This window comes from Phoenix dactylifera, chromosome 5, assembly GCF_051530095.1.
Source record: "Phoenix dactylifera cultivar Ajwa chromosome 5, Ajwa_hap1_PhDact_Kaust_v1.1, whole genome shotgun sequence".
NCBI classification, from domain to species: Eukaryota; Viridiplantae; Streptophyta; class Magnoliopsida; order Arecales; family Arecaceae; genus Phoenix; species Phoenix dactylifera.
Genome location: NC_143194.1, coordinates 8,408,618 through 8,480,706, shown reverse-complemented (window position 1 = coordinate 8,480,706; position 72,089 = coordinate 8,408,618). Strand labels below are relative to the sequence as shown.

The 72,089-nt window shown below is 41.3% G+C and overlaps 3 protein-coding genes across 9 annotated transcripts; 1 reads left to right on the top strand and 2 right to left on the bottom strand.

The window, feature by feature from the left end:
- Positions 1 to 30,211: 30,211 nt before the first annotated feature.
- On the bottom strand, positions 30,212 to 44,732 carry LOC103716965 (CDPK adapter, putative (DUF1423)). Of its 4 annotated transcripts, none has more exons than XM_017845162.4 (5): positions 44,478 to 44,732; positions 36,792 to 37,206; positions 34,367 to 34,935; positions 34,178 to 34,244; positions 30,212 to 30,826 (listed from the first exon to the last, which is right to left on the bottom strand). In XM_017845162.4, the coding sequence occupies exons 2-5, from the start codon at positions 37,174 to 37,176 to the stop codon at positions 30,330 to 30,332; spliced, it is 1,518 nt and encodes a 505-aa protein (XP_017700651.1). In that variant the 5' UTR covers positions 37,177 to 37,206; positions 44,478 to 44,732; the 3' UTR covers positions 30,212 to 30,329. The 4 variants fall into 4 exon arrangements, with proteins under 4 accessions (XP_017700651.1, XP_008803408.1, XP_026664208.1 ...); XM_008805186.5 differs by having other exon boundaries at positions 44,483 to 44,703; XM_026808407.4 differs by having other exon boundaries at positions 36,792 to 37,200; positions 44,478 to 44,698.
- A 6,154-nt stretch (positions 44,733 to 50,886) lies between these two features.
- LOC103716948 (pre-rRNA-processing protein TSR2) lies at positions 50,887 to 57,929 on the bottom strand. Of its 4 annotated transcripts, none has more exons than XR_003387514.4 (5): positions 57,644 to 57,929; positions 56,979 to 57,070; positions 53,142 to 53,255; positions 52,641 to 52,725; positions 50,887 to 51,190 (listed from the first exon to the last, which is right to left on the bottom strand). XR_003387514.4 is itself a non-coding variant. In XM_008805164.6 (4 exons), exons 1-4 carry the CDS (start codon positions 57,855 to 57,857, stop codon positions 51,158 to 51,160), a joined length of 453 nt encoding a protein of 150 aa, XP_008803386.1. In that variant the 5' UTR covers positions 57,858 to 57,928; the 3' UTR covers positions 50,887 to 51,157. The 4 variants fall into 4 exon arrangements, 2 of the variants coding, with proteins under 2 accessions (XP_008803386.1, XP_008803387.1); XR_003387515.4 differs by having other exon boundaries at positions 50,887 to 51,174; XM_008805164.6 differs by lacking the exon at positions 52,641 to 52,725 and having other exon boundaries at positions 57,644 to 57,928.
- Positions 57,930 to 58,010: 81 nt separating this feature from the next.
- Positions 58,011 to 62,725, top strand: LOC103716947 (uncharacterized). Its single transcript, XM_008805163.4, has 6 exons — positions 58,011 to 58,163; positions 58,273 to 58,327; positions 58,466 to 58,516; positions 60,960 to 61,051; positions 61,147 to 61,224; positions 62,337 to 62,725. The coding sequence occupies exons 1-6, from the start codon at positions 58,108 to 58,110 to the stop codon at positions 62,488 to 62,490; spliced, it is 486 nt and encodes a 161-aa protein (XP_008803385.1). The 5' UTR covers positions 58,011 to 58,107; the 3' UTR covers positions 62,491 to 62,725.
- The last annotated feature ends 9,364 nt before the right edge of the window (positions 62,726 to 72,089 follow it).

The following is a 72,089-nucleotide window of genomic DNA, read 5'->3' as shown; positions in this document are numbered from 1 at the left end:
GATTTTTTTCCATCAACAAACTTCTAAATAGCATTCTTTTTCGTTATTAACTATTATTTTCAATTCTGTTTGGCTAAACTATAAAAATAGTATTGAAGACTTGCTTTCCACTCTATTCCACAGCCTCAGGTAGTTGCAGTTAAACTTATTCAATTCTGCTAATTTGAATAAGTCCATATCAGCTTAATGATATCTTTTTTATTTGATCAACATTTAAAACTTTTCTTACCTAGTCAAGAGTGATTTCTTCAGGTAGGATATCAGCATTGAAACCCTGTAGTATTCACTTAAGTGTGGACCTAGTATGTAGAAATAAATTTGAAAACTACTTTTTAATTTGGTAGAGATAAAAATTTTACATAGTGATTGTTTTAACAGATATAACCATTGACATTATAGGCAAGTAATAACCATTAAGTTAATCTCCTATATGTTCATGGTGATATATAATGTCATTGGAGAAGCTCAAAAGAAAATTAACGAATAATATAATCCTTAGTGTTATTTTAAATGTTGTTTTGGGGGATGGAAAAATAGATTTTGAAGGGAGGAATATGGATTATGGAGTGAAAAACTACAATTAGGGTGTTTTTAGTAGATTTTTATTGGTTTTGTAAATTTAGGCCTCACCTAAATTGCTAGATGTTGTTGTTTTCTAAATGAATCTATTTCTTTCTATCAAACACAAAAAAAGAAAAAAATTCTTTATGCCTAAATTTGCTAAGACTTGTATATACCAATTACAAAGAGAAACCTTATCCAACTATTAATAAAAAAATTCCAACTCATTCGTGTTATTTATGTAAGTGACTATCACAAAATGGAAAGCCTTTCCATCATTAAAGCCATAGTTTTGTAGCATCTTATAGTGTACAGGGAACTAGGATTCATCTTAGACCTTGTCCACCATATGCCTAAATGATAGATGTATAGTAGATGTATTCTAGGCCCTTCCACCAAAGAAAGTATGGGCCTAGTTATACTTGGGATGGAGAAAGTGCTTCACTCTTTAAGCCTTTCCTAATAAATCCTCAAAACTAATCCATATTAGGGTTTTGTAGATCCATTTTATCGACTTTCTCTTCTTCAGGTTTTTCGATTTTGAAGACAAAAAATTGGTGGTGACTATAAACCTGCCCGAAGTCATGATAAAGGCCTTGCTGTCTATAGGTGATCATAAGTAAATATGCAAGAAACCATATATTTACAAGGATAATATGCAAAAATCCTTTTCATTATATCTCAATATTTTATTTTTGTTTCTTTTTTTGAATCAAGAGAGACCCACTATGACTGTTCCGGTTAGTCATTGTCATGAACCAAACATTTTTAACTAGGTTTGCGGAGGAAATCCTTGTAATTAGTCAAGGATTGAAATAGTTGAGAGATATATAACACCATTCAGAGTTCGAACCTTTTTATTTGAAGCAAGGGAATGTGACCATTGAACTACCACTAGTGCCTTTCCACTGCCCTCATGGCCAAGTAGAAACCCAATATTATAATTTAGAATAACTCAACATTTATATTAAATGGTTTTATCTGCAGCAAGGGATATAATTTAGCATATATTTAGGGCAACCAAATACTACCATGGCACCACAAGAGAGGTAGAAAAGGTTGTTTTCCAAACCAATTGGCAACACATAACCAATCCATATCATATTGTCATAGAAAAAAGTTGGTATCTGTGTCATATATTTTTTCATTATTGTTCTGTATTTTTTTGTATCTGGTTCAGTTGGGCAATGCATGGACAGCTATGATTGCAAACTGGATGGTCAAGTTTGATCCTCGAACTCACAAAAATCTTGATTTTGAAATATATTTATCATGTTTCTTCTACTTATATATCCTATCAGCTTTTTCCTCCCAATTTGTGTATATCTGCATGTGTGTGCTGTGCTTATTTTAAGAGTCATGAAGGTTTTCTTCATTTCTGAGCTGGATGATACGCATAAGATACCTCTTGAGTGAGAAGGTGAAGTTTAATTGCTGATTTAAATAGGTGAGACCATTTTTAAACTAAACAGCAACATTAAATTATGTCTTTAGAAAGGAAAATTATGTATTGTTGGAGCTTTGATCATCTTCTGCTTTTGTTTATATCCTTGGATTATGCGGTGGTATGTATTCTTACCCCAAATATTTTGTAACACATTGCTTTCCATTGTTCGATTGTCTAATTAAAAATATGGCTTCTGCTAAAATATTAACTAGAATATTATTTCTCAAGAAAATATTAGCTCGAATATTCTGGTAGCAATTCTTGTTACAGTCAATCTACTTAGAGGTGATCATCTCAGTTGTTGGCATTACTTCCTTGGGGCTCAAAACTTATGGCTCACAAAAAGGAACTTCTCTAGTATGATGTTGTTACTTATTTACATAACCTTCCTGGCTTTTTTTTTCTGTCTTTGAAAATTTAGGACCACTAATATTATTTGAGATAATTTGCTAAAGGTTTTTTGAGGCACTCTTAGCCAAGAAATCCCAAAGCTTGAATGCAGCATGCCTGAGCAAATATCCAAAAAGACAAAAAAAAAAAAAATTATGCTGTAAATGAACATTGTCAAAAAACCATTCTGTTACATTGTAAATGAACATTACCTAATGATATAAAAAGTTTACTCTAATAAGGATGATGGTCCGTTGAAGAATGAAGGTCAATTATGAAAAGGGGACCTAATGGATTGGAATGTCCATTAGCTATAATCTTTGGATGTTAGAGCCAAAGTACTAACGTTGCCATGCACATTGCCTCCAACAACATTCCATGTACAAATAATTATTCTAAATTTTGCTGCCTCGGTACCGGACCCTATACGGGTACCATTCTGATACAATGTCATACAAAGTCAATTCAGCATACCAACGCTCGGTATGCATTCTATACTATATACCAGTTCGACACCGATATGGTACGATATGCACGATATGGTACCTATTAGTATGACATACCATGGTTCTAAACTTGGTGGTGAAAGACGGTCAGTAAGAAAATAATTAAAAGGGTGCAATTTATGATAATTAAGGCCTCTATTATTAGCAATGGGGCAATGAATCATAAGATGGGGCCTTGTAGGGTATGCTTCAGTTCACCTACATCGGTTACCAGGCCTCTCTATGGTGATCTCCTCAACCTGAAGCAAAGCCAACGTTAGTCTGGTACAACTGCCCTTGTCACAGGTCAGGACGGCTTGGACATAAAACTGACCACAAATTCTTGAGTCATTCACAAGGAATGGATTCATATTGACTCTTTATAGAACTGATGGGGTTGTTTAGATCTGTTCGTGGGGCTGGGTTAATCCTAGCCCTTCGTTGTAGTGCAAAGATTGGAGAAAGGATCATAATTAATCTAGATGAGATCAGGATTGCATGAAGTCATGCCTTCAACAGCACTTGATGCAGCTTAGCAGAGTTTGAACCCATGACCTCTTCTTAATTGAGGAGAATTTCAACAATATGGGTTGTGGTGGGTTTTAACCACAATTTACATACTATGGACATGCCCTAGTTGCATTCCAGTATGATCTTTTTGGCATGCTTAACCACCACATCAGCTACCAAACCTAACTTCATTACGAACTTTTTGCCATGTCGTTTATTTCAAACTAATTGGACACTTCTTTCTTAATCCAAAAAATATATCTTTTCTAGAATTCTACCGGAATAAAAGTTTTTCAATTTATCTTTCTAATTATAACTTATCTAAAACTTTTTACTAGAATTATGCATATTGGTGCGGACACCAGTGCCAGGTCAGCCGGTCGCTAAGGATCCAGCCAGCTCAGCGGGTCCCAGCCGATTCAGCCAGCCTGATTTTATTTTAGATTGATTTATTTTAGTTAGATTTATTTTATGTTGATTGGATTTATTTGCATATTGTCATTTTAGGGCCTTTTCGGAATTGTTTTATTTGTAGGGATCTATTTGTTATTTTGTGACCCCATTTATATGGGTTCACCCTCATGTTTAGGTTTTTGATTAATGATGAAAGAAAATTAGCCTTCCTATCTTCTTCTTCCTCTTTCTTTCCCCTCCTCCTCTTCTCCCCCCCCTCCTCTTCTTTTCCCTTCCCTCTTCTTCCTGCAGTTGTCCTGCATCAGCTTTGGTATCAGAGCACCCGGTTTTGCCTCTGTTGCCAAAACCCTTTTCTTTTCTGGGCTGCCGTGGGTCAGGCTACGAACGAGAGGAAAAAAAAAAAAAAAGAAAGAAAAAAGAATCCATGTTCCCGTGGCCATCATCCTCCCAAGGGAAAAGCCCCTAAGACGATTCCCCCACCCCACCGCACGTCCGACACCTCCAACGCCGTCGCAACCGCTACCGAGAGCACCAACCGCGCGCCCTGCGACCCGACGAAGAGGATCTCCCTGAGCCACCGGCCAACCGTGGCCGTACCTAAGCACGGAAGAGAGGAGGACGCGCTCAGCTCCGCCCGCGTCCCCGTCGCCAGCTGCCACGCTCCATTGCATCTCGGCGTCGCCGTCCGTGGCCAGTTCACTCATCGACGCTCCATCGTATCCCGCTTCCACATGCTCCCGTGCGTCCCCGGTCGCCGATCTCATCCGGATCCGAGGAAAGGGGCACTGCCACTCCCGAGCGCCCATCGTCCCGATCGTCGTCGCTGCCTTCCCCTCTTTGCGATTCTCGACTCCTCGCAGCGATCGCCCGCCTGTGCCCCCCATCTCCTTCAACCGCCACCGCACCCCATGCACCGGTTGCTGCGGAAGCAGGTAACCACCTGCTACCTCCTCCCCTCAAAGCCCCACGATGGAGCCGAACCCGTAGTGGGTTCCCGGAGCGGGTGCGCCCGCTAACCCGAACCCAATCGGGTTAAAAAAAAAAAAGAAAAAAAGAAAGAAAAAAAAAGAAAAGAAAGAAAGAAAAAAAAAGAAAGAAAAAAAAAGAAGAAAAAAGAAAAAGAAGAAGAAAAAAAAAAAAAGAAAAAAAGAAGAGTACCTTTCATCTTCCTCCTCTGATCGTCCGCAACTCCACCGCCGCCTCCGCCTCTCCTCCCCCGTTCATACGCCGCTTCCGCCTCCACCGCAGCGCTGCCTCCGACGTCGCCGCTTCCCCTCCGCCCGCATGCAGCGCCGCCCTCTTCCTCTGCCGCCCGCCCGCAGCGCCGCCCCCATGCTGCGACCGCCTCCGCCTCCACCGCAGTGCCGCCCCTGTGCTGCAACCGCCTCCGCCTCCACCGCAGCGCCGCCCCCTTCCTACGCCACCCACACGCAGCGCCTCCCCCGTGCCACGATTCCCTTAACCCTTCCCTCCTCTTTCTTCCACTGATCGCACCCCCCCTTCCCCTCTGTGGGATCAAGGGTAACCCCATCTCTCCTCCCCTTTCTTCTTCCTTCACGGCCGAACCCACCTCACCTCCCACCCCACCTTCATTTTCTCTCTCGAGCCGATTCTCTCATCGGGCCCGCGCCCACACCCCCAAAGAGTCCACCGGGCCCGACTCTCAGGCCCTAAACACCGGGCCCAATCCGATTTCCTCCTCACAGGCCCAAGCCCGTCGGCCTGCAACGCCACTGCAGAGCCCATTTCGACCTGCCGTGTTGCTGAGATCAACCCCAACTGGAGCCGTTTGACAAGCCTACTTACTGTGCAGCGTTTCTGGTCGTCACCCCAACCTAGGTCAGGTTTCTTCCCTTACTACAAATTTTATTTGTTTGTCTAAATTTAGAATTAATTAACTCTTATGTGCTCTATTGATATTGCTTTCTAAAAATTCAACACATTCACTCCAAACAACACCAAAATCCTAGTAGTGGCCTATCTTTGTTATTAATTGTAGGGTTATCTAATCTTTGGAAGTTCTTTGAGGCTCTGTGCAACCCTGCAACACACTGAAAACTAGTACTATTTGACTGCAACTACTTATCTGAATTTGTTACGTAATTCAAAGCCAATTTCAATTGCTTGAGTTAGCTTCCGATTATATTAAGTATCTACTTTGCAATTTTGAATTCATTTCATGCATTAGGTCTACTTAGGAACATTTATAGTTGGTCGGATCATACATTTTGTCGTTCATTTTATGCATCTACGTAGTGGTCGTGACGCATCTCATCCTGAGTCCCAATTAAGCATGGATTCCAAAATCGAAGCCTTATTAAAAGCTATCCAAGACACTAATGCTCAAGTCCAAAACACTAATGCCCAAGTCCAAAAAACTAATGCTCAAGTCCAAAATACCAATGCCCAAGTCCAAGCAAACAATGCCCAAATTCATGACTTAACCACAATGTCCACCCAGGTTAATGCCCGACTCGATTCAATTGAGGCTTCACTTCAGAGGGTTATTGGTTCCCAAAGAGCTAGTACTCCCCATTTACCGAGACTTGAAGAGGACGACACCCTAGAACAAATCCTAGAACAACAAGGCTCGGTTCGGCAGGACAACTTTGATAATAGGTCTGTTCCAGGTCACCATTATGCCTATCCTCGCCCTAAAGGACCTGGTCCCATTCCTCATATTGATAGAGGTCACCGACATACCGTAGAACCCAGAGAACCTCGTGACCCTGATGAAGATGTAATGCGAGGCATTAGGGTTGAAGCCCCCACTTTTGACGGTCGTCTTGACCCGAAAGCCTTCTCCGATTGGTTACATAAAATGGACCACTTCTTTGAGTGGTACAATCTGTCCGAGGATAAAAAAGTTCGATTCGCTAGAATGAAACTCCTTGGTCGAGCTAAGCTGTTTTGGCAAAACACTGAACAACTGTTAGCTAGGAGACAACAACATGAAATAACTGATTGGGTAGAGATGAAAGAGAGACTTAAAGAAAAATACCTGCCTCTTAACTACCAAGACGATCTCCGTAACCGATGGAACACTAAGTCCACATTTGTAAGGCGCCCTGACACATAGAGCACTCCTACGGGCCTTAATTCCTTAAGGTCCAAACCTCCTGTAGGGTCCACTACTCATAAGCCCCCTCCTCCTGCCCATGTCCCAGGCCGAGACACTAATAGCACGGGAATCCTTGGTGAGCCTCCCAAAACACATTCCAAAATTCGGTGTCACAAATGCCAAGGTTTTGGACACGTTATCTCCCAATGTGCTAACAAAATTTTCGTTATTGCTCAGCAAGATCAGGGAGGTGACATAGATGACTTAGAGGAGCAAATCTATGAACCAAATCTCGATGACATTCAGGACATTGAGGAAGAGAGTGATGACGAACCTGAAACCCTAGGATGCACCCACACTACACCTAGCTCGCTTGCACAGTCAGGTAGCGAGTCTGACCAATCTACCATGAGTATAGTTGGATATGCCCTCGCACAACCCATCGAAACTGATGTTAGGATTTCTGAGCTTGCATATGCATTTACACAACACATTCATAAGTTGTATCAGGAAATCTATAAGGGCATTCATGCATGTCCTGCTCAATATAAGATGCAAGCTGATTTCCATGCTAAAGAATTTCAAACTTGGGGTTACGTAATGATTTGTCTTAAGGAATTGCAGTCTCTTAGTATTGGACCATTCAGGGTGTTGCACAAGGATGGCACTGACGCCTATGCCATTGACTTTCCATTTGATTTTGGTCATAGCCTTACTCTTAATATTAACTGTTACGGGGGAACTAAGCCGCCATGCTCCACGTGACCGACACGCGCGCCCATGAAGACTACGGCTGTCCTTTGATCCAGCAATCCGACCCCGAGTCGGACATCTTCGGCTCCACAGCCCGACCTCGAGTCGGCTGCCCTTCGATCCAGCAGTCCGGCCCCGAGTCGGACATCTTCGGCTTCACGGCCCGACCCCGAGTCGGCTGCCCCTTAATCTAGCAATCCGACCCCAAGTCGGATATCCTCAGCACCGCAGCCCGACCCCGGGTCGGCTGCCCCCTGATCCAGCACTCCGACCCCGAGTCGGAGATCTCTTGATAACGACAGGCTGCTTCCCAGAGGCACGCCGAGGCCTCCTGCTCCACTACTCCCTGCAACGGCTGTATCCGATGCTGTTCCACGATCTCCTGTATCAGCCGTACAAAGCGGAACTCCACTACGCCCTGTCATGGCCGTACCCAGCGCTGCTCCACGACGCCCTGTAACGGCCATGTCAGTGGCCACTCCGCCGCGCCCACGATGACAAACCCCCCTCAGAGACCCCCCAGCCAGGTATATATGCGGCTGGGGGGAGAAGGGGGGGTAAGCAATATCTTCCAGAGCACTCTCTTGCTTGCGATTATCATTTCTCCTCCTCCTCCAATCTCCTCTGACTTGATCGTCGGAGGGCCCCCACTACCCCAGTGGTGGTGCGAGGCTTGCTTGCAGGTTTCCCGGTGGAAGGTGGAGCGTAACCAACACCAACCAAGACAACTCAGACGGAACCCCGTTCACACCGCTGTGTCAATCGTTCTCGGTTTGGACCACCAGCAACAGTTGGCGCTAGAAGGAGGGCCTGATCTCAGAGCGATCGTAATGGCACGGCGAGGTGGTCGTGGAGCTTCCAATGCCTCCGGTCGCGGGGCCTCTCGCGCCTCCGGCCGGGAGGCCGCTGCGTCTCCAACACATTCTCAGCAACACTCCACCATTCCACCCCCCATTCAGATGGTCGAAGCCGCTCAGTTCGACCAGTTAGCCCAGCAGGTTCGCACCCTCGCGGAGGTAGTGCAGAACCTGCAGGGTGTGATGTCTCGAGCGCCACAGCGGGCCCAGGAGCCGCTGCCCCCCGAGCGCTCACCTGTCTTCCTCAACCCGCGCTCCTTCCTCTCCCATGAGGAGGAGCGCCGGCGCGAGGAAGGTTCTCGAGCACGGTCCATTCTGCCAGGACCTTCTCATCGAAGCTGCGCGGGGTACGAGAGGCGGACCCGGGCGCGTTCTCCGACCCCCCAGTCCTCGAGGGGCCCGCACTCCAGTCGGTCCCCCTCGCGCCGCTCCTTGTCTCCCACCCACCGGTCGCGCTCCCTGGACCGGCGGGTGGACGATCTCCACAGACAACTCCAGGTCCTGAAGGGCCACTCCAAAGATCTCTTCGCCGACTTGGAGATCTCCTCCCAACCGGCGCTTGCCTCGAGGATCCTGCGGACCCCAAATCCGCCGGGATTCAAAATGCCGGCGATCGAGCCCTATGACGGGGCGGCGGACCCGCGGGACCACGTGGAGAGTTTCAGGACTCTTATGCTCCTCCATGGAGCATCAGATCCCCTCCTCTGCAAGGCCTTCCCGGCGACCCTCCGTGGCCCAGCCAGGGCGTGGTTCGCCGGCCTGGAGGCTGACTCTATCCAGTCCTTTGACCAGTTCACTCACCTCTTCATCAGCCATTTCGCCGTCAGTAGCCGGCGGCGATTGGTTTCCGACTCCCTCTTTGATGTCCGGCAAAACGAGGGAGAAAGCCTGCGGGATTACCTTACCCGCTTCAACAAGGCTACATTGGAGGTCCGGAACCTGAGCCAGGAGGTGGCTCTCTCAGCCCTGAAGCGTGGCTTCCGGAAGGGCAGACTCACCTTCTCCCTAGACAAACGCCTGCCGCGGAGCTTCCCGGAGCTGTTGTCTCGGGCGAACCAGTATGCAGACGCCGAGGAGGCAGCCGCCCACCGGAACAAGGAGGCCGCCGAGGCTCCTCTAAAGCTCGGGAAGAAAAGGCGAAAAGAGGCACCCCAGAGGAGGAGCCCGACGCCTCAACATCGGCGCAGAAGCCCGTCACCGGCGAGGAACCACGGCGCCCCACGCCCTCGTTCTCCGCACCGACGCTTCAACCGGTACACCCCACTCCTGGCCCCCCGGGCCCAGATCCTTATGGAGGTCAAGGGGCGGGAGAACCTCCCGGTCCCGAGGCAGATGAAGAAAATCCCTGGGAGGAGGCCCTCTCGAGCGTACTGTGAGTACCACCGAGACCACGGCCACGACACCGAAGACTGCTTCCAGCTTCGGGACGAGATCGAGGCTCTCATCCGCCGAGGGCGTCTCGGTCGATATGTAAACGACCGACGTCCCCCCGCAGACCCGCGCCCGGCCGACCCGGCCCCTCAGGAGCCTCGGGAGCAGAATCGACCCGTCGCGGGCGTGATCCACACCATCACTGGGGGCTGCTCTCGGCCCATGAGGAACGCAGGGGGCTCGGTGGAAGCATCAGGGGTGGCCGACGCGAAGAGGCAGCGGGTCGGAAATGTAATCACTTTTTGTGATGAGGATGTAAAGGGGGTTCAGACCCCCCATGATGATGCCATGGTGATCTCCCTCACTATGGCGAACTATGATGTAAGGCGTGTTCTTGTGGATAGTGGAAGCTCAGCTGATATTTTGTTTTACGAGGCCTTCCAAAAGATGAGCTTGTCCCGACAAGTTTGCACAAAACATCCACCCCCCTCATAGGATTTACTGGAGACGCTATCTCGGCCGAAGGTGTTGTTGAGCTGCCTGTGACTGCGGGCGTTGCACCCGCAGAAGCCACGGTGCGGCTCGGGTTCTTGGTCGTCCGTGTTCCCTCGGCCTACAACGCTATCCTCGGACGACCCGGACTGAACGCCCTTCGCGCGGTAGTCTCTACATACCATTTGCTAATGCGGTTCCCCACGGCGGCCGGGATTGGAGAGGTCCGAGGTGACCAACCGACCGCACGGCAATGTTTCCTAGCAACTCTCAAAGGGAAGAAGCCCGTGGAGGCCCTAAGCGTCGAGTCCCTTGACGCCAGAGACGAGGTGGCTTTGCGGCACGGGGAGCCGGCCGAGGGTGTGATCGAAGTTCCCCTTGAAGAGGGTCGCCCGGACCGTATGGTCCGGGTCGGTGCCAACCTCGACTCGGAAGCTCGGCTCAGGTTAGTGGAATTCCTCCGAGCCAATACTGATGTATTTGCCTGGTCGGCAGCCGACGTACCTGGGATCGACCCGGAGGTCATTTCTCACGCCCTCAACGTCGACCCAACCCACCGACCAGTAAAGCAGAAGAAGAGACACTGTGCCCCGGATCGGATCCGAGTGGTCGACCAGGAGGTAGACAAGCTCTTGGAGGCAGGATTCATAAGGGAGGTCAGCTACCCCGAATGGCTGGCAAACGTCGTACTTGTCCGGAAGGCGAGCGGGAAGTGGAGGATGTGCGTCGACTACACCGACCTGAACAAGGCGTGCCCCAAGGATAGCTTTCCGCTTCCACGGATAGACCAACTGGTCGACGCGACTTCCGGATATCAGCTGCTGTCTTTCATGGACGCCTTCTCCGGCTACAACCAAATAATGATGGCTCCACAGGACGAGGAGAAAACTGCCTTTATAACAGACCGGGGGCTGTACTGTTACAAGGTAATGCCCTTTGGTCTGAAGAATGCTGGCGCCACTTACCAACGCCTCGTCAATAAAATCTTCAAGGAGCAGATTGGCCGGAACATGGAGGTGTACGTGGACGATATGCTGGTGAAGAGTCGCCATGCAGACCAGCACATTGCGGATCTGGAGGAGACTTTCGCCACCTTGCGGAAGTTTCGCGTGAAGCTGAACCCAGCGAAGTGCGCCTTTGGTGCTTCGGCTGGGAGGTTCCTCGGTTTCATTGTCAACCAGCGGGGGATCGAGGCCAACCCGGACAAAATCAAGGCCATCCAAGATATGTCCCCTCCGACCAAAGTGAAGGAGGTTCAGGAGCTCGCTGGAAGGGTCGCCGCGCTCGGACGATTTGTGGCAAAATCGGCCGAACGCTGCCAACCGTTCTTCAAGGTGTTGAAGCGTCCGAAAGACTTCCTTTGGACGGCCGAATGTCAAGTGGCATTCGACCAACTCAAGGAGTACTTGGCGTCTCCTCCCCTGCTGTCCAAGCCGCAAGAGGGGGAGATGCTCTACCTCTATCTGGCGGTCTCCCCAACCGCAGTCAGCGCAGTACTGGTTCGGGAAGAGGCAAAGCTCCAGAAGCCTGTGTACTACATCAGCCGGGTCCTACGGGATGCCGAGACGCGGTATGCGAAGGCGGAAAAGATCGCCTTCGCGCTGCTCACTGCGGCCAGGAGGCTTCGCCCCTATTTCCAGGCTCATCCTGTCACCCTCTTGACCGATCAACCACTGCGGCAGATCCTCAGCAATCCTGAGAATGCGGGACGGCTGGTGAAGTGGGCAGTAGAACTTGGTGAGTTCGACATCCGCTACCAGCCCCGGCCCGCCATCAAGGCCAGGTGCTCGCGGACTTCCTCGCTGAGTGCACTGTGCAGGAGGCGGAACCTAGGCCGCCGGAAACACCCAGCCTCGACCTCCCAATCTGGACGCTTCACATTGATGGGTCGTCGAACCCCGAAGGTGGAGGGGCCGGGCTGGTCCTTACCAGTCCCGATGGAGTGATAGCCGAGTATGCCTTGAGGTTCGGATTTCCAGTGACCAACAACGAGGCGGAATACGAGGCCCTAGTCACAGGACTCAAACTCACCAAGGAGCTCGGCATCCGGCGTTTGAAGGTCTTCACCGACTCCCAGCTGGTGGTCGGGCAGGTCCGAGGGGAGTTCGAGGCTCGGAGCCCGACCATGCAGAGCTATGTCTGGAAGGTGCAAGCACTCATTCCCGACCTCGGCAGTGTTGACATTCAGCAGGTCCCAAGAAGCGAAAATGCCAGGGCCGACAGGCTGTCCCGCTTGGTGGGCGCAGACGCGCACAACTTGTCGAGGGCGATCTACCTGGAGACCCTGGATGCCCCGAGCATCGGCGAGGCCGGAGCGGTGATGGCGATTGATCCGAAGCCATCTTGGATGGACCCGCTCGTCGCCTACCTCGCCGAAGGAATCCTCCCAGAGGACGAAGATCAAGCTCGGCGACTCGTCATGAAGTCCGCCCACTACGTACTCTATGAAGGGAGGCTGTATCGGACCTCGTTCACCGCCCCCCTCTTAAGGTGCCTCCGCCCCTCGGAAGCGGCCTACGCCCTTAGCGAAGTCCACGAAGGCATCTGCGGATCGCACCTGGGGGCCAGGTCCTTGGCGCATAAGATCATGAGGCAAGGCTATTATTGGCCTACCTTGTTGGAGGACTCAAAGGATCATGTGCGGAAATGTGACGCCTGCCAGCGCCACGCCAACGTCCAGAGAGTCCCTTCTGTCCCCTTGGCACCAATCACTGCACCCTGGCCCTTCGCCCAGTGGAGAATGGATATCCTCGGACCATTCCCCGTCTCTTCAGCTCAGCGGAAATTTTTGATTGTTGCAATCGACTACTTCACCAAGTGGGTGGAGGCAGAGCCGCTGGCCACTATCACGGAGGTGCAAGTCCGGAAGTTCGTGAAGAAGAACATCATTGTCCGATTTGGGGTACCTCGGGTCCTCATCTCGGACAATGGGCGACAGTTCGACAACAAGCATTTCCGTGACTTCTGCGAGGAGTTCGGGATCGAGCATCGGTTCACATCTGTGTCGCATCCCCAAACCAACGGCGAGGCCGAGGTCACGAATCGGACAATCCTCCAAGGAATCAAAGCGCGAATCGGTCGGACGGGGCAAGCTTGGGTCGAAGAACTCGAGAATGTCCTTTGAGCGTATCGGACCACGCATCGGACCCCTACCGGGGAGACGCCTTTCAGCCTAACCTATGGCACGGAAGCCGTTGTCCCCGTGGAGCTCGGACTCCCCTCACCTCGGGTGGCCGCGCACCGACCCGAGGCTAATTCGGAACAACTCCGAGGGAACCTGGATCTCTTGGAAGAAGCGAGGGAAATGGCGCAGGTTCGGATGGCGATGTATCAGCGGAGGGTGGCCCGATATTACAACTCCAAGGTCCGACCGAAGCTTTTCAGAATCGGAGATCTGGTGCTAAGGCGAGCTAAAGCATCTCGACCTGCGGAAGGTGGGAAGCTAGCGCCAAATTGGGAAGGCCCATATAAGGTTCGCTGGGTAAACCGACCTGGCTCCTACCAGTTGGAGGCCCTAGATGGTCGAGAAATTCTAAGGAGCTGAAATTCCGCTAATCTGCGGATGTATTACCAGTAGAACGACGATGCCAGAAAGACAGTTCAAAAATGTATAACGTTTTGCATTTCAATAATTTCTGGTTACAACGGCGTGCTCGTGTGATTACAAGGAATTCCCAGAGGGGAATTAGGATGTAAAGAAAGTAAAGAAGAGGTGGAGACTCCGAGGAGCTGAAGATCTGGGATCCCGAAACCTCCATCTGAAGCGGCTGCAACCCCGCCGGAAGTGGGTGCTTCCAACCGGAGGCGCCATCGGCGTCTCACGAAAGAGACGAAGAGCCGGCGCGGATGAAGAAAAAGTGGACGAAGGAGAAGTCCACACTGCCTCCAACCGTAGGCGCCATCCACGCCCCACGAAGAGGATGAGGAGCCGCCGCCGACGAAGCTCCCGCTGCCTCCAGAGGAACGCCACCTCCAAGGGATATTCCGGTCCTCCCCAGTGTTAGGGGAGAGAAGGAATACGAGGGGGAAGAGCATATGGAGGCACAGTCCCGGATCAGGCGTCTGGTGCAGAGCTCAATCGGGAGGCTGAACTTCAAGGAGGGGAGATGTGATCCCGGATGAAACGCCTAGAGCGGAGTTCCGCCGGGGAGACCCTCCTTGCTGATCCCAGATGAAACGGCTAGTTGGTTGAAGTCGCGAGGGGCGCGCCTCCCGTTCCTTCGGCAGGAGTCCCTCAGCCATGCGCCAGAGAGAAGGTCCACGATCCATGGCAACTTGAACAGCTCCGGCTTGGCAGGCTCCATCGCACCTGCACCTATATTTATAGCCAAACTGCGGCCCCCCGGTCGTTCCGATACGGGTGGCTCCAATAAATGCGGGCGCATTGAATCCGGAGCCGATCCGGCTCTCAAGGCGTATCTTCCCGCGATTTCCTAAGCATCATTCTCCTTAATCGCATTTTTTGTGCAGGACACTCCGGGTGCCCTGTACCCCTAGCTCCACGTATCTCCGCCCGCGCCCAGGCCGCATCCGCCTCGAAGAACGCGTGCATCGCGGCCGCTTAACTGACACTCCTCGCAAGCAGCAACTGGCGATCCGATTTCCCAGGTAACGCATCAATTAGCGTTTAATGCCCTTCTGGTGTTCCCCAGGCAACGCTTGGAGAAGAGGAGAAACACGATCGCAGCTGGCCACGGAGAAACCCCGTCGGGCTGCAAGCGACAGGCGCATGGCCAACGAGCGGAATCTCCCGAGGCTCGGCCCTCGGATGCCAGGCTAACCCGATGATCATCCCGGGAGCAGACTAGCCTGAAGCCCCGACCGGTCGCCTTGGCTTGCGCCAGCCTTGGCCGACCAACGAGCGGAATCTCCCGAGGCTCGGCCCTCGGATGCCAGGCTAACCCGATGATCATCCCGGGAGCAGACTAGCCTGAAGCCCCGACCGGTCGCCTTGGCTTGCGCCAGCCTTGGCCGACCAACGAGCGGAATCTCCCGAGGCTCGGCCCTCGGATGCCAGGCTAACCCGATGATCATCCCGGGAGCAGACTAGCCTGAAGCCCCGACCGGTCGCCTTGGCTTGCGCCAGCCTTGGCCGACCAACGAGCGGAATCTCCCGAGGCTCGGCCCTCGGATGCCAGGCTAACCCGATGACCATCCCGGGACCAGACTAGCCTGAAGCCCCGACCAGTCGCCTCGGCTTGCGCCAGCCTTGGCCGACCAACGAGCGGAATCTCCCGAGGCTCGGCCCTCGGATGCCAGGCTAACCCGATGATCATCCCGGGAGCAGACTAGCCTGAAGCCCCGACCGGTCGCCTTGGCTTGCGCCAGCCTTGGCCGACCAACGAGCGGAATCTCCCGAGGCTCGGCCCTCGGATGCCAGGCTAACCCGATGATCATCCCGGGAGCAGACTAGCCTGAAGCCCCGACCGGTCGCCTTGGCTTGCGCCAGCCTTGGCCGACCAACGAGCGGAATCTCCCGAGGCTCGGCCCTCAGATGCCAGGCTAACCCGATGACCATCCCGGGACCAGACTAGCCTGAAGCCCCGACCGGTCGCCTCGGCTTGCGCCAGCCTTGGCCGACCGACGAGCGGAATTTCCTGAGGCCTAACCCTCGGATGCCTGGCTTAGTACCGGAAGAATTTCCTGAGGCCTAACCCTCGGATGCCTGGCTTAGTACCGGAAGAATTTCCTGAGGCCTAACCCTCGGATGCCTGGCTTAGTGCCGGAAGAATTTCCTGAGGCCTAACCCTCGGATGCCTGGCTTAGTACCGGAAGAATTTCCTGAGGCCTAACCCTCGGATGCCTGGCTTAGTGCCGGAAGAATTTCCTGAGGCCTAACCCTCGGATGCCTGGCTTAGTGCCGGAAGAATTTCCTGAGGCCTAACCCTCGGATGCCTGGCTTAGTGCCGGAAGAATTTCCTGAGGCCTAACCCTCGGATGCCTGGCTTAGTGCCGGAAGAATTTCCTGAGGCCTAACCCTCGGATGCCTGGCTTAGTACCGGAAGAATTTCCTGAGGCCTAACCCTCCGGAAGAATTTCCTGAGGCCTAACCCTCGGATGCCTGGCTTAGTGCCGGAAGAATTTCCTGAGGCCTAACCCTCGGATGCCTGGCTTAGCGCCGGAAGAATTTCCTGAGGCCTAACCCTCGGATGCCTGGCTTAGCGCCGGAAGAATTTCCTGAGGCCTAACCCTCGGATGCCTGGCTTAGGGCCGGAAGAACTTCGAGAGTCAGGAGTCGGCAAGACGCCGCCAAGAGTTAAAAAGAAAAAAAGAGGAGGACGAAAGCGAGATGAAGAAACATTCGACTTGTATTAATTTTCATTGTTTCAGGGCCAAGGCCCATACAATTTGGCAAAATGCCGACATACAAAAAAAAGGACAACGAAAGGTACAAGAGGTCAGCTTGGAAAAACCCCCGGGTCGGGAGCGTTGGGCTCGTCCGCAGGGGGTAAGGAGGCGGTAGGAGAATCAGCAGGCGATGGCGCCGGAGAGGAGTCGAGAAGGGAAATCCCACTCAGGTCAACTTCGGGGTACTTAGCCGACACCCTTGCCAGGCCCTCCTCGAAGCCTAAGATGAAGGATTCGGACCCCGCGTCCGACGCGTCACGGACGAACTCGTCAGACTGACGATAGGCCCGTACCGCCTCCGACATATCATGGGTGAACTCGGCGGACTGACGATAAGCCTGTACTGCCTGGCGCCCGATCTCCGCACTCTTCTCGGCCAGCGCCGCCTCTGCTCGCTCCGTAATCTGAGCCTTAGCCTCTAAGACCTTCGCCACAATCCGGTCTTCAGCCTCGGAGGAGACCCTCAGCAGATTAGCCTGAGCCTCCTTACGCTCCGCCTCGGCAGCAGTGCGAGCGGCCTCAGCTTCCTCCAGGCGCGAACGGAGCTCTTGGTCGTTCGCGCGGGACCTCTCCAAGGCTGACTCCAATTCGCCCAGTTTGGCTTCAAGAGACCGGGTTCGGTTGCGGGCGCTGTCAGCAGACCGCTGAGCCTTCTCCCACCTCTCTCGATAGTCCGCGACCTTCCGGGACTGCTTTTCAGCTCGTTCCTCCGCCTTCTTAACCCTGCTTTCGAGGCCCGAGGCGACTTTGAGTTGCTCCCGAGCTTCCAACAGTTGCTTCTCGAGGGCGGCGAAGCCGAGTGCCCGCTCTTCGGCCTCCCGGAGCCTCGCCTCGAGGTCCCCGGTCGTCCTGCCTGCCACGGCCTGGCCTCCCTCTTCCACTGCTTTCAGTCGGTCCTCGGCCTTCACCAGAAGCCCCGCCTGTTCCTTGTAGCACTCCTCTAGACGGATCATGTACTGGGCGAGCTAAGAGATAGAAAAAGTAAGGGCGTCAGGCGGAGAACAACAGAGCTAATAAATGGTGAAAAGTGGCCAGAAGAACACTCACCGACATGAGACAGACGCAGCTGGCAGCCCCGACGTCAGAGACCCCCAACTCCCGGACCCGCCGACGGTCCTTCTCCAGCAGCACTGTTTCGATGAGGTTTCGGGCGCCATCGGTAGTGAAGGCCGACCCCGATTTCTCCCCGGAGCCGGATGGCGGTTCTGCAGCCTTACCCTTATCCATCGCCTGGGGAAGAGTCCTGCTGATTGTGCTCGGGGCGGGGGTCACTCCAGGAATTGATAGGGCCCCGCTCGGTCGGGGCCTCGGCGCGTCCCTCCTCGAATCATCGGGAGCCGGCTGAGTCGAAGGCCGGGCCGGGGACCGATCACGTCCGACCCGTCCGTCTCTAGCGGGCTCGGATGATACCTCCGGAATAGCGGCAGTCTCACCACCGGAGGGCTGATACAGCGTCAGCTGCCGGTCCGTGCCCACGGCGTCTCCCTGATCGGTGGGCCCGGACTCGTCGGTCGGCGTCGGAGGCACCTCCTTGCGGGACTTCTTCGCTGGCGGGGCCCCGCTCGGAGGAGCTCGTTTCCTCCTCCGGACCGCTTCCAGTAGGGACGACCTACCAACGGCCGGTCCCTTGTCCGACCGCATGACGTCGTCAATCTCTGCAACAAGAACGAGATGGTCGGGCTGAGAAACCGAAGGAAAGAACGAGACGAAAGAGGAGAAAAGAGTCAAAAAAGAAATGGTGGCGGGCTCACGGTCGGTGGGGACCGAGCTCAGACCGACATTCACCAAGGTATCCTCGGAAATAAGGCGGGCCACCGGGGGGAGCTGGCCCTCGGCAACCAACCCCTTCAAGGCGGCCAAGCCATCGGATTCCTCCCTCGACAGTCTCGATAGGCCGATCGGGGACTTCATCGGCGTCTCCCAGGTCGCCCTGATTTCCCAAGAGGGATCTACATCGATGAAGAAGAAACGCTCCTTCCAGCCGTGAATGGAGGAAGGAGCCTCTTTGACGAGGCCGCACCCTCGCCGCGCCGCAAAGCACCACCACCCTTTGTCCTGGGGGTGGCCACTCAGGCTGTAGAACTCCCAAAAAACATTCAGAGTGGCGGAAATCTCGTGCATGCGGCAGAGAACCTGGAAGACCGTCAGGGCACGCCACGAGTTCGGCACCAGTTGCGTCGGCGCAACTCTTAAACCCCGGAGTACCTGCACGACTAAGTCCGAAGGGGGAAAGCGGAACCCGGCCTGGAGAATGCCCTCATTGATGGCGATCTTCCCTGAAGGAGGATGGGACATCCTCTCCTCAGGCCCCGGGAGCGTAACGTTGCAGGCCTCGGGAAGGTGGTACCGAGCCACGAGTTTGTCTAAGTCCTCGGCGACCAGCTCCGACTTAATGCGGTCTGCTCTCACTTCGCCCATTCCTAATGGCCAATAAACCTACGGTCAGGACGGGGACAAGAAGGGGGGAAAGACCGGAATGACTGGGGTACACTAGTACAAAAGGAGAAAGTACGAAGAGCCCTAAGTAGAAGAATGGGGTAACTCACCGGAAGAGAAGGAAGAACGGCTCCGAGAGCGTCAAAGGAGAAGCAAGCGAACAGTCCGACGGCAACAACGGCAGCGCAAAGGGGAAACTCGAAAATGTCTGTAAAGAGGAAGACGGACGGGGGAGGGCCCCCGGTTAAATAGGCGGAAAGGCGGGTGATGCCTCGATGACGCCAGAGGACGCCTGGCCGCCGAAGGGTCGCTCGCGCCCCAAAGGCAAATCGACACCATTAAGGAAGGATGTCCGCCGAAATCCTCAGACTGCCAGGTCAGCAACAACCGCCATACGCCATAAAGAAGGCGGGGAGCTCGAAGCGCGCGCGCCTCTCCAAGGGATGGCGGCAATCTTGAAGCATCACTCCCTTCACCCGTTCCCCTTCTGGTTCCAGGCTCGGAAGTGGGGGGCTACTGTTACGGGGGAACTAAGCCGCCATGCTCCACGTGACCGACACGCGCGCCCATGAAGACTACGGCTGTCCTTTGATCCAGCAATCCGACCCCGAGTCGGACATCTTCGGCTCCACAGCCCGACCTCGAGTCGGCTGCCCTTCGATCCAGCAGTCCGGCCCCGAGTCGGACATCTTCGGCTTCACGGCCCGACCCCGAGTCGGCTGCCCCTTAATCTAGCAATCCGACCCCAAGTCGGATATCCTCAGCACCGCAGCCCGACCCCGGGTCGGCTGCCCCCTGATCCAGCACTCCGACCCCGAGTCGGAGATCTCTTGATAACGACAGGCTGCTTCCCAGAGGCACGCCGAGGCCTCCTGCTCCACTACTCCCTGCAACGGCTGTATCCGATGCTGTTCCACGATCTCCTGTATCAGCCGTACAAAGCGGAACTCCACTACGCCCTGTCATGGCCGTACCCAGCGCTGCTCCACGACGCCCTGTAACGGCCATGTCAGTGGCCACTCCGCCGCGCCCACGATGACAAACCCCCCTCAGAGACCCCCCAACCAGGTATATATGCGGCTGGGGGGAGAAGGGGGGGTAAGCAATATCTTCCAGAGCACTCTCTTGCTTGCGATTATCATTTCTCCTCCTCCTCCAATCTCCTCTGACTTGATCGTCGGAGGGCCCCCACTACCCCAGTGGTGGTGCGAGGCTTGCTTGCAGGTTTCCCGGTGGAAGGTGGAGCGTAACCAACACCAACCAAGACAACTCAGACGGAACCCCGTTCACACCGCTGTGTCAATCGTTCTCGGTTTGGACCACCAGCAACATTAACGATTTGGTTGCAATCCCTGAAAACTCTTTTGCTGCAAACTCTCCTGCGCCCGATGTTTATCCTATTATTGATTCCATGCCATCTTCGTTTCCTTTTATCCTCCATCGAGCACAAAAAGAGTATATTGATTCTATTTTAGCCGAGCAAATAGTTTTTGACAGTGATGGAGGCATCCAGCGTTCTCTGGTTCGTTGGCGTGGACGACCAAAGTCCGGTTATACTTGGATCCAGCACGAGGAGAGACCACTGATTGACCCCGACTTGTTGGAGTACTACCGGGGCTTTACCGAGCCACTTGCGTCGAGGTCGACTTCTTTCCACCCGAGGAGAGTTGGTGCGGACACCAGTGCCAGGTCAGCCGGTCGCTAAGGATCCAGCCAGCTCAGCGGGTCCCAGCCGATTCAGCCAGCCTGATTTTATTTTAGATTGATTTATTTTAGTTAGATTTATTTTATGTTGATTGGATTTATTTGCATATTGTCATTTTAGGGCCTTTTCGGGATTGTTTTATTTGTAGGGATCTATTTGTTATTTTGTGACCCCATTTATATGGGTTCACCCTCATGTTTAGGTTTTTGATTAATGATGAAAGAAAATTAGCCTTCCTATCTTCTTCTTCCTCTTTCTTTCCCCTCCTCCTCTTCTCCCCCCCCTCCTCTTCTTTTCCCTTCCCTCTTCTTCCTGCAGTTGTCCTGCATCACATATATAATCAAATAGACATAGACTAAAATATAAATTAATATATATTATTCTTAAAATAAAACCATTATTTAACTAAAAAATTCTTATTCTTACATGCGCATCGCGTGTGCAAAATGCTAGTGTGTTGTCAGATAGCTAGTGATCACTTAGCAAGGCAGAGGCATGCAGAATGGGAATGTACTTTGTAGCCACAAAACCACTAAATCATATGCACTCTAATATTGCAATTGATAATTTTTTGTTATTGGTGTTTGCCATATTACTTGATGGACATGAAATTGATCTTTGCTCTTGAACCCTATAGCTTAAAAAATAAGTCATTGATATTGAAAGTAGAAAAAAAGAAAACCCTGCAATCTACATAGCTGGTGCTTCATCTTCATTTTGTACTTTCCCTATTAAAATGATCTATCTCTAATTATTAGTGAATAAGTATAATGGAATCTTTCAACACACACAATCACAAAGACACACACACACACATGCTAGCAACTTAGGCACCTGCAGTACTTATGAAAACTAGGGATGTAGGATTGGTGGGTTAGACAGGGAGAGTTCTATCCAACTATTATAATTTGAAATTATTGGAGGGTTTGTTGGGGATGAGATTGTTGATGGAGAAGAGAAAACAATGGGGAGGAATTTGGAGGACATGGGCATGGTGGTTTAGAGAAAGAGAGTACACCCAACTATTTAAATTTGGAATTAGTAGAAAGATCATTGGGATAGAGAGATAAAAATTCATTGTTTTGATGTTTACTGAAAAATTATACATTGTTCACGTAATTTGTTTCATATAATGTTTTTCTCTTAGAAATAAGAACATTTTATTCAATTAGTTTGACAAATGAAATCTATTCAACATATTTCCTCTCATTTTATAATGTTGTATATAATAATCAAAATAATTTTAACTTGTAATGTATAATTTCTATAACTCTCCTAAAGGAATTTCAAGCATAATTTCAATTTATATACAAATATACAGTAGGCACAAAAACTTATTAATGAACTATAATGGTTTCAATGGTGGACATGGCCCTCATGAGAAAAATACCTAGCTCCACTACTGCTAATTGATATGGTTTGCCTAAAAAAATCTCATTACACTGGAAAGTTTCTTTGTTTTCTCTAATTTCTCATTCACTATGACATTGATGCAAAATATTTCTAACCGACTTTTCTTAAAAATTTGTTTAGAAAAGTATGAGGAATATTTTGCCCTTACGTGAAAATAAATAAGAACTATCATATAACTCATAAAGCACACAGTACACACTTTTCTTTTTTTATATATAATATAATATTACATTATATAGCATACTATAAATATACTTATATAATTATATTATAGTGTATTATATCGTAATTATATTACATACTTATTATAAGTATACTATATATAATATAAATAATTCTTGTTTCATAGATTTTATGGCTACTCAATTTATCATATCAGTCCTTCATGATAGTAGAATTTATAAATCAGTCCATATTATTGACATAGTTACCCATGTATATTTAATAAAATATAATAAATGTGAGATTGTGCTTTGTGTATTTGAAACATTATATATAACTATAAGTTACCCAAGAATTATAAATTCTAAGTTATCAAATGGATATGAGGAAAAAAACGTACGATATCCTCAATATTCTCAAAATTATAACTTTTTTTTCTCTTTTTTGGAGTCAAGCAGGGCAATCGGGGCTGTATTTCATATATCTTGTTGGTGTGTTGCGCCTTTTATTTTCCTACCTTCCTTGATTTGACCCCACAATTAACCCTATTTGATTGCTACCTCGAATCCGATTATTTTTTAGATAAAGCGCCCCGTTCCCTCTTCCTTCTAGATTTGTAGACTCTATGTTACAATACAATCAACACAATTCCCACCACTTCTCTGTTCCTTTCCTTCCATGTATCATCCCACTATCTATCCTAGACCACATAAAACTTTTTTTATTTTTTTTATTTAATTTTATTCAAAATAGAAGATGGATTTGAGATCTCATATAGAAATTTTTAGATGAACATCCGAATAAAGAAAGCTATTTAGTATGGATAATAGATTTTTCGCACATGATTGGTTAATAAGCTGTGCTTTCCACCGGCTAGTCCGGTCACCCCTCCTAGAATTCTCGAGTGAGATGTGCACGTGGAGTGAATTTGGCATAATTTCGAGTAAATTTCATTTCAATTGTAGAGTAAAAAGAAAATAGAAGATTAAAAATAAAAAATTCACATAAAATTAAATATCGTCTAAAAACCATATTTATGTGGAAGTAAATATTACTGAAATGTAGCCTATGGATGCAACAAAAAATGCTCTTCCTTTTTTTACTAAACTATAAAAATATCCTCTATCTAAACAATATTTCTGCGTGAAAATAAATATTGTTTAGACACATGACCAATGAACAACAACATTATTTGGTTACACGATGGATGGAAAAATTAATTTTGAAAATAGATGGATTATAGCTTAATTTGTTCTAAAACAAATTTTTGATATTATATGATTACTATTACTATACTAAAATTTTAATAGTATATATATATATATATATATATCAAAAGGCACCATCTTTATTCCAATTCCTAATTATTCTTTCTTAGCCAGAACCATGAATACGGCCAGCATTCCAATTACTTCTCCTCGGAATATTCAAAATGGAACCATCCATCTGGCATCTCTAAAACCATATCAAACCTAAAGTAGTAATTATAGCCTACCATCTCATCCTGATAATTCCTTGCTATTTATTATTCTTAATAACTGGATTAGTTTTGATTGAATGGACCGAAATTAACCGCCGGGATTTAATACTCATTTAACAGTAATAAAAGAGCGGGTCCTTTTATAATCGCATCAGGGCCCCGCATATGAGGTTGACGTCGTTTTCTTTTTACTTTTTTAAATGCAAATAATAGAATATTAAAAAAATCAAGATCTGATGACCGGGTACATCCAATTCTTTTAGCTCAAGCAAACAGATATAAATTTAAACACATAATATCTATTTTAATAAAATCCGTCTATATCTACAGATGATTGCAATTTGCCAGTACATGCAAAATGATCCTCATAAATTCCCCAAACTCTTAACAAAAGATAGTTTGCTCAACCATTCAAAATCATAAATGATTGATACAACCAAACACAACTCAAAAATCTTAAAAAAACAACCTGATTGTATCTTCTAACCCCTCTTGCTTTCACAATCCATCATCACTAATGACAAACACTTTGCAAGAAAGATGAAAAGCCATTAGCACCATATTCACCATAAACCAGTACTTGCGCAGAAGTTGGAATCTTTAGATATCCTGTTGAATCAAAAAAGCTAAACTAAGTACATCAAAGTCAAAAAAAAAATCTTGAGAATGGAGATTAATGGGAAAGATGAAAACCATCCATCATTGTTCAGAAATCAGGAATTACACTAAAGTTATAATCTTTGAACATCCAGTTGAATCAAAACCCTGGAAATTAATCGTCTTTGTGAGGAAGATGATGGCATCCATCATCATATAGTTCATAAATCAACAACTATACTATAGTTGGAATCCTTAAGCATCCTATCAAAAACTAAACCATGAAAGAAAGTTGATGTTTACCCAAAAAAAAAAGTCGACAAAAATTTTAGTAATTATGATCTCGGAAATTGATGCGGTGAATGTTTTAGCTTACAGAAGGTTATGTGGATATCTTGATGAGCCAGAATTGCTCCTATGTGAAGCCCTTCTTGTCAAGGGGGTGAATGACGTTTACCTCATCAGTATCAAGGAGTTGCTTTTTGCTAATGAATTTATGGCAACATGGGATATCAGAAGATTGTGGAAAGAGGTCAAAACACACGCACTTTGGTTTTTATTAGAAAGGAAAAGGGGTTAAATGGCTTTTCAACGCCTCTCTCCGCTTTCTCCTCCCCTTCTTGTTCTCCAAAGAGATGGCTACCAACTTCTAGATGTCATTCCAATATCATATATATCATGGTCTACCGTACCGATCCGTACCAACCGGTATAGGCCGGTACATACCGGTCCGGCTTGAGACCGGTACCGGATCAGCATGAAATCCAGTACCGGTAGTTTATTGGTTCAGACAGGTACGGAACCGGTTCGGACCGGTCCGGGCAGCCACTGGTACGCTGACCGGTACCGGTACGGCGGACCATGATGTATACAATATACATGATACAGTATACACGTAGACAAAGAGCTCATCACACAAATCTTCCGTTTATATATATATTAGAAGAGTATTAGAGTATTATATGCATATATAATATATGATTGGTTTTGTTCATAGGTGGTAGGTTGAACTTAGCATAAAGTTTGAAGGGAAAATAAATACAAGAGTACAACATCTATGACAAATAGTTGATATTATACAAATAGAATCCAACTGAGTTTGGTAAGAAAAATAAAATCTTAAACCCAAATACCTATTTAATTTTGCATTCTATGGCTTTTATAATTTTGGTTTTTTGTATTTTCAATTTGCTCCTATCCGACACTTAGAAAAGTATATACTGATTTACTTTAGAAAATATTTTTAAGATATTTCCCACCAATATCTAATGAATCAAATCACACGATAGCAAATATATCTCATGAAACTTTAATAGATCTTTCATTTTCTTATCAATCGATATGGCATTTTTCTATGAAAACACGGCTATAAGATGAAAGAAAATAGAAATAGAATAGAGAAAAAACATGCAATTTGTGCATACAATGAGCCTAGGTCATCAATAAGGCATGTTTAACTTACACTGAAACCATGTGAAAATGAGATTTGTGTGCATCAATTGAACACAAAGATTTGATGCAGCCTGCCGCAGAATTGTCAAATTATTAGTAGAACAGAATTAGACGTAAGCATGGCCTTATCTGTGGTAGTGTGGTTGTAAAAATATGTTGGCATAATTTTCAGTTGTACCATTCTCACTCCTAAAAACATCCCGTAAGAATTCTTTCATGCCAATATTTCTTTTGCTGCTTCTTAGTTTTAGTGATATATCAGAGATTTACGTAACCATGACAATATGTGAGACATAAAATTCTGTTGACATAATTTTCAGTTGTGCCGTTCTCACTCGTAACAAAATCCCATAAGAAATCTTTCATTCCAAGATCTTTTTGCTGCTTCTTAGTTTTAATGGCATATTAAAGATTTACATAACTATATGTTAAATATGAGATTTTATATTTTTATTTGTTTCTTTACAGACAACTTGCTCTCTCTCTCTCTCTCTCTCTCTCTCTCTCTCTCTCTCTCTCTCTCTCTATTTTATGAAAGAAGTATCCTTGCTTATGTTATAGCTGAATAGGTTTGCAAATATGTGCTCAAATCAAGAGTAGATTTAAAATTGAACATCGTTCAGAAAAAAACCACTTAACGAACTGGACAGTAAGCAAACATGTTCGCTTATGCATCTAGTCTCATTTCCATTACAGAATTTGTCTGTAGTTGTTTTCTCAATTCATCATTTTCTTGTGTAATTTTATATTTCTAAGCTCAGAACATATAGAAAGTTTCATGAACAGCTCAAGCTAATGCACCTTCAATTTGTCAGCCAGTTTGTCGACGACAACAGGAGAGCCATTGTATGAAACAAATAAAGAAGCGGTTACAGTCCTGTAGCATCCAAGGCCATGATGAAGCTAACTTAAACTTCTGTTTCAATCCATCTCATTTTCTCGCTTCCCATAATCATAAAATTTCATGCTCTGTTATATTTGTTGGCCATTACAGCATTACAACATGTAACCTTTTCAGAGTTACTATATAGCAAATTATTTTTCCAATCTTGACTACTTTGTCAAGGATGGGAGAGCTCATAGCTAATGCCAACTCTATTAACATTATCTGACCTTCTTCTATGATCAAACATAACATTTTGATTGACTGCCACACTCTTTAAACTTTCGAATGCACCAGAAATTCGCCTTCCTTGTAGTCTTATTCTTGAAACTAATAGATTGGATTCTAGTAGGAAACATGGAATTATCAATTCCACTAGTATTAACCATTCATAGCTTAACACCAAATTGCATTTTAAGGTTCAGCCTTGAGCATAGAAATTGATGTCCATGTTGTATCATCCTTTCTGTTATTTCCCTAATGTTTTTGTTTCAATTTTTTTTTTTTTTAAAGCAACATGTTACCATGCACCTAGAAATTTGTCTATTTTGCTGCTATACTTTCGGATGCGTTGCATTCTTTTTGCACCTTGTCACCAGCAGGCTTGTTCCTCTGAAGGGTTTTTTTTGTTTGTTTACTTTCTTATTGAGCCTTCTATCACTTTTTTCTCCATCATTACATGCATATGCATTTGGATCTACGCATGGACAGTGCCCGGGTAGACGCATGCATATACGTGCACACAGACATGCTTAGTGAAAATAATGTACACTGATCATTTGCTACTACCTAGTTAATAAGCATATGATGGGTCCTAAGTTTTGTCCGTATTTATATTGGTGTGGTGGATTTCAAGCTACCAGAAGTTAGATGTATAGCGTATAGGGATATTTATCAGCTTGTAGAACATCACCTTGTGTTCTTGTACACTCGGAAGCTGCGTCTATATTTAAATTGATTAGATAATGATATCACAAAGGTTCGTTGGTGCAAAGAATTTTTCGTCACAACCAATTTATCAGAGTGAGCCATTTATGTGGGAAAATAGTTTCTTGGATTCTAAATGAATAAATCTCTCTCAGCAAAAAATAAAAAATAAAAAAAATCCAATCAAGTGGTTAATTTCAGTCATCCTTGGATCTGATTCTTCCATCATTGACATTGTTTCCATTAACTAAAGTCAAAAGAGCAGTAAGGTTTTCAGGAAATTACTTAATGCTAACTTAGGCCAGAAATTTCCAGGAGCCAAAAAGCTAGAGTAACTCTGACAGAAAATGAACTCTTTAGTCCGGCTGGCTAAGTGGTATTTCTTAGCGGCTTTACAAGACCCAGTTTTCCAAACTATTTCTCGATGCCGAATTCAGAAGTTCATTTCTCATCATATTGTTTTGATATAAATGGACAGTGAGACTTGGACAATGCCTATTAAGAAGCAAAATAACCGAGAGTGAAAGGTTCAAATTTTAGCAAATTTCAGCACAACACGTAGACAACAAGTTTGTGCAGCTATTAATTGCAACCGTATGAACTCCCACTTGGCAAAACTGTATGACTACCACTTGGCAACTTTGTTTCCAAATGCAGCTGTATGAACTCCCAAGGAAAAATAATGCGTATTGTTGAGAAACAATCTCAAAAGAAAAGGAAAGATATTGACTACATAGTTTCCAATAAAAAAATTAGTCTTTTTAGATACTATATATATATATATATATATATATATATATATATATATATATATATATATATATATATATATATATATATATATATATATATAGGTAGCATAGTGCATGAGGCTCCTATTACTGCAAGGTCTGTGAAGGATCAAATGCAGCTTTCAACGAGATAAAACTATCTAGTTTTTGCTTAGATTTTTTTTTTTTGTGTCACGCCTTTCATGTTTTATGACACTTCTCTTGCTCAGGTGCAGCAGGGTTGGTTTGCAACACCAGTCTCTGGCATATAACTCAGTTTCCATGCTCTTTTAGGGCATCATCTGCATTAAAAGCAAAAACAAAAAGGAGGGGACGATGGATGGGGAATGATGGATTCTAGGATGACCTTCTGTGGCATGATTCAGTTCAGCTGCACCAGAAGCCTCAAACTCATTTCCACCCAAATCCAAAACTAAGTCAACAAAGTCTAATAATACAGGGCAAGCAGGGCTGGTATGGGTGCAAGTTTGACTTGACATCAACTCGGTCTAGGAAAGGTTTGAAAATGACAATTTAGACCAAGAACTCGACTGCTTACCTTATTCATTAAGGATGGTTTGGGTTGGCTATCAATAAACCTGGATAACTGGATGTATGCAGGAATTGTTGGATTGCATTGGGTATAACCTGAATTCCATCTGGAACTGGAACCAGGTGTCTCGAGCAATGTCATCAGGTATGGCCAGATCAACAGAACCAAAAGATCAATTTGCTGCTTCCAGCCATATTAAAGTAGCAAGAAACCCAATAGTGAAAGCAAATGTATCATCTATGGAATATATCAACTTCCAAAGGAAAGATGATTAACATCAAGCAAGGTCCTATGACATGCAAGCTGTTGCAAATAAGACTCATGCCAACTGAAAGCACCATACGAGATTAATTTGTGTCCAGCTCCATACCTGCATCTCATGGCCATGCTATTTCTAAGCACAAGAAATATTTAGCATAACGGACAAGTCATTCTTTAACTACTTCAACCAGGATTATATACGAACAGCTTGATTTATGAAAAGAAGTTAATAGACAGCGGAACAGGGAATAATGGAGCTGATTTACCAGGTTCATCTGAGAAGATTTCCCAGAGAGAATGAAGAATGGTGATATGAACCAGAGAAGTCAAGATGGTAGGTACTTGATATATTCCATCAATGCACGGAAATGCAGAAAAATCTAAACCATCTGATTGAATGAGATTATAAACCTGTCCATGCTTACTCTATTTTAGATTCATACCCCTCTTATGATATTAAGAACATCCCAAATATCAAGTGTTTTCCCAGCTCCATAAATGTAAAAAAACTGGGGCAGTGACCTGGAAATGCGTGCTTCCTTTGCATTTCATAAACCTAATCGTGTTTAGATGATTGTAAGCACCAAGATGAAAAGTGAAACATCAGCAATTATTATAGACTACAAACAGAGATAAAAAGAGGCCTATGCGGCCATCAGAATACCTATAACCAACAGTCAAAGATCATGAAAAAAATGAATGAATAGGAGACTGGCTCCCAGTTGATACAGAGAAAATGTTGATCATGAAGCTACCACGCAGATAAGTAGCCAGCATATTACATGAAGAGACCCTCAGTTCCACTTCAAATAAATGAAAAATTAGAGTGACTGACATTGGTGATTTACCAACTAAATTATGGCACACAGGATAAAACAAAGAATAACATATCAATTGTAGTACATTTATTTCTTAAGAAAATATTAATAATGTTATCCTTTTTCTCAATTGTGAAAACAAGATATATAACATAACAATGTAAACTGATATAGATACTTTGTTCAATTATCAGAGGTTAGCCCAAAGTGTTCATGAAGGATACTTTTGTTGGTTTGTCCAAAGCCTTTAGCTATTTTCATCATATTCCGGAGTTTTTCCTCCTCATGCCTTATTTGATCCACTCTGTCCAGAACATTGGCAAGAAGATTATCACAATCACCCCCATTAGGTAAAATAGAAATAGGATTTGCAAGAGCTGATCTTTCTGAATCAAGCTGTTGATATAAACTGAGAAGGTAATCTTTCTGATCATAAAGCTTTTCCTCCACAATTTTACAGTCCAGCTCTTGTGAACTTTTCAATTCTTGAAGTATCTTGTCTATATCATCTTCAAGCTTCACAGACACATTATCATAATCTGACAGCTGAGCTCCCCCATCAACTGTATCATTCTTTTGCAGAAGTTCGACCTCCTCTTTGAGACCCTCATTTATTTTATATCTTGTAATGTCTGGTGCCCCTAAAATTGTTATCTCATTTCCAAGATGGGAGGTATCTCCTGAATTGAAAAGGAAAGCTTTGTAAATTTACAAATATAGATTGGATGGAAATATCAAATTCTGAAAAAGAGATAGTATATAAAATCTAATATCAATATTTCTTGAAAAATTAAAAAAAAACATTGTCAACATTTTCCTAGAAGCTGCTATATGACTCCCCAAAGATGAATCATGGAACTACCGACAGGAATTCACATGTAAGATAAGGATATTGACCATCAAGAGCGACATTAAACGTCACTGAACAAAAAAGTTGAAACAAAACAAGGACAACACATGTTCTCATAATATTTCAAGCCTTGCATTGCTATTCTTTAAATATTTATATATCACCAAGGTCATGACAAAAGTAACAGCTTTGTGTGAATGGAATTAAATTGAGTATCTCCTAGTCATGAAAGGTTTGGCAGGAAAAAATCCAACGCACTCAAAATTGATCCTAAATATCGAAAATAATCACTCTTAGGAACTTCATGATCCTCAATTTTCACCTCACCTTTATTTTTAATCCTAAGTTGAATATAACTACAATCCATGTATTTTGTCTTGGTACTGTTTAATCTAAAATGCTTAGATTCTAATGTACTCCTCCATAATTCCAACTTAAGATTAACCTTGACCATAGTTTCATCCACTAAGACTATATCATCCACAAGTAGCATGTAACAAGGAATATCATCTTGAATATACCTAAAAAGCTCATCCATAACTAGCGTAAAAAGTAAGAACTCAAAGCAGATTTGTGGTGCAAACTTATTGTGATTGGAAATTCACATACTAGTAACTGCTCCATGATACATATCCTTAACCACATTAATATAACAAACAAAAACTCCTTTCTTTTCTAGCATCCATCATAAGACTTCTCAATAGAGACTTTATCATATGCTTTCTTTAAATTAATACAAACCATTTGAAGATCTTGCCTATTTTCTCTATATTTTGCAACCTCCGACAGAGAAAAATAGCTTCCATGGTACTTGATTTATAATTTTATGGTGGGTTTGATAAGAACAATGGAGTAAGATTACCTTGGTCTGGTTATTAATAATAGGGATTAGATATCTAGAATATTCCCAACAGGTTTCATCACAATTTGCAAATTCTTCCTTGGCTAGTTAAAAGAACAAAATTGGCTGAACCTATAATTAGTTTTCCAGAAAATTTCCAGATCTAAGCATGGAAAATGAATAAATACAACAACGATGAATTGAAAAAAAAAGAGAAAATCTTTTAGCTAGATAAGGGGCCGATGTAGCCAAGCGAAAATCCATTTATACAGTTTATTAATTATATGTCCTCTGGAATTACTTATTCATCTCTAATAGGTCCAAGCTTATAAAATTGGCAAATGTTATATAATTTTATAAAAATAAAATTAAAGAAAAACTTGGAGTTCATGGAATCAAAAGGCAATTTTGATATTTACAATCATTTGTTTAAATTTGACTCTTTATTTCCTAAAATATTCTGCCTCAAAGGATATTTAAAATGATTGGTTATATATAACGATTCTCAATAATTAGACATGATACATGACCCATTTGCTATATATGAAATTATAATGATGATATCTGGATTACTTATATGCATGGCCTATTATTCTTCATTCATCTACTTTGTAATTGACTCATTCTTCAAAGTTTAGTATTTGTTAATATTTTTAATTTTAAAAGAAATAAAAAAAAACTCACTATCCATGATTTGGTCCAATAACCCCTCTTACAATTTACGACTTGATCCCAATCTTAACAACATTAATGGAACATTGCACCAGCAGTAAAGCAATAGAAATGGCAGCTGCTATGGTAGCTTCTGACCCTCTATATTGGGAGCTATATGCCCAAACACTATATGAAGCCACCATGGCAAATATTGGAGCAGTTTTGGTCTGAAACCGCTATAGTGCGCTATAGCAAAATCACAGCTATATTTTAAAACAATGACAGATTTTAGTCAAAAGTTGATCTTCTTTTTTTGGGAAGTGACTTATCAAAAAACAAGCAATTGTCATCACAATTCATATACACTTGGGCTTCATATGCAAGTTATTTAGGCATAAGTAGGCTCTTAGTGGCTCATTATGCAGCCAAATAACACTGCAGTATAGTCACTAAGCCTTATATGCATATGCAGCTGCACTAGACCGCATTTTAAAACAACAATTAGAGCTCAAAGTGGGCTTGATGAGTGTTATTTACTGATAGGTGCCTATTGTGAGATTGAGATGGCCAATAATGATAAATGTCTAGAATTTTTGCTTGAGAAAGAACTTGCAGCAAAAGAGTGTCAATATCTCAATTTTCTCAATGTTCTTCAAAATGCCTCTCCTTGATGATGCATGCATTTGAGCTAGAGAAATGTTTCTTCACAACCTTTTCCCTTAGCATTTTTCTTATTTACTTTTATGGGTGTGGTTCCAAAAAACACCTATGCCAAGATTTGGAGCTGCCTCAAATAATTTTGTTTGTTCACGGGCATCTGTTAGGAAACCTTCAGTGATGAGTTTTCTGCAATAAGTACAGTTTACACCAGAGCCCTTTACCAACTATTTGTTGGTGTTACAATATTCTGACGACATAATACCCACAAATCTCCACATCCATGGAGATTCTTCGATTGATGTTTAATGTAAATCTAATGCTGATAGACTATCAAGCATGCTATGTGATTACCTTAACAATTTGATCGATGTTTAACAAAGTACATGGCACTAATTTTTTGGCAATACAGGACAGATTTTATCAGAAAGTCATCCCATGAACTTTTACAAGTGCCGTGAGAAGAATTGGAAGGCTTGTCAAGCACAAGACCCAGCCAACTGAAAATACTTCAAAGAAGATAAAAACATGATTTAAAAAGTTACCTTGCTCCTGCAGGAAAAGATTCCCATTAGATAACAAACATATCAATATCTGCATTCCATCCTAAGCGTTGATGTTAAATGTTAATGGCTTAAAGAAAACTGAACTACAATAAAAGTCTTATGCAGGCTTAGAAAATTTAAGACTGAGCAAAGCAGATGGTAAAAGCACTCAAGCAACCTTTAACGAAACATCCAGGCTTTCCTGAAATGAGATTAGAATAGATGGTGGGTGAAGGACCAAAAATATTTGGGCAACTGAGACTAAAATACTTGTACAGTGCTATTGCCCATGTACTTAAAAATATTTACAAGTCAGAATGATGTTTTATGGTACTAGGAATCAACATTTGAACATAGGCTTAATTTACACCTCTACCGGCATTTTTATAATACTACTTTATTTATACCGACTAGTACTGACTGTAACAAATGTGATGAGTGTCACAGTGCTAATCTCCTGAGAAAAAGTATAAGAAAATCTGACCTGCAGTAGGCAATGAGATGCTATCCTCCATCTTCCAGATTTCACCAAGAGGAACACCTTGTTTAAGCTGGATCAAATATCACACATCATGCTGTTGGTTGAGAAATCATAAATAAGGGGAGGGAAGAAATTCCCATTTCATTACATACGCAGTAGCTCAGAGTGAAAACTAAATCATAAAAATAGTACCTTAAGCAAGATCAATCCAATCCGGTTCTGCAAGCTCTTTGCTCCCATTCGTTCAGAGCCACGCAAGATGCAAAAGCCCAAATTTAGAATTTTTTCAATATCATTCCTGGAGTCAAGAGATTCACATGTTCTTATAAGCTTGGTCACATGTGACATAAGGTCGGATTTATTGTCACAGCGTCTGCAAAAATATTCCACATCCAAACCAATGGTTCCTCCAACAGTCCCACCCATGTAAGAACGAAGGGCACATTCAATATGTGCAACATGCCCACAGATAAGATTCGCATCCACAATTGCCTCACATCTAATAAAACTATAAGCTCCATATACCCAATCAACAGTTTTGCAGCACAGGATACAACAACAGTCACGACAGAAACCATATTCACTGCAGCAGATATCACAATCCTTGGCTGGCAATCCATTGCTTCGTTCTTTCTCTTGGAGGTTGCACATCTTATTTCCAGCTTTACAACCCCCAACCCACATTTCTGATACAGATCCAGAACATTCACTCATGTCCAAACTATATGGAGATACATGAATATGTAAGTTTTTCTCAGTACCTGCAAAATTTGAACACAGGCATGCAAGTATCAGCACTAGTGGATGAATATAATTATCTAGAACAGTAATATCTTGAAAAATATAAATAGATTTAATTTGGAACTATTACACCTACAATGGGGTGGCATTGATATAGAAGAATGAAATAACGGAATGGGGTTATAAATCAAGAAAGACAGAAGCACTGGACTTGCATTCTACAATAGAGTATGCAATTCTTGCATCTACTTGGTCAATGCAGCAATGTAATAATTAAAGCATTCTTTTCTAGGAAAAGATAATAATTAAAGTAGTTGGTGCACAGAAATATACCTGGGAATCTAGTAATATAGAAAAAATAAGAATTAATGGAAATAAAGAAAAAACTTGACCAACTAACATATTAAACTTGACAAACGTAGATACCCTTCTTTTCTTGTAGATCTGGTGAGTTTCTTCAACACTTGTACAATCTAGTAATGCATAATTAATCGACTTCTGGTGGAGAGTTGACACCAGACTGATAATCAATGGCTAAAACAAGATCCAACTGCAATATGAACCTTGATTTGTAATGCCAAATGAAGACAATGATGACATAGGGTTTCTATGGTTGTCAAAAGATAGTGAAAGAGGGTGATATTATGGTATCTGAACAGAGCACTTTTAAGGACACCAGTTAATAGTACCCAAATATGTAAAGGCTGATGTCGCACCATCTTCTACCTGTGACACCAGCAGAGCCTCCATAAAATAATAGTTTAAACAGATGCAAGGGATGAAAAATATCATCTAATACATGATGCTATGATTTCCATGCTGTTAACCAGTTGCCCAAGCAGTTCCCATTTGAAAGACTGTTAACTATCACAGGATATCAATTGTGAACATGGGAAAGGAAATCAGAGTAAACACTTGGGGTACTTGATGTAGTCTGAGATAATAAGTAGAAATACCAGTTGAGTTCCACGAAAAGAAAGATCATAAGGAAATCAATTAACCTTTTTAAATATTATATGAAATAGACCACAAGTGTCACATAACTTATTGGCATAATGAAGATTCAGAGGCAAAATTCAGCCAACATTAAGACTATTATGACTACCCCGATGGTTACTGAAACAAAACCATATTGTCAAAATACTATTGTCATACCAACTGATATCTATCTACCTACCAAGAAAGATAAAAAAAAACTACTACATGTATATCTGCATTATCAATGATTTCTCAATTTCTGTCGATGATTTAGAAACAATGTCAAATACTTTTAACAATCCAGGTTCGTGATTGAAGACAACATAGTAGTCCAGGCTTTGTTTTACCAAATTTTACATTTAGAAGTAGCACCACTGATGATACTGAAAAGTAAAGATAACTTGGGTTTTCAACATCAAAATCTTATCTTCCACATATGTACCAGTTACCTATTGTCACATACAGGTGCATGTATCACAGCCGCAAAATGTTGATTTTCGCTTCGATACCAGTTTTATCCTTTTTCTTCTTCTTTTGTTTCTATTTTTTTTGCTCGATGGAGAAGAAGTGCTTCCATTATCATCTTTTTGCAATTGTGATTATTCACAGGGGAGGTAATGAGGAAAACTTAGGCAGTTTATTAACTCATCTCAAGGATAACTAATAACTGTAATTTGTGTCTGAAGAATGCTTGAAAAGCACACATTCACTAAGATTTTCTATGAATGATGCAATACAGAGATTCAGTTAATAAAGTGACAATATCAGTACTAAATCAATTTGAATGCAAATTTAATAAAACAGAAGTACAGACTTAAAACCAAATCCAGTACAACAAGACTATTTTAACAGGATAGATTTAGCAGTATAAAAGATAATAGTAGAAGAAGACACATACTCAATGAAGTTGAACCTTTTCTTGGAGTGTGACCAGCGCAAGGAACCCTCCAAATAAAAGATGCAAAAAAGGAATCAACATCCTTGTCAGAAAATTCCTTCCGAATGTATTCTTCAAGTGATAATCTGCTTGGAAATCCCGACTTTTTGCCAGTAGCTTTTGGAAAATGGGCAGGGGGATAAAGATATCTATCAACCCAGTGGCCAGAAGCAGTTTTTCTATTCCCTACTTTCCACCGCCATTTATCTCCAGGATTGGGCCAATCTTCAGGAGCATAAGGCAAGCCTTCACCAGATGAACCACCTGCAACAGGTGTGGCAACTAGGAGCTTTCCATTTGAAGATGGAGTCTGATAATTACTCCCTTCTGACAGATCAACCTCCATGGACTTATTTCTTCTGGTGATTAACTGATACTAGGGACCCACAAAGCATCCAGTTAGTTCCCCACCCTAGATAATTCAAAAGGATCTTGCATTCTACATTTTCAGTAACTAGTCATTTGCATACTTTTGATTTGCAAAAAAATATGTTCAAGAAAAAAAAGCCAGCCATCAAGCAAATTGTTTGAAAGAAATGGGACTTCAAGAATACAAAAACATTAGCAATTCTAAAAACTTCTGGAAGAAAAGAGAGATTTAATATTTAAAAACAGCAGTTAAAGAGCTTTAATATTTAAAAACAGCAATTAAATCACTTTAGTAAATGTATATTTTAGGATTTGTTTTATGCTACAAAATACTCGACTCCAATTTGTTTGCAGGATTTTATTGACAACTGCTTACATACTCCTAAAATGGCATCAGTAATGCTACAGAATAAACCCCATAATTTACAATAGACCGGGACTCTCCACCAATACTAGCTGTCATTGATCTTGATATAGACATGAAAAAATGAATCAGAGTGCTTCTAAACCATAAATCAAATCTAAACATTAAACTGTGTTATTAAATTTTCTATTATGGGAATAATTGATGCATAAGTAGAAAATATCAACCCCTTGAGTTTTTGGCCAATAGATGCTTTATATGTTTAAATTATGTTTAATAGTAATGAATTTTCAATTTAGATTTTTTTATCACTGCTTTTGTATATTAGCAGTCTCAATTCTACTGACACAAAATGGATAATGGGCCTTTTAAATTGAGGATCCAAGCAGTTAATCATTATTGAAAATATTTAAAGGACTTAAAACATGATAACATATATATATATATATATATATATATATATATATATATGTACATATATATGGATATGTATATATATATGGATATGTATGTATATATATGTATGTATGTATGTATGTATATATATATATATATATATATATATATATATATATGCATATGTATGCATACACTTATGTTGTTAGAAGTTCTTAATATGCACCAAATGGACCCAAAATGGATGATAAAGAGCAAGTATGTTAAAACATATTGTAGGCAGTAAATTGGAAAGGAAACAATTGATTTTTAACTAGATATCTTAAATTATCTACATATATCTTTCACCAAAAAAAAGTGTAAACCAAAGTTCAATTATTTAAAAGCTCTGTAACCATAAATCTACCCCAACATTGAAATTGATGGTTTCAGGACCACCTTATGCATAAGTTGGGTGTAACCAAAAACACTGATCGTAAAAATTAAAAGTTGAAACTTTTAATTTTTGGTCATTGGCAATGGTCATTTTAGGCATTATAGATCAGTTTATTTTGAAGATGCAGATCGTGCACCAGGCCCCTCCCTTTTCCTTTGTCTAGTGTTAAAAGAATGTTGGAAAGGCTCGAGAAGGCCTTCCTAACAACATTTGTAAGTGGTGGAAAACTTTCTGCCTTTCCCTCTTCCCTTCACGGCAAAAATCATACTGATTTAGTATTTCAAAAAAAAGATCTAAGCTTAAATAAGGTGTGCTTCTTCTCTCCTATCTCATTTTCTCTTTTTTTTTAGCTTGAAAAAATAGCCCAAAAATTGAGAGATCATGCCAAATTTTTTTATTTGGGCTTGATTTTATTATATGTTGTACATCTATAGACGAACTAAACAAAGACATAAAAATTTTAAATTTTTGGACTATATATAATTTTTACAATTAAAAATATATTTTTGGATTAAAAAATAAAAAAATATTAAAAAGAATAAAAATTAAAAAATATAAAATTAGAAGCATATTTAGAGGCATGCAAACTACTCTCCAGCAAAATTTGGTATCCATTTATTCAAATTTTGCTGCGATCATGCGCATAGTGGCCTAGGCCTAAATTTGAAAAAAAAAATGAGAAATAAGTAGCCTTTAATGCATGCCCAAGAGTCTAAAAAAAATATATACAGCATCTATTATTGGGTTTTACATTGATCTGAGCAAAAATTAATTTTTGAAATATTAATATTTTAAAATTATTTTAAAAATTTAAAAAATAATTAAAAATATATAAATAACAGCAAAAATTATGAAAAATTAGTAGTATGTATTACATAATTCAGAAGTAATTTCAAAAGCAGAAAATATATTTTTCTGAATTTATGATATTTAAACATATTTTTTAATCTAAAAATTATTAAAAACATATAAATAAGCAAAAATATATAAAAAAATAATATTATGAATTAGATAAATCAAATATATTTTCTGGTGTAAAAAAATTTATTTTCATCATAACAAAATTTTGCCATTTTTAAAAAATTGATAAATTAATGTAGTTGATAAATTTCGTAAAAATAGAGCCATTAAGAAAAAAGGAGTCAGAACATGAAATTGGTTAAGATCCTGGGCAAATGCTCTATGATCGGTACCATTGAAAGTACAACTAGTGCAACACAGAGTTCAAGGAAGAAGAGGTAACCAAGTTGAAGCAATAGTTAGCTGGTGGTTACCTGATGCATCTATGTGCCAAAAATGCCTACATGAGGTTTGACAGCTGATGAAGAAGCACTTCGATTATTTCAGAGCAGCGAAGTAGAGGATTTCCAAGAAGAAGGCGGAGGTGGAACTTCGAGCGGCAGAACCACCTCTCTATTACTCTAGAGAGTCAGAGGAGGTGTCCGCTCCAACTGACGAGGAGGCACAGATTCAGGTTGCCATGCAAGCGAGCTTGGATGAATAATGGCAGCAGAATGAGGTGGCCAGGCATAGGGGTCGATTTGAGCCCTCATATTATAAGTCAGGCTTCGATTCTATGAGCAGCAGTGCAGATCCAGAGCTCAGAAGAACCTCCTCAGTCAGAAAGGCCATCAACAGAGGTGATGGTCGTATTGCATCTATGTTAGGAGCTTTTGGCAGCAAAAAGAAGTCATCCAGAAAGATTCCACGAGGAGCAGCAATCGATGATATACATCCATATACCTTCTCTAGCAGAGATTGGAAGAACCAGAGGATTGACTCAATGTTGAAGAAGAATAAGAAGGATATGTGGCGAGCTATTGAATCTTGATACCACTTCAGCCACATCCCACTGAATGTGGCAGACAATACGTACTATAGGTCTTCCATTTCCACCATACGACTGTCGATCCCGATGTAGATCATCCAAGCCTGAAGGACATCTACGGTGAGCTTCTTGACAGTAATAAGGAGCTGGAGAAATGGATTGCCCCATACGAGAGCAAGTTGCATACACATGGACTGACGGTAATGTGTAATAGTTGGACCGGTCCTACCAAGCAAAGTATTATCAACTTTCTGACATATTGTGATACAAAAGCTTTCTTTCACAAGTCGATTGGTGCTTTTGATCACGTGCACGACACCACGTACATTCTCAAACTGATGGAGAAGGTGATTTATTAAGTAGGAAAGGGAAATGTCGTACAGGTCATCACTAATAATGGGCCACAATATAAAGCCATCGGGGAGATCTTGTGGAGCGGCAGCCACATACTTTTTAGATTCCATATGCTGCACATTGTATCGACCTCATGTTGAGATAGTGGAGACAGCCCAAACCATCACTAGATATATTTGTAACCATGCATGAGTCCTTTCACTGATAAGGAGGTATGCAGAGGAAGAGATCTTAAGACCAAAAATCACACGGTTTACTACCAACTACGTTGTACTTGATAGCCTTCTTAAGAAGAAAGCAGCCCTATGTTAAATATTTGTCAGTCCTGAGTAACAAAAAGTAGATATATGAGGATCGACACTGAAGGAAGTATTGTCGAGGACTTGGTGACGAGGTAGATATTCTGACAGCGGGCCACTACAATAGTGAAGGCTATCATACCATTATATGAAGTGCTTCGGATCGTGGACAATGAGAGGTACCCCCAGATGGGCTTCTTGTATCACATTATGGAGAAGGCAAAAATTCAGATTATGGAGGCAAATCCAACATATGCCCACGCGTACATATACATCATTGAGTGGTGGTGGAACTACCACATGGGTAGGTACTTGCATATAGCAGGTAAGTAAGAACATTGAAAATTAGACTGCTCCTGTACTTGTATAATTTACTAAGAAAATATCGAACTCTATCTACAGCATACTACCTGAACCCTCTGTTTCAGCATACCGTAGCTGGAATCGATATTTATGACAAACTTCTGACCGCTCTGTATAATATAATTTACAAGATGAAGCCTGATCCAGAAGTCGCAGCTCTATGTCTACAAGAGGTTAGTTAACTTCAGTGACATGTGTAACTTAACTGGTATTTTTAATTATTAACATAGTACAATGCAGTTTTTTTTCACAAACCAAAATATTTAGAGAGGGCACAGCTTTGGAGTCTCAGCAGCTGATGTAAGTAAGAAAAGTATGAATTCAAGTATATTACATATCAGGAAGACATTTACCTGGCATTAAATGGTTACTAATATGGTACTATCTTATATATAATTTTTTTCAATATTTTTGCAATTGAATGGTGGATTCATTTTGGATTGACCGGATCCTCTTTCAGACGGTTTCCTCGAGTGACTGTGAGCGCAACTGGTCCACCTTCGCCCTCATCCACAACAAACAAAGAAACCGTTTGACACAGAAGCGCCTTAACGACTTTGTATATATTCACTACAATCTAAAGTTGAGGCTGAAGTGCATTTAGAGAAAAGTGGACCTAAAGTATACAGATCCGATCCATAGTGCTTTGGTTGATGATAAGGATGATCCTATAATCAGATGGCTATGGGCCAGCAGCAGGAGCCAGATCTTCATAAGCGATGATCGCCTCCATGACCGGCCAATTTCGTAGCCAGCGAGGCTAGGGTCGATGCAAGGCAATGGGCAGAAAACAATATTCCACGCATCCTTCCACGTAGCCACAGAAGAGCCGGTTACCACATAACTCCTTCTCAGAGATATTCTCTCGGAGATATGATCGAGAGATGCTTAGATGAGGCCACTATGCTATCCGGTCAACTCGGTCAGAAAGGCGACATATCTTTCCAACACAGCCAGGCAAAGAGGGACACGAAGGGTAAGCAGACAGCAAGTGACACGAAGGATAAGAAGAATAAAAAGAAAACAAAAGGCACTTGCAGCCTCAATAGAGAGTGTCGAGAAGAAGTCAGTTCACTCAAATTCAGAGACCAGAAGCAGCAGTTCTGATGGTCATGAAACTGCTAGCTAGAAAAGTAGAGGACGGGATACCACCATTTATGAGATACAACTGCAGGGTGGTCTTTGATTCACCGGTAAATCCTAGTTTATGCATATTATACAGGATAGAAACGACGGTGCACGATTTGATGAAGCCCGTAATGATCCAAATGCATATAGAAGATGGGCTCCTCAAGGTCATTTAGGAGAACACAATGCAGCCGCAGATGATCTCGCACATGAAGTAAAATCCATAGATGTATCTGGTTTTGAGTCGTATATTAGATCATATTACCCGCAGCCACAGATAGCTTATGACCCATATGGATACGGATATGGATATGGTGCGTCTGAAACATCTTCCGGTGATTACCACCCTACGCAGCCTGGAGCATCTTACAGATCGAATTTTGTTATCAGCTTATTCGGATGGGCTTCTTCATAGCCATTTTATCAGCCAAAGGACACTTCTCGAAGCCAAAGCTTCAGCGAGAGATCCGAGAGTGCATATAATTCGAAGCGCGTTCCTTCTGGGTTGAACATATAAGACTACAACACCATTTGGTTAGAGACATGGGCCGATGTGCCTCCTGACTATACTGATGATCTGAATATCTATGAGAGGCATCGCCATTTGATGAGATTTTAAATATCAATATGTATATTGTATATTAAATATATGTAATTAATTATGTTATTTTATAATTTTCATCTCACTACTTGGTTTGAAGATATTTCATGTTGCTTCTTGTAGCACACAGCATCTCACTAATTATTTTATGATTTGTATTGTTTTAAATAATAAGATGCATCATTTAGGTTAAACCTAGATCATAGAAATAAAAAAAATTAAAAAAATAAAAAATATCAAAAAAATATCAAAAAAATCAAATTTGACTTAAAATAATTTAAAAAATTTAAAAAGAGTGATTATCAATTAAATCGACTTAAAAACTCCACAAAGAAAAAAAAGGTATGCCGCTATGGAACTGGCACGCCCTACCATACTAACTCATCTACCGACCGGTACGGGTCCTGATATCGGTTCGGCGGACTTTGCTCAAAACAAATCTAAATGCATGGAAAAAAAAGACAAGAAAAAGGAAAGAGAACAAGAAAGAGCAAATCCTCTCCCTTCCTCCCGTATGCTTTCTACTCCCCCATCCCAATGTACACACCCACCATCATGGATGAATTTACACCAACGATTCACTGATTATGATCATGGCATTGGCCTCCATATGACTAGTGCACACATCAATTACCCCCTGCAGTTGCCGCCACATGCCAGCTATTGCCTGATCTGAAACTTTGCAAGTCTTCCAAGTTTTACAAGTATCATTATTAACATTTTAACATAAAGTATTTAAAACAAGTCACAATGTAGTTATCTTCATCATCAATGATCAAAGTGAAAACAAAAAAACTTCTTCGTTAATCCATATCAAACTTTGACTAGCAATAAGTAGAATTCCAGCTGAAGGTAAAAATATAAAACCATCAATTTATAAAATAAATGATAGAAATAGAACCATGAATCTCAAAAGATTTCATTAGGACAACAGACAAGGTTTTCTTAGCATGTTGGCTGATATCTTAGCACCAATTCCTGTGGAGGATAGGTTTGATTAGCCTGCCCGCTAACACCTTAGGAATTCATTCCCTTGCAGGGGACTAGGTGGGATTTTATACTCAGAGAAAAGGAAGTCAATGGAAAGGGGGGACAAGGATGATAGAAATGTCAACAGCGGAAGTATTTCTTACCCAAACAAACAAACCAATCAAGAATCTAGACATGGTATATCAAAAACTATAATCGTTGAAAAAGATAGGCGCCTAAAGTTTTTTCCCTGTGTTGAATTAAAAACCAGAAAAAAAGAAAAAAGCACGAATGAAAAATGCAGAAAAGACCGAGCCCAGAGGAAATTCCCCAATTAATCAAAGAGTACATGAACTCAAACAAAACGATCAGCTTGCGACTGACACTCAATCTGAATCGAGAAAGTAGAGCAGAAAGAATCAGAGTCAAAATCTTGAGAGAGCTAGGGTTTTGAAAAAATCGTTCATTTCCGTGGATTTCTACAAATCTTTTATTCAGTTTCAAAGATTTAGAAAGGAAAAGGAGGCGGACAAGGATTACCGTACAGAGAACTAGAATTCGTAAATCGGAGTGACCATCAAACAGCAGCGAAGGAATCTGATTTCGATTGGTCCCCTTCCTTTCTGGATCGAGGAAGAGAGAGCGAGACGAACGAGTGAAGGTGCGGGGCTCGGGGGGTTGTATCTTTCGGCGGTGGCCCTCTTGAACCCCAGATTCGAGTTACCGAAATGCCCTCGGAGTCCGAGCAGGAGCTATGCCACCTTAAAGTTCACAGGCGGTTAGGGACCGATATCCCTTCTGGCTCCGTATCGATTCAAAAGAAAATTTAAAAGCAAAAAGAAAAGAAAAGAAAATAAATAAAATGCTCTGCCTTTGCCCCTTATATTCAATAGGATGGCGAAGGGCAAGCGAGCTATTTGCTTATTTTCTATTCTTATTTTTATTTTATTTTGTTTCATTTGATGATTAGAGAAATATGTTGTTACAACATGGACCTGCCCACAAGGGACATAATTGAGTAGGCCCTCAGGGCCATGTGCCACGATACCCCATGAGACCCACTTAATTGTGATACCGTATGCATCCCATGACTAGACCTGACCATAGTTTGGTTCTAACCAGGGAACCGAACCAGGAAAAACCGGACCGGAATCGGAATCGTGTTTCACGGTTCTTAACCGAACCGGAACCGTGTCTCATGGATCTTAACCGAACCGGAACCTTAAGGAATACGGTTCGGTTAAGGTTCCAGGTTTGATGGAACCGGAACCGGCGGTTCGGTTCCGGTTCGAACCGAAAAAATAACTATTTTACCCCTCATAACAACTAAAAAATAGCTAGTTTGAGGGGCATTTTGGGAAACGACTATTTTACCCCTCCTAACAACTAAAAAACGACTAGTTTGAGGGGCATTTTGGAAAACGAAATTATCCCCAACACTATATATACCTCTCCAAATCAATTTTTTCACCACACCACTCAATCTTCCAATCTCTCTCTCAATATTTCACTCTCTCAATTATTCAATCTATTCCAATTCTCTACACATTCCATAACCTTCCCATATTTTTATTTTTTTCAATCTAATTATCAAAAATGTCTTCCTCCCGCTCAAATAAAGGCAAGAAAATATATGTTCCAAACCCAAATTCTTGAGATCCAAATTACCGACCCCCCTCTATTGATGAGTAAATAATAAAATGAGGTACAAATTATCATTTTGTATTAGTTACACAATCTATTTGTATTTAAAATTTTTTTCCAAATTAATTACACAATCTATTTTTTTTAAAATTTTATAACCGGAACCGGAACCGTCTAGAACCGGAACCGGAACCGGCGATTCTAGAACCAAAACCGAACCGACTATTTTCGGTTCCAGTTAAGATTCTAGGTTTTTGTGGAACCGGAACCGGTGGTTCCATAACTGGAACCGGCGGTTCCGGAATCGTGGTCAGGTCTACCCACGACAAGGACACTGCATGGGAACCAGTGGCTATTTATCTGCTCCGTGGATACCAGCGTCTAGAGCCAACGCAGTCCCTCTCGGTGTTCAGTGGCGCAACAATCCTCCAAACGTTCCCATCATAGAAGCACCTAATGGGATGTCTGAGACTCTCCTTTTGCTCGAGTAGCGCCATAAACAATATTTTTTTACTTGGGAGCTTCCATCCTCTAGCTTCCTCGAAGTCAATTTTGACGGATCGATATTGGATGAAGAGAATAGAGGGGGCGCGGGCTTTGTTATCAGGGACTCACGTTCGAAGGTAGTAGCCGCTGGTGGCTGTCAGCTCTCATACACCACTGTTTCTGAAGCCGAGCTAGGAGCGGCTTGGGTGGATATTCGCTCGCCGCGTGTTGCGGGCCGATTCTATTATCTTGGAGAGTAACTCAGTCACCGTAATAGATTGGATTCAGGGGGTCCGAGTGGTCTGAGTTGGGATCACCCCCTGCTTCAGGATATTTGGGCGATAGCCAGGGACGGGGTGGCATTTCAGGCCAAGCACGTTTTAGGAAGGCCAATGGCATTGCAGACTGGGGGGCCGCTTACATGGCTAACTACTCTGGCAGCATATTGTGGACCTGGGAAGAGAGTTGCCTAGGGTATTTTGTGATGTGTTATTTTCTGATTTATTGGATTTGTCCGTACTCGTATAGTCTGACTCGCCCGCCTTAGCAAAAAAAAAAAGAAGAAGCACCCAGTGTTCTCTGCCGTCCACCAAAGGATATATGGAAGCTTCATATCCCAATCGCTTATGTATCCCACACAATTCCAAGGAGGAGGAATCTTACCGACTGAATTGTCTTTTTTATTGCGCCGCACTCCAGAGAGTTTATTTGGACAAGTATAGCAGGTATATCTTCTTCCTTATATCATTTTCTTTCTCTTTGATTTTGGCAGATTGAGTCGTATGAATTGCCGTTTTTACAACAACAACAACAATAAATAATAATAATAATAATAATAATAATAATAATAATTAAAAAATAAAAAAAAAATGGACGACCGTCGCTACTCGTCAAAAACCGAGACGTCTAGAACAACACGGTGATATGTGAAGCTTTTGGTAGACCCATAAGGGTCGACGACATAGCTGTCACCTTGGCTCAGGTAGCCAAGGTTGCGGGTTCCTGGGTGACCAACAAAGGGCTACTTAAGGAGAACACCTTTGTTTTTTGCCCCTCGAACGAGGTCGTTCAGAGGCTGATGGCATTGGGGCACATAAGGGGTGACGATTTCTCGCTCCTAGTGAGCCAATGGGACCAAGTATCCCCCATAAGCTGCAATTAATATAAGGTGAGCTTCAGTTTGATTGACCTTCCTCTCATTTGCTGGAATGGAGAGGCAGTAGAGAGTATCATTGCTGGCTTTGGAGTGTTGGTTCGAACAAGCAGGACATACCTTGGCTGGGAAGACCTCACAAGCTTCGACCTGCTCTTCCTCTGCGAGGACTTGGCGCCATCCCAGGTGATAGCCAGGCGAGAGTGCAGGTGGCTGATGTTTTCTGTGCCCTTAAAAAAAAATCTCTTGCTATCTCTGATCATGTTGCGGCTTCCTATCCGGAACCCGCCAGTGCTAAGAGAAGTGCCCGCCTACGCAGCAAGAAGATTAAAGCCCTTAGGTTGGAAGAACACAGTCTGAAGGAAGAAGACATTATGTTTATCAACTCGCTTACCACTGGTGACCTTGTTAAGCTGGGGAAACGCTGTGGCTTGATCCTATCCAAGGATGGTGCGGCTTCAGTTAGCATAATGAAGAACCTAGAACTACAGCGCTGCAACCTCAATGTCTCAGTTGCCCGAGTGAATATTGTATGAATCCTCCAGCTCTGTTATGCTCCGTTTTGGATTTCTTGGATTCTGTCATGTTCTCTATGCAATGCTGAATTAATTTTGGTCCATCAGTGGTGCGCATCTATTGGCAGTTGCCAAAGTAGGTGTGGTGCAGTGGTATGTTTGGTTCTCATTGAATGGAAAGTGTTTTTTCCTTTACTCTCTTTTCTGCTCCCCTTCGCTGGATACTCACTTCTTCCCAAGCTTTCTTCAAATCACTTTAGCCCAGGTTTTTTTGCTTACTCTATGTCAATGTATCTTGTTAGAGTAATAGAGCCTCATCGCAATCAGTTGCTGGAGCCTCTAGAAAGAAAGAAACAAGAAGCTCTTCCGGTTCAAAGCTAAATCAGCGAGGAAAACGGCAAAGCAAGCGGTTCTTCTTTTTCAAAGCTGGACCTCTACATCTAGTGAAGATGAGTATAAACAGGTGGGATTAATCTCATGGGCAATGGAAACAGGATCGACTCAATACTGCCTTCCCATAGGCTGTAGAAACTCCTTTTGGGACAAGAGGCCTCAGCTCTCCGAATTGAGGCTTTGATGGGACAGGACCATGCAACTCATGCATTGGAGAAGATGGGCCCTCAAGCACCCACCTTGAGACTTCACACGTGAAGCTCTCCACAAGCCGACCAGTGGCATCGCATATAGCACTGAACTTTCAATCTTTCGACTTCTCCCAATGATTTGGGGTTAGCTTTAAGAACTAGCTTTTGATTCATAATTATACATCTTTCTCATGCAACTTATCATATGTTTCAGCTGCTCTACCTCTAGTGCAATCGAGCAATCAGAATTTTCTCTTCAAAACTTTTATTTCTAATTGCCAAGATTACTAACTCTATCAAGAGGTACGCCAGATCTAACAATATGCGAGAAATACATGCCTGGTTTACTAAGGCTGGCACCAATGTGGAAGCTTGTCAAAGACTAGTAGAATGGAGCCAAATAAGTATTCTTTAGTTCATATACGTTGACCGGTCCAACCAATCTGTAATGTTTTCCGTTCATTGTTATATCAATTTTGTACATAGCATCATACCCTATCGTACCGTTTCAGTGTAAGTTGAATTGAGATGTTATGATGCAATAAGGCCAATATACACAAGATACTCTAGAAGCACCCTGTAAGGAACTCACATAGGATGCAACTAGTGGTTGTTGATTGGCTAAAGTAGGCACACAAAGCAAATTTATGCAAACATAATTCCGACATAGGATGCAACACACAGTTGTTGAATCGCTAAAGTGGGCACCACAAGGCAAGTTTATGCAAACACAGTACAACCAGCGACTGTGCAACAAATCGCTGGGATGTGGTGCTACGTATGGCCAAGCTCATGAGTAGTAGTCTTTTTTGCTAAAACATGAGTAGTAGTCTTTGATCATCGAGACTAAGTCAAGTATATATACTTTTAACAATATTATATATTATTTATAGTATATAATATTAATTTAATATTTTAAAAAATATATACATTTTAATCTCACCTAACTCCTTGCTCCTTACCTTTTTTTTATGTTTTCTTTAACCATATTTTTAAATTATGACTAAAGATCAAACCTCAAGCTCCTGTTGATATTCGAATTAACTCATGTTAATCTCGAGTATTAAATTTTTTTTTTATCGAGTCAAGTACAAACTTAATACTAAGACTTAATAGACCTTAAGTCAAGTTTTGAGCTTAATATTAGGACTTAATCGATCTCGAGTCCAGCTTCGAGCCAAGTATTTTGAATTAAGTCAAGCTCAAGCCTATTTACTCGACTCAGCTCGATTGCACTCCTATTAAAATCATGCATTGCTTCATATTATTTAAACGGGTCATTTTTTGACCCCTTGATATATCTCTAAATCATCAAGCTTTTTTGGTACATAAGTAAATCATTTAATCACATCCAATAGCTTGAATCATCACCACCAGTCCGGATCATCACCATTAGTCTGGATCATCACCATCAGTCCGGTCACAACTAACCGGATCTAATTTGGAACCCGATTAATTGGATTCTAATCCACCTCTCTATCCATTAATTATAGGCTAATTTTAAACCTTGCCAATGATCATACATTTAACATTTAAAGAATTATATGAAGGCTATTCGGCAAATCAGATATGGAGCCCTTGGTCACATGGAAGTTTTCTGGAATCTGGTTTTCTCTATTTGCTTCAAAAACTCTCTTTCATTCAATGCACACCTCCTAAATAGTTTTGGCATGATAAGTAAAAATGCATGCTGTGTTTTCTTTTAAATATTATATAGTTAGAATTTCAAATGAGGCAATTGAAATAGATTTTAAATTACAAGCAAATATTTCAAAACTTATTTAACACATATAAATTTCTATATAATGATCAATAAAAAACTTTGAGATATTAGGGTAAATTGAGTATAAACAATTTTTTTAAGAATATAATAAGAAAAACTACTAACTTTGTTTTATTAAAATTATGAAATAGTATAAAGGAGCACAACAAAAAAATCTAGCATAATTTCTAAACAAACTAATAAATTTTATTTTAGCCACAACTTTTCTAAATGACAAATCCACCGACAAGTAAACAATTAAGCTGCAATATTGTGCTCAAAAATATAAATTAGGCTACCCAAAACCTTTATAGGCATTTTAGAAGTTATTGAAGACATATTTCTTCTTTCAACAGCAAGTTATTAAATAACTATATTATTTAAGTTGTTAAGTTCAATTTTATTTGATAAATAATGATATATTTTTGGATAAGAAGGAAAATTGAATCAAAAAATAATTATAAGAAAATGAGAAAAATATAATAGTAACAATAATGATTAATACATATATGTCCATTTATGTTGGATTTTATTTTTATGATATTATTATTATACATGGATCGTAAGATTATGACTTATTGCTTTGGCATGCCATATTAACATCTAAAAAAAACAATTTATTATTTGATTTAATTTTTTACTTATATGAAATAAAAATATTTATTTAACTTGGTGAAGTAATATGAAGAAGTGCACTTTAAGATTTTTATGACTTTGGTGTTAATGGCATCAATAAGAAAATTATCTAAATGTTTTAATGTCATTAAATGATCTAACTATTTCCCTCAAAAAGGGAAAGAAAAAATTTGTCAGTAAATCCATAAAGAAGTATTATATTGAACAAATTTCTTATAACATATATGATTAACAACAGAATAGGTTAAAAACTCATGGTAAAACAATAGCAAGAGATGAAGCAAAAGTAGTTATCTCATACATGAAACAGGGTCATACTTTCATGATACATTATCAGACCCGAAGTCCCTTGCATTCTTGACCTTTATGTGCGGCAACTGCAACTTTGGCGTACCTCCAGGCCATCTCTTTGGGCTTCAGTTCAATCTCAACATTCTTCTTCATTCTGATGTTTCACCTATAGCATTATTGACCTATCAATAACATCAGCATCATAAACCTTTTTTTGGCTGTCAATCAGCACCATCAAAGTTCCTTCTATGGAACTGAATTGCTAGAAATTGTTCCTCTTCCAACTAAGATGGCATTGTAACATGGACATGATGTTTATGTATTTTCAAGCTCAAAAGAAATCTTGGCTGGTCATGCTGTTGAAGGGAACATACAACTTGTGTAATGAACATCTAGAACCTTTTGTTTTTCTTTCTACTTTCTTCTTCTATTATTCTATTTAATGATTTGTGTTAAGAGTTCAGAAAACTAGAGATCAAAATCAGACCATTTCCATTGCTTCTTGTTGCTTCACCTACAACTAGTCAAATAAATAATAGTTTTTTCTTCACCCCTTCTTTGGGCTGATCACTGCAGAAAGTGTGATATTGCTACAGCATTTCTGGTCTCATCTGCTTTAAGATGAGAGTAGAGAAACATTTACTAGTTCATGATCTTGGGGCATGAAAATTATGGGATGAAACCAAATTCCTTTTGTCATGTCTGTTGTTTATCATGCAAGACTACACATCTGCTATACTGCATTACTGCAGTCGAGATTTACAATTAAACAAAACTGTAAGACCAGTTGCACTAAATTAGGTTGTTATCATTAGTTAAGCAACTACATTGCAACCCTAACAGTTCATAGGAAAAGAAGTTCACCGTGGTCCTCATTTACAGCTCCAATCCTTCCCAGGCATCTCTAGTTACATGACTTCCAATTCCTTACACATGGCCTTTCTTAAACATGGATTTACTTCAATGTAAATGATGGACCAAAAAGCTTTTGATGGTCCACAAATGTTTTAGCATCCATCCAAAAAACATCCAAAAGCAGCATTTAACTGCTTAAAACGTAAAGAAACCAATGCCTAAACTCCCTAAACAAAAAAGCTACGGTAACCACATCAATTTCTTACTCCAGCACCCACTCCTTTGGATCACACAATCCTCCTTGCAAATTGTGTCGAACTTAAAATATGTTCTGAAAAGTTCCCAGTAATTAATCTTGCTCAGTGCAACTCTAAAACATTTTACACTGATGCTAACCCAATATTGACCTCTCGAGTATTGTGAGCATACAAAGTTGAAAGTCCAACAACTTCCCACCACGTATTAGAAATCTTTAAGATTCCCATCACCTATTTCATTGAATACTGAATATAGCAATGGCGATACCCAACAAGTTTTCACCCAATGTGTGTCAGTAGCCAAACTCAAATTCAATCAAACAATGAGCATAGCGAGAAATTCGAGAACCTAATATGTGCAATTGTTAGAAGTACATTGTTTTTGAATTATAGTTTGGAGAAGTTTAAAGAAGAAAAGAAAAGATAACTATTAAGCATCATACATGCAATAGCTTAAGGCAATTGCTGCAGCAAACTTTACAATTTGTCTTCTAAACGAACCAAAGAATATGTACTTTACCTCCAAGTCATGGCATGTCTCTGTATTGGCAGAGAAAATGACCCATCATTATGTTTGTGTTAATTTACAAAAAGAAACTAGTCCCCTGTATTTAAAAGACGGAAATAGGTTATCATGTCTTAACACAATATACACAACAAATATTCAGAGTATTTTTCTCTTAGCTTCTATTTCTTAAGGTTTATAATTCTAGTGAAGTGTTGCAGAATAGGAGAATGTTACTTCAATGTATCTAGGGTAGCTGATGGATTCTAAATGTGCAAAATAAGCAAGCTTTTCCTCTTTAAACATATAATATTGGAAAGAAACATTTAACCAAATTCAAGTAACATACTAACATGATAAACCAAGAAGGATCTTAGTGCCAAAAAATTTACATTTCACAAATTTAAATATATGAATAAAGCTTACCTTAATGTATATGTCAAGCCTAATCAAGCAGAAAATTATGTCTAATGCAACTTATAACAGTTTTTCTGCTAACTATTGAGATTATTTTACCTGTCTAATCTGAGGAGCAGCACGTTTCATATGAATCGACTTCTTTAGCTTTTTGACTGATTCATGGTTGACCTGAATGCAGTCTTCATGCATAATCATCAATTGCTCTGCAATCTGTATTATGTCAACATGGAAATGTTTATGCATCAAGATAAGGCATGCATAAACAAAATTAGGCACCAGTAATGCCTCCAACTTCAAATTTTCACCTTTAAAGTCTAAACAATTACAAGAAAAAGTCTATAAAGATAGATGAGGTGTGCTGGCAAGTTTTACTAAAACAGTTTATATAAAATTCAAGATGAATGAGTTTAACAAAAATGGTTGTATGGTTGTTCTCCACAAAACCTGTTTTGCCAAAACTGGTAAGACACAGAGCCGGAAACTGAGTCTTATGAAAAACAGGTCTCCTTCTGTTTTTCATAGAACATGTTTTGCATAAATAATATTTTACATAAATAACATTTTACAGCTATCAGTTCTAAAAGAACACATAACCAACCAAAAAATCTCTTAAAATTACATTGCACAGAACAAAGCTGACATCAAAATATTATATCAAGGTGGACTTTAAAAGGGTCATGCATAAATAGAAATGAGAATGTTAAGGTGGATTACTATAAAAAGTTAAATGCATTAGAAAAGGCTTAGTAGTAATGCCAACATATCAAATGAAATAGTTTGTCCAGAAACAATTGTGTATTGGGAAGCGCAGAAGGAGAGGAGCTTGGATTAGAGTTGAATATTTAAATGGAGGTCTCCGAACAATTCATGGCTAAGGATGGAAATTGATTCAAGCCGCTCATGAATGGCTTTGTTTGGTGCCAATCTGTGGGCAATCAAGTACAAACCGCATGCAGATGTGCAACCTTGTTCCCAGATTTTGAGCTACAAATCAATTTCCAGCGAAGACTGAGCCAAACCCAGTCTCAATAAGGCTCAAACCATATATATGTATATATGCATAAACAATGACCAAATTTAATCCAACAATGAAATCAAAGTTGAACATGATATAAATATGTGACTAAGTTTGAATATCAAGACTGAACTGAACTTGAATTAAGTTTAATTCCTGATATATTCGAACTTGTATTTAGTCCATCTCAAATTATGCATATTAAGGTTCAAAGTATACTCATGTTTAAATCATCTTAAACTTGATCAAGCTTAATCACAAAGGAAAGATGCCGAGCTTGATACTCAGTTTCAGGGTCGAAGTTAATTTCTACTAAGCTTTAATTAAACCCAGGCCCATTTACACCTCAATTGTGGATGGAAGTTTAAATAAGGCATATAAGCAGCTCAAGGTGGCAAGAGAAGAATAGCTATCAAGATATGAACAGAGAAAACAGATTCACGGATCAAAATCTGATTCCAAGTTGAAGGAATCATGGTCAATTCATATGAGTTACAGGGATCATGAATGATGTTCTTGATATTATATCATCAAAATGCAAAGTCAATAAGCTGCATGCTGATATAAAATTCCTAGTCGGACATATGATATATCATAATGGAAAGTTAGCATCCTTATCAGAACTTAAGCATCCATAAAGAACCAAATAAGTTTGATTCTATATTGCTCGAGTATGCAATGAGGTGACTAAAAGAGCACATGGTATGCCCTAGTTTAGGCATCAAAGCAACTCCAAGCAATGCAATGATATTGGTATCTTGAAATAGAGCTCGTGTGAGGGTTGCATTTGGAAGTTTTAAATTGAATATCATGATTTTATCCTTTTACTAGGTCACAGCTCACAAATTTTTGAACTTGGAGGCATAGAGTTTTTTAAATTGTTATACAATGATATCAATATCATGAATAGAGCTTGCTTTAGGGTTGCATTTGGAGGCCTTAATTTCAAAATCATGATTTTACCATTTTACTAGTTTTTTGAGTTTCAAGACTTCAAAGGGATGTTTGGTTGTTTAAAAGTCACAATTCACAAAATAGAAAACTTTGAGGTAGTAGGAAGAGAAAAATATAAACTTAAAAACTCTCCTAAAACGACTCTAGAAATTCCCAGTTTTAAGAGAGCTTTTGCAAAATTTCTTTGCATAACCAAGCATCCACACTAGGAAACCACAAATTGTAATTTTAAAAAATATAAAATCTTAACATATGATGAAGTTATGATACATCCAACTTGTCTTACCAGGACACTCGAGTCTTAATACAAGAATGTTAGATATGTATTTGAATTGAATGCATGTCAGACATTTGGCTACTTTTTGAAGTTTTTAATCGAGTTTCTTCATAAATGTTAGAGATATGGATTCAAACAATGGATTCTCCTCATTATCTTAGTGTTAGATCTTAAACTGAGCTTTTGTATCCTTTAGAGATTGGTCGATAATCTAGGTATTAAAATAACTTGCTAAATTTCATTATTTCTAAATCCATAGCTTAATTGGAAATTTCAAATGAGAAACATGCATATTGGAAGACCTTAGTAACTCATATATTTTGATATTTTCTTTTATAATGTTAAACTTATATATGTGTTTTTTAGATAAATTCATTTTCCCAACATATCTATCCTTTCTCTCTCCTAACAAGTCAGACACATAGATATGAATCTGAATCCAATTCTTGTGCCTATGCCCATGCAACCTCTGCATCCAACCACATCCTAGAGTAGGTTCATGACAATAGTATCCATAATGGGCATCAAATATAATATATTTTTCACCTATTAAGAGATGAACATAGAAAAGAAAAGCAACAACGTACAAGAGGCCCTTGTGTATGGGGGAAGTAGAAGAAAAAGTAGAAGTGCAAAGAAAAGGAGAAGTTGACTCTTAACAAAACGTTAAAAGCAAGACCGTTAGGAACATATTACTGTAGAACAATATAAAGTCACATGTGCTCAGGTCTTTGTTTCACATGTCTACTTCATATCAATAAATTCTCTTTCTTCTGATTAGTGCAAGCTTTTTACTTCACCTTTATACTTGTTCTCGCACCACACTATCCATCTTAAAATTTTCATCTTCATGATATTTATTTGTTTGCATGGAACCTCTTTATAATCCAACATTATAAACAATACAACACCACCCCAAACAACTACATGTATTCCTCGGTCTCTACTAATTTGCCAATAGACCCTCAGAGAGTTCAACTTCCAATTAAAAATGATGGCAACAATACTAGAAGTTGGTTGATGAACAGATGGATATGGTAATCATGGCATGGTAAGATTAAATTTCAAATACTGAGCTTCATATCAGAAAAATAAGGATCATAAATCACCAGTGATCCAGTATGCCTTATCAAGATTATTGAATAACGAACTTTGTAGAACTCCTAAATCAATATTCCAGCCTTCAGACCAGAAACTATTTCAGTTGAAGATACAACATTTTTGGTCACTTCTTTGTATAGTGTATGACAGCGAGCAAACACACGAATGGCAGCAATATAATACACAAAAAATGTTGGAGCATTGTTGGCAGTTGGAAGGAGGATTCTTCAGTAAAATTAAATGTTGACAAGACACTGTTTAGCTCGAATATGGCATCATCACAAAACATAAAAAGACCTTATTTGATGCAAATCACCAAGTGATATAGTTTGAATGCCTTTAGGAGGCATATCATTAGTACTAATATTCAAAGTCCAAACACCTCTTTTATTAATTTCTTCCTAATAATAGAGGTGCCGCTCTGCATTTTAAGTCCAAACCTTTGTATGTTACAAATAACACTTCATGTGCACAAATTTTCCACAACCCAGTGTACATACAAGTCCCAAAACTCGACAAATGAACATAAGCTGACTTCATGTTGCATGAGACATTTACAATCATAGGACAATGAGAAAAAAATCACCTCCTCAATGCTGCCATCCTCGATAGTTGTATTGAAAGACAGCAGCATGTTCTCGTCAAGTATATTTTCCAAATCATCAACATAATGTGGAGCTGAAAACAGAAGAGAGAAAATTAACAAAGCAATCCCTAATGTGCCATCCTTCCATCATTTAATTTGTCCACGTCAACAACATACATCAAAAAGCAAAACGTAAGAAACAAAAAAAAAAAAGAATAGAAGAAATACAGTCCTCTAGATACAAACTTCAACAAAAAAAGGCAATGTACCAAAAAACAAAAAAAGGCAAAGACGTTTAATTCTAAAGATATATAAACTTCAATCAAATCAAACACACTTCTTAACCGGAAAAAAGAAATCGCAGGGCCAAAGTTAAAGGCTGAGAATGTGTCGTCTTTTTAATAGACAAATTCCCTTGATCAGCGTTTCGTAAGCAAATATAAGAAAATAGCAAATTTGTTTAGAAGCAATACGAAACTAAAATACAAAATTTAAAATCTAAACAGAAAAGGAGAAAATAAGGAAACATGTCCCATCCCGAAAGAAATTTTAAGTACAGTCCGAAATTCGAATTGCAATATGAACAACGAAACAATAAATTTTGGATAAAAATTGATCCAAGAAAGGGAACGAGTTGATTGGGAATCAGGGATCAAAACCCTAACTTCTGGATTGGGAGAACCAGGAGAGGAGGGTGGAGGCGAGCTCCTCCGATTTCTGGCCGGAATCCCTTCCGCCCCACTCGTTTCGGACCGCCATCTGAAGCGCTGTCCATCGAGAGAGGACGAGAGAGATCCCTTCTCGAAGAAGAGCCAGAGACTCCGGAGTGGGCGCCGCCGGGGAAGGCCTTTCGCGGCCACCTGCATCGCCGGAATCCATTGCCTCCCCTTCCCCTCCCTATTTCTCTCTTTATGGCACGCGCTTCTCCGGGCGGAGGAGAGGAGTCGGAGGTTTTTTATAGATGGGCGGAGGAGAGGTGGCGCTCAACTGAGGGCGGATTCGGGCACGTGGGATGCACGTGCAACTACGACAAAACCACAAAGCCCGTGCGACTGGGTTCTAAAACCTAAATAGCCGTAACGTGTAACGAGAGCCTATTCTCTCCGCCGGATCCTGCACCGCCACCACCATGACCAAGTTCCGAAAGCTCGGCCGCCCCGCTGCCCACCGGGTCTCCATGCTCAAGTTGCTCTCTCCCGCTCTCTTCTTTTCTCACGCTTCCTAAGTCCATGTCTCCTCCTGTTTAGTTTGGCCTTCCTCTGTTTCTTGCTAATCTCTGGAAGCTGTCTTTTAGGACCATGGTCTCTCAATTGGTGAAGCACGAACGCATCGAAACCACCGTCGCGAAGGTACCTCTCTCCACCGCCAATTTCTAGTTTTAGAGATCGATGTTTCAATTGGGGTGGGGTGTGCAGCATTTGTTCGAGCAGGTGGTGATCATTTGATTAGTGAAAATTAAGCCGAAGTACTCGTTGTGATGATTGCAGGCAAAGGAAGTTCGTCGTGTTGCAGATAACATGGTGCAGCTTGGAAAAGAGGTCCCTCCAATACTTCCTTTTGTGCTTTAGTAATTCGTTTCACCGATCGGATTTCATCAAGTTTATATTACTAACAACACTTATCATTAAATTCTGAAGATGTGGGACTTGCAATGGTGGATCAGAAAACATCACAATGTAGACTGGGATACGAAATTGTTATTTCTAATGATGCAATTGATTTGGAAAAAAAATGTTCTTTTTTTTTTAATACATTTTCGTTTATTCAAGTGCCTGACTGGTATTAGAGTGATTGTTCGGGCAAGCTTATTACGGATATCTGGAATGCATGAAATCTTGTGATAGCATATTGAGGGATTGCTTTGGGGTCAGGGAAATTTAAGAAAGATGGGAATGATAGAAATAATAGTTGAACAACATTGTATGCTGCAATAATAGGCTTCTTTCATCTGGAGGGAGTAGTACTGTTGTGAAACTTCTCTATCCATTCATCAGGCTTTTCAAATGTTAGTTTCCTAGACATGAATGGAACTGCCAACTAAACTAAGACACTTGGAATGACTCTCTTAGGAAGAAACTGACTAAGTTTTCCTACTTCTAAAGGAAACAAAGAGGCATTGAGAGAAGGAGATTAAAGAAGAGGGGTACCTAGGGATTAAGAGACTGAATGAGCTGAACTAAGATTTCTATGAGAGAAGGATTTGGAGACTTTAGTATGATGAAGAGTAACTAAAGAGTGCTTAGGAAAGGTTTTCTGGCATTAATATTGCTATGAGTAACTCAAAAATCTGGGAGAATATTAATAGGGGTCTGAATACTTGAGCCATGTACAGTGATGTTTTGGGAAAAAATGTATGTCAAGCTGAGTTAGTTATATTATGTCTGTTATATGAAGCAGCATGATGGATTACTTTTCACACCGAATATATGGAAGTAGGAGAGGGCTACCTGCTCTTTATGATTAGAAATTTCAAAAATAGACAGAATGTTTTAGGGTTTAAAAGAGATAGCGAGCTGGATGCGTTCCATTAAACCCTCTATAAATATATTCAGTGATATGGATGCATTTTGCCTAGAAAAAGATAGTCTGGAGCTATCTAAAGTTTGAGCTTTTAGCAGGACAACTATTCTTAATAGAATAACTAGTGGTGAACTCGTGAGTAGGGTCTTGAGCAGTGAGAAGAAGGATATTCTCTGTGTGAGATGTTGAGTTGGTGACAAATTAACAATGTTCTCTCTCATAGCATTTGGTGCAAATGCCCATGAAAGCTTGCAGTTTTTGTTGGCTCATTTGAACAAGGAAATTTGATAGTCATAATAAAGATGTTGGAAGACCAAACTTATATCATTACATGCATAGAGTTGGGATATCTGGACAGATCAAAACCGAAGAATATTTGAATGGTCTATAGTGGAGGTGGGTGATCAAAGGCATGCAACTACCTTCACTGCTTTGATATTATTTAAGCTATTTTTCTTTCTTTGTTGAACCCGCTTTTTTTATTTATCTATCCATCTATTTATTTATTATTTGTTCCGTCTTTCAATTTGTAGTTTCTTTGGGGCTTCCTTGTTACCTTATCAGCTTGATCTGTGTGAGACTGACATGGAAAGGGACCCCACTTTTATTATATAATTTTGGCTTTATATTATCTTTTCTGCTTCAAAACAAAGTTATGCTTGTCTCTGTATTTCATGTTAGCGTTTCTTGATCTCATCTTAATCCAACTTAATATATCCTGTATGATTACAAACTAGTCTACAGTTTCAATTAGGTTCCTTGATTTTTGTTTATGCTGCATTCGCCTTACTTTGATACAGCAATATGCTTTTTCTATAGTATTTTGTTGCTTTATTTCTTTCTTTCTTCTATTTTTCATTACTTCATCACCAAGTTTAGTCATCAGTTTTGGGGGGTCTTCCCTCTCTCTCTCTTGTCTTGATAGTGGCAAAGGACGAGAACCATCTTTCCTTTTTCCCCTTCCTAGATTTTGTCATTGACGGTAGTTTTCTTCTCCACGGTGGGGGGGGGGGGGGGGGAGGGGGGAGATCAGTTCGTATATGGGGGGGAGATCAGTTCATATATGCTTGGGACAAAATGATACCAGAGATAGGCACAAAAGTGTGAAAGCCACAGACCTAACAATGGTGTGGTCAAGATGCCTCTAAATGGGTTTATTTCATCCTTTTGCTCTTGTTCTGCTCTTTTTAAGTTTTCTAACAAGGGAAAGTCATTTCATACAGATCCTGAGAAGCCCTTTATCTGAAGTCTTCATACACCCATAACAGTTGTTTAACATGTTTTGCAGTTGCTTCCTGACAGATCTGTTATTACTTATTTTGCATATTTTTATAACTCATAACATTTCTATGTTATCTGATAAATATGATGCATGATTCATAAAGTTGATATTTAATTATGTACAGATTTTCTTGTAATAGTCATGGTTTATGTTCAATTCATGAGTTTGATTGTTTTCAGGGGACACTTGCAGCTGCACGTCATGCTGCTGCTTTTGTTCGTGGTGATGATGTCCTTCATAAGTTGTTTACGGAGCTCGCTTATCGCTATAAGTAACTATCTAATTTATTAACACTCTATATGAGTCATTCTTCCAAATTATATTACTCGTTTTTTTTTAATGGAAGAAGTTTCTTTTGAAATTCAGAGACCGAGCAGGTGGGTATACAAGATTACTTCGGACTCGCATACGAGTTGGAGATGCTGCACCTATGGCATACATTGAGTAATTTCTCTTTTCTTTTCATGTCTACTAAAATTTAAAATGTATTTTTCATGGTAATGATGCATGGAGTTTTATATATGTTAAATTCTTGTGGACATGTTGTATGGGAGGGCAGAAGATTTATACCTTCCATTCACTTGTCATGGAATGCATAGATAAACTATAATTCTCATACAGAGTTGTGTTTGACACAATATAGGAAAACAATTTCGGTGCCTGATTATTATAGTATATTTTACTTCTTCATTCAATTTCGGTGCCGGAAGAAAGGAAAATTGCATGACTAGTAAAGCAGAGTCCCATGTGCTGAATTTAGTCAATCCAGCCATCAAACATTTCTCATAAAATTAGTCACTACTTGAATTTTCTGGTTGTCATGTTTTACCAAAACAAGTTAGTAAGAGACCTAAGAATGACTTTTGCCAAAATTCTTGTTTGGCTGCTTTCAGAAACCCTGTTTTAACTTGATATCAGGCTTTATAATGTATGTTGTAGAATTCACTGATAATTATATGTCATCTCCAATCATGCCCCAGCCCTTAGCATGATGATGGGATGTGGAAACTGTTTCACTGCGAGAGTTCACGTTGGCAAACTTTCTCGTTCCATATGCTGGCTCTCTCTTCCCCAGTTCTTATGCTCTCATAGCTGCACTACCATGATTCCACTGCAATTCCATACCATATTCACCTGTATTTTGTAGCATATTTGTATCTTGTCCAAATGCATGTGTTGACATTGTTTGTGCACATACAACGTCAATATCTGGTCCAGTGATCGTCTTCTGCTCATTATTGGGATTGAACAACTCAAGCATTGACTCCAAGACACTAAAACATGAAATGACATCAACAATTTATGTGAGATTCATGGTCAATGTTATATTAACACCTTTGAATTTAACTCACCTCTAAGACTTTAAAGTTGTGATTTGATACAAAAAATGATGTGCGGCGCTACTTTCTTTTTCTGCTGTTAGAATGTATATGACTTCACTCAGCAGTGGAAATAACATATCAACAAACAATAGTTCTTGCTTTATACTCAGTTAAATGGGTTTTTTATAGTCCAGCAGTATGTATAATTTCTTACATATGTGGACTTGAATGCAGATTTGTTGACAGGGAAAATGAACTCCGAGAGGCTAAACCCCCGAACCCCCAACCACCTCAGAGAGTCCCTCTTGATCCATGGACAAAGTCCCGTGCTAGCCAACAATGGGCTTCGCCTAAAGAGAATCAGAACTCTGGATCAGAAACTCAATAAGTTCCGTTTTGATGCATTTTTGGTAAAATAGAATTTCTTTGCTTCAAAGAAATTTTGTAACTTAGCAATTCAGAGAAAAGGATGCTAAATGCTTATAGAGAATCAGCTTATTTATATGGTGATAAGTCATAATTTGTAAGTTGTCGCAGTTGGTAATCCAAAAGATATTCTGTCGGTTGTGGCTTATTGCATGCGGTCAATGCTGGATTTTGGTAATAAAATCATCCTTGATAAATCCCTGCTTGCACTGCTGAATGAGAGCAATCCATGCAGACAAGAGGGTCCGTTTGTTCATAAATTTCTCTTCTCCTAGATTAAATGATCATATATAAATCATCCTATGGTACGATATGAAAACAGGAAGTTCTGTTAAAAACATTCATAGAAAGCTCACAATTGGGATGCCACTCTCCCGAGTGGCGGGAGATGATAGCAGCACATATTTGGATGTCTGGGTGTGCGTGCGTGCTTGCGTGCGTGAAGATATGTACATTTACACGGATATGTATATATGTACATATGTACATATATACAAATATGTACATATATATACATACATATATACATGTACATACATACATACATATATATATATATATATATATATACACACATATGTACATGTACATACACACATATGTACATGTACATACACACATATGTACATGTACATACATATACACATATACATGTACATACATATACATACATATATATATATATATAAACACACACATATGTATATATAATAGAAGATCAAAAAAGAAGATAAAACCTTATTCGACTTGGAGTAGGAGTTGGATTTCTCCTCTATCTCTATTTTCTACAAGAACTAGAAAATCTAGCCTCCAACAGCTATTTAAAGACCCCACACCTCCTTTTGTCTCACTACCGCTATACCATCGTTGGTTCGTTCTTCTCCTTTTTACTTCCAATGGTTTTGGCTCATGGTTTTCACCGAAGGTTCAACTGAGCGTTTGCGGAGTCTTAAGTTTTTAATGAGATTGTCTAAATTATTTGAACCTATAGATTAATTTTGCTTGTAAAGTAAGTAATATAATTCTTTTTATAAATTTATTGGCAAATTATAAATATTTTTTGAATCTAATTATTCTTGATTTATAAACTTGATGCATTATTTTTTATTATTATGTATATCTTTTGCTAGAATATTATATAATTCTCGATTGAACGTATTGGTTTTGATAAGGATTATATTCGATGGATTTTGTTATCGTATGATTTTATATATTTTACAATTTGGAATATTGAATATGCTTTTCAAAAAAAGAGTTTTGATTCGAAACGGATTTAGACTCGCAGCTAGGCTATATTTTGATACCCTGCCAATAGGGGTTGTCTATTGGCATTTCGATATCCTGCTAGTAAAGATTATATGTTGGCATTTTGATACCCTATCATTAAAAATTATACGTTGATACTTCGATACCCTACTAGTGGAAGTTGTACGTTGATATCCTGCTAGTGAGGGTTGTATGTTGGTACTTTAATACCCTACTATTGGGGGTTATGCGGTGACACTTTGATGTGGTCATAGTTCATGGTTGTCGAAATGCATTTGATGATTTGAAAAAACTTAGATTTATGAATGAAATTTGATTTTAAGAAAAATTGAATTTGGCATTCGTAATGTTTTGATAATGCTGCATATAAAGATTTGGTTTTGAATTAATAAATTTCATATGCTTATTTTCTGTACATAATTATTTAATGTATTGTTTCATTTATCTAAGTAAAATATTACTTTCTGGGTTGTCTAGATCATTATATATTTTTTTACGGTTTTTATAGATCCGAAAAATTAGCATGGCATAGAGATTTTGTAATATTATTAATTTTGTAGGACTTTTAATTTTGTTATTTAAATTAGAATTTGAATATTATATTTCTGCAACTTATTTATGATATCATGATAAGATGCCTTGTATGCTTGTAAAAAGACTTTTCTATGAGTATGCAGCAGTTGCCGCGACCCCTAGCTCATGATCTCGAGTCGAAGGCATGATAATTATTATGGTATCAGAGCATAAGTAGATAAATTATGATATAAAGTCAGACATACTATAATTGTAGATCAGTAGACACTAAGGATATCACAATATTAATTTATGTTGATTGTGATATAAATTAGAAGCATAAGTGTGTTGGTGAGTTTGAATTAGAGTGCATAGTGGAAGTAGAGTGGTTTTATTTATTTGTTTATTTTTTGCTGCTTAGAATAGTGATTTGACGAAAGAGTTGTTTTTGAAATTAGAGGGTTGCTTGAGACAATAACCCTTAAATTTTGAAGACTCCGAGAATAAGATTTCGATGATGAATTTTTTTTTAAGAAGGAAAGAATGTAAATATCCAGCCTAGCTAATAAGAAACTGGGTTTGATCTACTTGATTGGCTATGATGCAAGAATTGGGGTACGAGATAGAAAAAAAAGGATAAAACCCTATTCAACTTGGAGTAGGAGGTGAAAAAAAAGGATAGAGCTTTATTTGACTTGAAGTAAGAGATGAAAAAAAAAGAAGATAAAATCTTGTTTGACTTGGAGTAGGAGCTAGATTCTTTCTCCATTCCGATTTCCTACAGAAGCTAGAAACTTAGCCTCCAACAGCTATTTAAAGATCCCCACACCCCCTTTCACCTCACTGCCGATAGATTTTACTGATCACCACCGGTAGGCTATCGTTGGCTCATTCTTTTTCTCTTTTTTACTTCCAATGGTCTTAGCTCGCGGTGCTCATCGGAGATTCAATTGAGCACTTGCCGAAGTCTTAAGTTCTAAGAGAGATTATCAAAATTATTTGGATCTATAGTTTGGTTTCATTTGCAAGGTAAGTAATGTAAATCTTTTTCTAGATTTATCAACAAATTATAAATATTTTCTAAATCAAATTATTCATAATTTGTCAACTTGATGTGTGTGTGTATGTAATAACCCCAAAAATTTTTTTTTATATATAAAAAGGGATAGAATAGTCCTTTAAAATTGATATAAGGGGTAAAATTGGAAGGAATCAAAAGTTAATGGCATAACTGTAGATCCGTTGAAGTGGCAAGGGCAAAATGGGAATTTTTAAAGTTTGATTTGACTTAAATGGGGGTTTGTCTGGCGGTGGGTTGGCTGAGAAGAGGGAATTGAGACAGAGAGGGAGAGGAGGTCTCAGGCGTGGAAACACAGAGAGAGGGAAAAAGAGAAGAAGAAGAAAAAGGAGGAGAAGAAGAAGAAGAAAGAAGAAGAGGAAGGGGATTCGAGGAGGAGGGAGATTCCGGTTGCACTTCCAGCTGAAGGGAAAAACGTAGATCTCCTTCCCCTCTACGCAAGGACCTCGATTTCAAAAAAAAAAAAAGGTAAATATCCGTCCCTACCTAGTCTTTTGATGATATTAGGCTATACAAAGGGTGGATGTAGTCTAGAGGGATCAGATAAGGGTTGTAGAGGTGGTTAAAAGAGAAAGAATCGGATTTCGACAAATTTTTCCGGCACTACGGAAAAACTGTGTCGAAGTCCCAACTTTGGCGAATTATTTAGGGGGTCAAACGGCCTCCGATGATGATGCATATTATCTCTTTGGAATCCTCTATGAGTGTAGAATGTTAGGTAAAAATTTCATCAAATTTGGAGTCCTGAAAGTGGATCAAAACCGGGATGAAGTAACCCACTATCAGTTCGGGTTACTGTTCATCCGGGTGGAAAATAAGGGATTTCATGCCATAATAGGGTATTAAGCCTAGATTAGGCTAAGGGAGACCTTGTACTCGTGCAAGGGAGTCCCTAATACACATAAATGATGAGTTAATTAATAGAAAAAGAAAAAGAGAAAGAAAAGAAAAGATTTAGGGAACGGGGGAGTTGAATCAATTAAAGTTCCCTATATTATAATTGGCACGTAGATTATGACCTTGATACAAGACTAAATGTATGGTAAATGCATATCACAGTTGGGCAAGAAGCTAGGGAACGAGAGGAAGAAGTTCCCCACTGCCTGCTGTAGAATTCTAGAGGCGTATCGAGGCCGTGCCGGATTGGCAGGTGAGTGGGAGTCCTGTACTTTGCACCATGAGCATCCTTAATTCATTTTCATGAATGTCGCCAGGTGTGAATTGATTCCACCTGAGCCTATTGATTAATTGTTGTTGTATATTCCTCTATATTTTGATTCTCCATGCTTGATTATTCTGTACATGCATTTGAGGAAACATTGAGAGGAATTACGAGGGGTTGATGAGTAATCAAATTGATTCTGAATTGTGAAATGATTTCTTTTGTAAATTGATTTCATTTCCTCTATTTCAAAGATTTGTAGAGCCTTTTTAATGGTATATTGAGTTGTATTGCACTTCCTTGACCCTCACTCCTAACCCTGATGTTAGTTTATGATTGGGTCATGATCGAGTGAGTGGTAATCTTGATTATACTCCTTTTTAGTAGAGTATTGGGAGGGTGCATTATGGCATTTATGCATGGCTTGGCAGTATCTGCAGGACACCTATAGTCGATGGGGTTGAACATCGGCCTTTGTGCACATAGTAGCCTTCTGGGTGGGCGAAGCCCAGTCCCTTCCTAGGGGGGACACGGCCCTAGGCGTAGGATCGGCCGGTCCTACGACTTATATTCTGCTTGCCGCCGGGCATAGTAAGACCCCGCGAGGTGCAGTATGGCTTTCCGCGGATGTAGAATTCCCGCGAGGTGCCGTTTAGTATGTAGATGTGAGATGGATTTCTGTTCTGGATACTGGCCGGCATTTACATGATTAGTGTGGTGTCTTATCCTACATATGCATGTGACAGTAAGGAATTGTTGCTGGTTCGCCTGGGGCGTAAAACCCACCTCCCGACAGCTATCTAGTGATGATTTCAGCATATTGACACCTGATTTGTATGTTCCAGCATTATGATCTGTTGAGCATATTCATGAGTAGCATATATGTTTACTTGATTATTCCATATATGCTTCAGATGAGTTGATGTTGATTGTGGTGATATTGATGATTTACTCCATATTCTCTATGTTGAGATCATGTTCATCTTGTTATTGCTCTTGAGATTTCACCTCGAGCCATGATTATATCTTGTCTCATGTGCATAGTACTCTCTACTCCACTCACTGAGTATTTATATACTCACTCCCCAGTTTGATATTTTTGATTGCAGGGCAGGTATTGTATAGAGAGGAGCAGGATTAGTGGTTGCCTGCTAGCTGTGCCGCTCCATAGTATAGTATAGTATAATGTAGATAGAGGTTTATACCCTTTTGGTGTATTATAAACCTTCTGTTGTATATAGTGTATAGTTACAGTCATAGATCCTGTTGTGGATATGGGTTTGACCATGGATGGAATGGGAACCAGATTTTTATACATATGAGTTATATGCCTGAGATAATGTATTGATATATATTGTCCAGGTTCATTATGTGACGGATTATGTGATTGCTGCTCTGACAGGTAGTGTGTTGTATGTATTGAGATAATCCTGACAGGTCACTATAGGAAAAGTGATCATTTTGTGCATGCATCATGCCAAATTTTTCAAGATTCATTGATGATTGATAGGTAGTAGGGTTCTACGCGGTGGCTGGTGGCCTTATGCCTACCCGCACCCTAGGACCGTCGCGGCGGCCCGCCGGGAACGGGGCGGGGGTCGTGACAAGAGGTGGTATCAGAGCAAAGGTTAAGAAGAGTCCTGTCAGAGCAATAGGGTGAGTCAGGATTAAGTATAGCATTATACTATGGAGCATAGGATTTTTCTGTATATTAATTTATGAGTCATTTACAATTCAGTAAAATATATTATGGCTCTGTGTAACGACTGTCCTCTCTTTTTGACTCTTTTAGAGACATATAAAGAATACTTCCAAGGAGAATGGAGCCAGATATAGCATTGGATGCGGGTTCCGCACATGTCGAGCCCCAAAGAGAAAAATCTCCTCCTGCTGATAGACGGAGGGTTGATGATCAAGGAGAGGTAGGAAGTAGAGATGCATTAATGGAACAGTTACTGGCAGAGAATCAGGCTCTGAGAGAGCAGATTGCTCGGGGGAAATCTCCTGCCCCGTCAGTAGTATCCATCCCACCTCCTGTAGTTGTGCCAAGAAGTTTGGCCAGGCGGGCTCTAGATGATGAGGGGATTACTGTACAGGAATTTCTGAGGCTCAGAACCCCAGAGTTTAAAAGGTGAAGATCAAGGTGAAGATCCTCAAAGATTCCTGGAGGAGACTGAAAAGATGATACGGAGATTGCCCTGTTCTGATGCAAGAGCTATAGAACTTGTAGGGCTTACAATGAAGAAAGATGCCTGGGACTGGTACCAGAGGCACGTGGAGGACAGATTGTACAGTAGGAATCCTCCAACCTGGGAAGAGTTCAGGCAAGCAGTGATGGATGAGTTTTTGTCTCCGGCTAAGAGGCAGAATCGGGCTCTTCAGTTTGAGAGGCTGAAGCAGATGCCCGGAGTGAGCGTATCTGAGTACGCTCGTGAGTTCACTAGATTGGGGAAGTATGCTCCTTACATCATCCCCACTGAAGCTGCCAGGATAGAAAGATTCAGGCGGGATCTGATTTTCCCGCTTTATAATGCAGTACTGGCAGTAGAGGTCCCCACCTTGTCTAGGCTGATTGATAAAGCAAAATAGTGGGAGACCAGAAACAAAGAGGAAAGAGCTGAAAGAGAACAGAGGAAAATGAGTATGGGAAAAGGGCAAAGCAGTAGAGATAGATCTGAGGGAGTAGATCTCTCGGAGGGCCCGACGGAGCAGTCTGTACGCTCAGCTCCACCTGCCCCACGTAAGAGGAAATGGAGGGAAAGAGGTCAATCACAAGATACTTTTCTACCATCAGTACCTCGTCCTCCGGTCACTATGGCCAGAACTGAATCTAAGTTCCAATCATGGCCAATGTGTGGCATATGTGGGAAGCAGCACCCTGGCAGATGCAGAATGGGTCAGGGAGTGTGCTACAGATGTGGACAGCCGGGTCATTTTGTCAGAGAATGCCCGCAGGGTGCCACCCAGCAGTTTGTGCCTTTAACATCCTACCCTTCTGTGCAGATGGACAGGCCTAGTAGTAGGGGGCCTGTAGGCAGAGGCAGAGGTCAGACACCAACGTCACAGCAGAGTGTTGGACCATCTCAGCTGTTAGCTCCAGCAGGCAGAGGGCAAGGAAGGGTGTTCACGGTAAATCCACAGGAGGCACAGGCATCAAATGCAGCTGTAACAGGTATGCTCCTCATTGATAAGATTAAAGCTAGAGTGTTATTTGATTCTGGAGCTACCCATTCATTTGTGTCCCCTTATTTTGCTAAAAAGTTAGCTAAGGATAAGATATTGATGCATATTCCCTTAGTTATTAGCACACCTGTAGGGGATAGTATAGAAGTGAGATATGTGTATCCTACCTGTGTGGTAGAGGTAGAAGGTAAGACACTCCCAGTCGATTTGATTGAGTTGGCAGTGTTAGACTTTGATGTCATACTGGGCATGGATTGGTTATCAGACAATCGTGCCACCATTAACTGCCAAGAAAAGAGTGTTATTTTCAGACCTTTAGATAAGGGGAAATTTACATATCAAGGGGACAGGAGTGAGATCCCAATGAATTTGGTGTCTGCAGTAAAAGCAAAGAGGCTGCTGAGAAAGGGGTGTCAAAGCTATCTAGCTTATGTGATGGACACCCAGGTAGAGTCTGTGGATCTGCAGCAGATTCCAGTTGTTAGGGAGTATCCTGATGTATTTCCAGGGGAATTACCAGGATTGCCACTTGATAGAGAAATTGAGTTCAGTATTGAACTTCTTCCTGGTACAAACCCTATATCGATTGCTCCCTATCGTATGGCACCTACAGAGCTGAGGGAGTTGAAGGTGCAGTTGCAGGATCTACTAGACAAGGGGTTTGTTAGGCCCAGTACATCACCATGGGGTGCCCCAGTTCTGTTTGTGAAGAAGAAGGATGGGTCGCTGAGATTATGTATAGATTATAGACAGCTGAATAAAGTGACCATCAAAAATAGATACCCACTCCCCAGGATAGATGACCTGTTTGATCAATTACAAGGGGCTGAGTACTTCTCGAAGATTGATCTGCAGTCTGGGTATCATCAGTTAAAAATCAGAAAGGAAGATATATTGAAGACTGCATTCAGAACGAGATATGGGCACTATGAGTTTCTAGTGCTTCCATTTGGGCTGACAAATGCCCCAGCAGCATTCATGGATTTGATGAATAGGGTCTTTAAACCCTATCTTGACAGATTTGTGATAGTCTTTATAGATGATATCCTCATATATTCTAAGAGTCTGGCTGATCATGAAGAGCATTTGAGGATAGCACTACAAACCTTGAGAGAACATGAACTGTATGCCAAACTTACTAAATGTGAGTTCTGGCTACAAGAAGTTGGATTCTTGGGACACATAATATGTAAGGAAGGAATCAGGGTGGATCCCAAGAAGATTGAGGCAGTTATGGATTGGCCGAGACCAACAAATGTAACAGAAATCAGGAGTTTTCTGGGTCTGGCTGGGTACTATAGGAAGTTTGTAAAGGACTTTTCAAAAATAGCTACCCCATTAACAAAGCTGACTCGGAAGCAGGTTAAGTTCACTTGGACAGATTCTTGTGAACAGAGCTTCCAGAAGCTGAAAGATTGTCTCACATCAGCTCCAGTTTTGACTCTACCCACAGATACAGGCGGATTTGTAGTCTACTGTGATGCTTCTAAAGTGGGATTGGGATGTGTGTTGATGCAGAATGGCAAGGTGATTGCATATGCATCCAGACAGCTAAGAAAGCATGAAGTAAACTATCCCACTCATGACTTGGAAATGGCTGCTGTCATATTTGCACTAAAGATATGGAGGCATTATTTATATGGTGAGAAATGTGAAATATATACTGATCATAAAAGCCTCCAGTACATTCAGCAGCAAAGAGATTTGAATCTCAGACAGAGGAGATGGATAGAGCTGTTGAAGGATTATGACTGCCAAATCCTGTATCATCCGGGCAAGGCTAATGTAGTAGCAGATGCATTAAGCCGGAAGTCAATGGGCAGTTTATCTCACATCTCCATCAGGAGGAGAGAGATAGTCAGAGATCTGGCAGATTTATTTGCTCAGGGACTATCTTTTGAGTTATTAGAGGTTCGTCCTTTGATTGCACAGTTTCAGGTGAAACCGAGGTTGATAGATGAAATCAAAGTTTCACAGGATTTAGATCCAATCCTTGTGAAACTGAAAGGAGAAGTGCAATCAGGACAGTCAGAAAGGTTTCAGATTGTAGATGGAATGTTGAGGTGTGGCAGTAGGCTATGTGTGCCAAATGTGGAAGATCTGAGACAGAGGATTATGCATGAAGCACACAATACTCCCTATAGCATTCATCCTGGTTCCACCAAAATGTATCATGATATCAAAGGCATATATTGGTGGAACGGATTAAAAAGGGATGTGGCCAAATATGTGGCTTCTTGTTTGACTTGTCAACAAGTGAAATTTGAACATCAAAAGCCAACAGGGCTTTTGCAAGAGTTACCTTTGCCCGAGTGGAAATGGGAAAGGATAACTATGGATTTTGTGGTCGGGCTGCCCA

Bases quoted from the DNA above. Each gene is read 5' to 3' on its own strand.
- LOC103716965 (XM_017845162.4), bottom strand. From the start codon at position 37,176: ATGGAGGTTGATCTGTCAGAAGGGAGTAATTATCAGACTCCATCTTCA. The intron at 34,936-36,791 runs GTATGTGTCTTC...CAAATTTTGCAG, and splicing joins AAAAGGTTCAACTTCATTGA to GTACTGAGAAAAACTTACAT. The intron at 30,827-34,177 runs GTCAGATTTTCT...TTTTCAATTCAG, and splicing joins CATCTCATTGCCTACTGCAG to GAGATACCTCCCATCTTGGA.
- LOC103716948 (XM_008805164.6), bottom strand. From the start codon at position 57,857: ATGGATTCCGGCGATGCAGGTGGCCGCGAAAGGCCTTCCCCGGCGGCG. The intron at 57,071-57,643 runs GTTAGGGTTTTG...TTCTGTTTTCAG, and splicing joins CTGGTTCTCCCAATCCAGAA to CTCCACATTATGTTGATGAT. The intron at 51,191-53,141 runs GTAAAATAATCT...TGTTATTGATAG, and splicing joins CTGCTCCTCAGATTAGACAG to GTCAATAATGCTATAGGTGA.
- LOC103716947 (XM_008805163.4), top strand. From the start codon at position 58,108: ATGACCAAGTTCCGAAAGCTCGGCCGCCCCGCTGCCCACCGGGTCTCC. The intron at 58,517-60,959 runs GTCCCTCCAATA...GATTGTTTTCAG, and splicing joins TGGTGCAGCTTGGAAAAGAG to GGGACACTTGCAGCTGCACG. The intron at 61,052-61,146 runs GTAACTATCTAA...TTTGAAATTCAG, and splicing joins GAGCTCGCTTATCGCTATAA to AGACCGAGCAGGTGGGTATA.